The sequence below is a fragment of the Triticum aestivum genome, chromosome 1A (assembly GCF_018294505.1).
Source record: "Triticum aestivum cultivar Chinese Spring chromosome 1A, IWGSC CS RefSeq v2.1, whole genome shotgun sequence".
Taxonomy (NCBI): Eukaryota; Viridiplantae; Streptophyta; class Magnoliopsida; order Poales; family Poaceae; genus Triticum; species Triticum aestivum.
The window spans coordinates 494712867-494784955 of record NC_057794.1 but is presented as its reverse complement, the minus strand read 5'-3'; the positions used below and the strand labels follow the sequence as shown (position 1 = coordinate 494784955).

At 44.8% G+C, this 72089-nt stretch overlaps 3 protein-coding genes and 1 pseudogene across 3 annotated transcripts; all 4 read right to left on the bottom strand.

The window, feature by feature from the left end:
- Positions 1-30251: 30251 nt before the first annotated feature.
- LOC123157666 (aldose reductase-like) lies at positions 30252-32748 on the bottom strand (annotated as a pseudogene).
- Positions 32749-33350: 602 nt separating this feature from the next.
- LOC123059935 (protein RETICULATA-RELATED 6, chloroplastic) lies at positions 33351-38540 on the bottom strand. Its single transcript, XM_044482490.1, has 7 exons — positions 37864-38540; positions 36758-36887; positions 35847-36371; positions 35606-35713; positions 34850-35395; positions 34275-34397; positions 33351-33941 (listed from the first exon to the last, which is right to left on the bottom strand). Exons 1-7 carry the CDS (start codon positions 38451-38453, stop codon positions 33765-33767), a joined length of 2199 nt encoding a protein of 732 aa, XP_044338425.1. The 5' UTR covers positions 38454-38540; the 3' UTR covers positions 33351-33764.
- A 452-nt stretch (positions 38541-38992) lies between these two features.
- LOC123059936 (sorting nexin 2B) lies at positions 38993-44445 on the bottom strand. The gene is made up of 5 exons (XM_044482491.1): positions 43330-44445; positions 41511-41720; positions 40890-41150; positions 39604-39690; positions 38993-39507 (listed from the first exon to the last, which is right to left on the bottom strand). The coding sequence occupies exons 1-5, from the start codon at positions 44239-44241 to the stop codon at positions 39427-39429; spliced, it is 1551 nt and encodes a 516-aa protein (XP_044338426.1). The 5' UTR covers positions 44242-44445; the 3' UTR covers positions 38993-39426.
- A 2701-nt stretch (positions 44446-47146) lies between these two features.
- LOC123059929 (PRA1 family protein B2) lies at positions 47147-48270 on the bottom strand. Its single transcript, XM_044482488.1, has one exon. It carries the CDS (start codon positions 48140-48142, stop codon positions 47477-47479), a length of 666 nt encoding a protein of 221 aa, XP_044338423.1. The 5' UTR covers positions 48143-48270; the 3' UTR covers positions 47147-47476.
- Between the last annotated feature and the right edge of the window lie 23819 nt (positions 48271-72089).

Here is a 72089-nt window from a genome sequence, read left to right as displayed (position 1 = left end):
AATATCGAAGAATTCGCTTCACAGCTAAGTGATGCGACTCCTTTGGTGCCGCTTGGAATCGAGCACACATGCAAACACTAAGCATAATATCTGGCCTAGATGCACATAGATAAAGTAAAGAACCAATCATGGAGCGGTATACCTTTTGATCGAACTCTTTACCATTGTCGTCGGGACCCAGATGATGTTTGGCTGGCATTGGCGTCGTGAAGCCTTTGCAGTCTTGCATACCAAACTTCTTCAGGCAATCTTTGACATACTTCTCTTGAGATATGAAGATGCCGTTGCGTTGCTGTCGTATTTGGAGATCGAGGAAGAACTTCAGCTCTCCCATCATGGACATCTGATATTGCTCTTGCATCATATATCCAAACTCTTCACTGTACTTCTGATGGGTGCAGCCGAAGATAATGTCATCCACATATATTTGGCACACAAACAGTTCACCATCATATGTCTTCTTGAAGAGAGTGGGGTCGAGGGAACCAGGTGTGAAGCCTTTGCTCTTCAGGAAGTATTTGAGTGTGTCATACCAAGCCCGAGGGGCTTGTTTGAGGCCATACAGTGCCTTGTTGAGCTTGTATACCATGTCAGGATGTTTTGGATCTTCAAAGCCAGGCGGTTGTGCAACATACACTTCTTCTTCAATCTTGCCATTGCGAAAAGCACTCTTCACATCCATTTGATATAGAAGTATGTTATGATGATTTGCATAGGCCAGCAGTATGCGTATGGCTTCAAGTCGAGCCACAAGAGCAAATGTTTCATCAAAGTCAATGCCTTCCACTTGAGTATATCCTTGAGCAACGAGGCGAGCTTTGTTTCTGAGAACTTGACCATGCTCATCTTGCTTGTTGCGGTATATCCATTTGGTGCCAATTATGTTGTGCTTCCGAGGATCAGGATGCTTAACCAGTTCCCATACATTATTCAGCTCAAACTGTTGAAGCTCTTCTTGCATAGCTTGAATCCATTCAGGTTCCATGAAGGCTTCTTCAACTTTCTTGGGTTCTGTTATTGAGACGAATGCGAAGTACCCACAGAAATTTGCCAGCTGAGTCGCCCTTGAATGAGTAAGCAGACCAGGTGCATTGATGCTATCAATTATTCTCTCAATCTGCACTTCATTGGCAACACGAGGATGTATAGGGCGAAGATTTTGCTCTTGCTGATCATTGTCATTGTTAGTGGGATTGTCTTCAGACTGAGCATTGTCTTCAGGTTGATCAAGTGCAGAGATGATAAGTTCCTCTTCAGGTTGAGCTTCAGAGGGTATGATTTCTCCAATTCCCATTAGCTTGGTTGATTCGCTGGATGGAACTTCATCTAGCACATTTGGCAGGTGCTCTCTTTGTGAATCGTTAGTCTCATCAAATCGCACATCCACTGTTTCAACCACTTTATAGAGAAAGAGATTGAAGACTCTGTAGGAGTGCGAATCCTTTCCATATCCAAGCATAAAACCCTCATGTGCTTTTGGTGCAAATTTTGAAGTATGATGTGGATCCTTGATCCAGCACCTGGCACCAAATACTCTGAAGTAGCTAACATTTGGCTTCTTGCCAGTAAGGAGCTCATAAGATGTCTTGTTCAGAAGCTTGTGAAGATAAACACGATTGATTGTATGGCATGCAGTATCAATGGCTTCAGGCTAGAATTTTCTTGGGGTCTTGTATTCATCTAGCATCGTTCTGGCCATCTCAATGAGTGTTCTGTTCTTGCGTTCGACGACGCCATTCTGCTGTGGCGTGTATGAGGCCGAGAATTCATGTGTGATGCCCAAGGTATCAAGATATGTATCAAGGCCAGTGTTCTTGAATTCAGTGCCATTGTCACTTCTGATGTGCTTTATCTTGGCGCCATAATTGTTCATAGCTCGATTGGCGAAGCGTCTGAAGACATCCTGCACTTCGGTCTTGTAAAGAATTATGTGCACCCAAGTATATCTAGAATAATCATCAACAATAACAAAGCCATAGAGGCAAGCAGTATTAGTAAGAGTTGAGTAATGAGTGGGACCGAAAAGATCCATGTGGAGCAGTTCGAAGGGTCGAGTGGATGTCATGATTGTCTTCGAGGGATGTTTGGCCCTCGTCATCTTCCCTGCTTCACAGGCACCGCATAAGTGATCTTTCTTGAACTTGACACCCTCGATGCCTATGACATGCTTCTTCTTTGCAAGCGTGTGAAGGTTCCTCATGCCAGCATGCCCTAGCCTCCGATGCCAGAGCCAACATTCTGAAGCCTTTGCTAGAAGACATACGGCAAGCTGTGGTCCCGCCGAAAAATCTACCACGTACAAATCATCTTTCCGATACCCTTCAAACACTAGAGACTTGTCAGATTCCATTAGTACAAGGCAACGATATTTTCCAAATATTACGATCATGTTCAAATCGCAAAGCATTGAGACAGACATTAAGTTGAAGCCAAGGGATTCAACAAGCATGACTTTATCCATGTGTTGATCCTTTGAGATTGCAACTCTACCTAGACCCAATACCTTACTTTTACCAGTGTCAGCAAATGTGATGTGACTCTTGTCGGATGGACGTAAGGTTGAGTCCATAAGAAGGCTTCTTTTGCCAGTCATGTGGTTGGTACACCCACTATCAATAATCCATTCTGAAGACGCTGATGTTGGGGAACGTAGTAATTTCAAAAAAATTCCTACGCACATGCAAGATCATGGTGATGCATAGCAACGAGAGGGGAGAGTGTGATCTACGTACCCTTGTAGACCGACAGCGGAAGCGTTAGCACAACGCGGTTGATGTAGTCGTATGTCTTCACGGCCCGACCGATCAAGCACCGAAACTACGGCACCTCCGAGTTTTAGCACACGTTCAGCTTGATGACGATCCCCGGACTCTGATCCAGCAAAGTGTCGGGGAAGAGTTCCGTCAGCACGACGGCGTGGTGACGATCTTGATGTTCTACCGTCGCAGGGCTTCGCCTAAGCACTGCTACAATATTATCGAGGATTATGGTGGAAGGGGGCACCGCACACGGCTAAGAATAAGATCACGTGGATCAACTTGTGTCTCTGGGGTGCCCCTTGCCTCCGTATATAAAGGATCCAAGGGGGGGTGTGGCCGGCCCTAGAAGGAGGCGCGCAGGAGGAGTCCTGCTCCTACCGGGAGTAGGACTCCCCTCCCTTTCCTTGTCCAAGTAGGAGAGGGGGAAGGAAGGGAGAGAGGAGAGGGGGGCGCCGCCCCTCCCTCCTTATCCAATTCGGACTAGGGGGAGAGGGGGCGCGCGGCCTGCCCTGGCAGCCCCTTCTCTTCTCCACTTTAGGCCCATGAGGCCCATTAACCCCCTGGGGGGTTCCGGTAACCCCCCCAGTGCTCCGGTTTTATTCGAAACTTCCTCAGAACACTTTCGGTGTCCGAATATAGCCATCCAATATATCAATCTTTATGTCTCGACCATTTCGAGACTCCTCATTATGTCCGTGATCTAATCCGGGACTCCGAACTGACTTCGGTACATCAAAACTCATAAACTCATAATATAACTGTCATCGAAACCTTAAGCGTGCGGACCCTACGGGTTCGAGAACAATGTAGACATGACCGAGACACGTCTTCGGTCAATAACCAATAGAGGAACCTGGATGCTCATATTGGCTCCCACATATTCTACGAAGATCTTTATCGGTCAGACCGCATAACAACATATGTTGTTCCCTTTGTCATCGGTATGTTACTTGCCCGAGATTCGATCGTCGGTATCTCGATACCTAGTTCAATCTCGTTACCGGCAAGTCTCTTTACTCGTTTCGTAATACATCATCTTGCAACTAACTCATTAGTTGTAATGCTTGCAAGGCTTATGTGATGTGCATTACCGAGAGGGCCCAGAGATACCTCTCCGACATTCGGAGTGACAAATCCTAATCTCGAAATACGCCAACCCAACATGTACCTTTGGAGACACCTGTAGAGCACCTTTATAATCACCCATTTACGTTGTGACGTTTGGTACCACACAAAGTGTTCCTCCGGCAAACGGGAGTTGCATAATCTCATAGTCATAGGAACATGTATAAGTCATGAAGAAAGCAATAGCAACATACTAAACGATCGGGTGCTAAGCTAATGGAATGGGTCATGTCAATCAGATCATTCACCTAATGATGTGATCCCGTTAATCAAATAACAACTCTTTGTCCATGGTTAGGAAACATAACCATCTTTGATTAACGAGCTAGTCAAGTAGAGGCATACTAGTGACACTCTGTTTGTCTATGTATTCACACATGTATTATGTTTCCGGTTAATACAATTCTAGCATGAATAATAAACATTTATCATGATATAAGGAAATAAATAATAACTTTATTATTGCCTCTAGGGCATATTTCCTTCAGTCTCCCACTTGCACTAGAGTCAATAATCTAGATTACACAGTAATGATTCTAACACCCATGGAGCCTTGGTGTTGATCATGTTTTGCTCGTGGAAGAGGCTTAGTCAACGGGTCTGCAACATTCAGATCCGTATGTATCTTGCAAATCTCTATGTCTCCCACCTGGACTAGATCCCGGATGGAATTGAAGCGTCTCTTGATGTGCTTGGTTCTCTTGTGAAATCTGGATTCCTTTGCCAAGGCAATTGCACCAGTATTGTCACAAAAGATTTTCATTGGATCCGATGCACTAGGTATGACACCTAGATCAGATATGAACTCCTTCATCCAGACTCCTTCATTTGCTGCTTCCGAAGCAGCTATGTATTCCGCTTCACACGTAGATCCCGCCACGACGCTTTGTTTAGAACTGCACCAACAGACAGCTCCACCGTTTAATGTAAACACGTATCTGGTTTGCGATTTAGAATCATTCGGATCAGTGTCAAAGCTTGCATCAATGTAACCATTTACGATGAGCTCTTTGTCACCTCCATAAACGAGAAACATATCCTTAGTCCTTTTTAGGTATTTTAGGATGTTCTTGACCGCTGTCCAGTGATCCACTCCTGGATCACTTTGGTACCTCCCTGCTAGACTTATAGCAAGGCACACATCAGGTCTGGTACACAGCATTGCATACATGATAGAGCCTATGGCTGAAGCATAGGGAACATCTTTCATTTTCTCTCTATCTTCTGCAGTGGTCGGGCATTGAGTCTTACTCAACTTCACACCTTGTAACACAGGCAAGAACCCTTTCTTTGCTTGATCCATTTTGAATTTCTTCAAAACTTTTTCAAGGTATGTGCTTTGTGAAAGTCCAATTAAGCGTCTTGATCTATTTCTATAGATCTTAATGCCTAATATGTAAGCAGCTTCACCGAGGTCTTTCATTGAAAAACTCTTATTCAAGTATCCCTTTATGCTATCCAGAAATTCTATATCATTTCCAATCAGTAATATGTCATCCACATATAATATCAGAAATGCTACAGAGCTCCCACTCACTTTCTTGTAAATACAGGCTTCTCCAAAAGTCTGTATAAAACCAAATGCTTTGATCACACTATCAAAGCGTTTATTCCAACTCCGAGAGGCTTGCACCAGTCCATAAATGGATCGCTGGAGCTTGCACACTTTGTTAGCTCCCTTTGGATCGACAAAACCTTCTGGTTGCATCATATACAACTCTTCTTCCAGAAATCCATTCAGGAATGCATTTTTGACATCCATCTGCCAAATTTCATAATCATAAAATGCGGCAATTGCTAACATGATTCGGACAGACTTAAGCATCGCTACGGGTGAGAAGGTCTCATCGTAGTCAATCCCTTGAACTTGCCGAAAACCTTTTGCGACAAGTCGAGCTTTGTAGACAGTAATATTACCGTCAGCGTCAGTCTTCTTCTTGAAGATCCATTTATTCTCAATTGCTTGCCGATCATCGGGCAAGTCAACCAAAGTCCATACTTTGTTCTCATACATGGATCCCATCTCAGATTTCATGGCTTCAAGCCATTTTGCGGAATCTGGGCTCACCATCGCTTCTTCATAGTTCGTAGGTTCATCATGATCTAGTAGCATGACTTCCAGAATAGGATTACCGTACCACTCTGGCGCGGATCTCACTCTGGTTGATCTACGAGGTTCAGTAGTATCTTGTTCTGTAGTTTCATGATCATCATCATTAGCTTCCTCACTAACTGGTGTAGGTGTCACAGAAACAGGTTTCTGTGATGTACTACTTTCCAATAAGGGAGTAGGTACAGTTACCTCGTCAAGTTCTACTTTCCTCCCACTCACTTCTTTTGAGAGAAACTCCTTCTCCAGAAAGTTTCCGAATTTAGCAACATAAGTCTTGCCTTCGGATCTGTGATAGAAGGTGTATCCAATAGTTTCCTTTGGATATCCTATGAATACACATTTCTCCGATTTGGGTTCGAGCTTATCAGTTTGAAGTTTTTTCACATAAGCATCGCAGCCCCAAACTTTCAAAAATGACAACTTTGGTTTCTTGCCAAACCACAGTTCATAAGGCGTCGTCTCAACGGATTTTGATGGTGCCCTATTTAACGTGAATGCGGCCGTCTCTAGAGCGTATCCCCAAAACGATAGCGGTAAATCAGTAAGAGACATCATAGATCGCACCATATCTAGTAAAGTACGATTACGACGTTCGGACACACCATTACGTTGTGGTGTTCCGTGTGGCGTGAGTTGCGAAACTATTCCACAATTTTTCAAATGTACACCAAACTCGTAACTCAAATATTCTCCTCCACGATCAGATCGTAGGAATTTTATTTTCTTGTTACGATGATTTTCAACTTCACTCTGAAATTCTTTGAACTTTTCGAACGTTTCAGACTTATGTTTCATTAAGTAGATATACCCATATCTGCTTAAGTCATCTGTGAAGGTAATAAAATAACGATATCCGCCACGAGCCTCAACATTCATCGGACCACATACATCTGTATGTATGATTTCCAATAAATCTGTTGCTCTCTCCATAGTACCGGAGAATGGTGTTTTTGTCATCTTACCCATAAGGCACGGTTTGCAAGTACCAAGTGATTCATAATCAAGTGGTTCCAAAAGCCCATCAGTATGGAGTTTCTTCATGCGCTTTATACCGATATGACCTAAACGGTAGTGCCACAAATAAGTTGCACTATCATTATCAACTCTGCATCTTTTGGCTTCAACATTATGAATATGTGTGTCACTACTATCGAGATTTAATAAGAATAGACCACTCTTTAAGGGTGCATGACCATAAAATATGTTACTCATGTAAATAGAACAACCATTATTCTCTGATTTAAATCAATAACCGTATCGCATCAAACAAGATCCAGATATAATGTTCATGCTTAACGCTGGCACCAAATAACAATTATTTAGGTCTAATATTAATCCCGAAGGTAGATGTAGAGGTAGCGTGCCGACTGCGATCACATCGACTTTGGAACCATTTCCCACGCGCATCGTCACCTCGTCCTTAGCCAATCTTCGCTTAATCCGTAGTCCCTGTTTCGAGTTGCAAATATTAGCAACAGAACCAGTATCAAATACCCAGGTGCTACTGCGAGCATTAGTAAGGTACACGTCAATAACATGTATATCACATATACCTTTGTTCACCTTGCCATCCTTCTTATCCGCCAAATACTTGGGGCAGTTCCGCTTCCAGTGACCAGTCTGCTTGCAGTAGAAGCACTCAGTTTCAGGCTTAGGTCCAGGTTTGGGTTTCTTCTCTTGAGTAGCAACTTGCTTGCTATTCTTTCTGAAGTTCCCCTTCTTCTTCCCTTTGCCCTTTTTCTTGAAACTAGTGGTCTTGTTGACCATCAACACTTGATGCTCCTTCTTGATTTCTACCTCCGTAGCTTTCAGCATTGCGAAGAGCTCGGGAATAGTCTTATTCATCCCTTGCATATTATAGTTCATCACGAAGCTCTTGTAGCTTGGTGGCAGTGATTGGAGAATTCTGTCAATGACGCAATCATCTGGAAGATTAACTCCCAATTGAATCAAGTGATTATTATACCCAGACATTTTGAGTATATGCTCACTGACAGAACTGTTCTCCTCCATCTTGCAGCTATAGAACTTATTGGAGACTTCATATCTCTCAATTCGGGCATTTGCTTGAAATATTAACTTCAACTCCTGGAACATCTCATATGCTCCACGACGTTCAAAACATCGTTGAAGTCCCGATTCTAAGCCGTAAAGCATGGCACACTGAACTATCGAGTAGTCATCAGCTTTGCTCTGCCAGACGTTCATAACATCCAATGTTGCTCCAGCAGCAGGCCTGGCACCCAGCGGTGCTTCCAGGACGTAATTCTTTTGTGCAGCAATGAGGATAATCCTCAAGTTACGGACCCAGTCCATGTAATTGCTACCATCATCTTTCAACTTTGCTTTCTCAAGGAACGCATTAAAATTCAACGGAACAACAACACGAGCCATCTATCTACAATCAAGCATAAACAAGCAAGATACTATCAGGTACTAAGTTTCATGATAAATTTAAGTTCAATTAATTTACTTAAAGAACTCCCACTTAGATAGGCATCCCTCTAATCCTCTAAGTGATTACGTGATCCAAATCAACTAAACCATGTCCGATCATCACGTGAGATGGAGTAGTTTCATTGGTGAACATCACTATGTTGATCATATCTACTATATGATTCACGATCGACCTTTCGGTCTTCGTGTTTCGAGGCCATATCTGTATATGCTTGGCTCGTCAAGTATAACCTGAGTATTCCGCGTGTGCAACTGTTTTGCACCCGTTGTATTTGAACGTAGAGCCTATCACACCCGATCATCACGTGGTGTCTCAGCACGAAGAACTTTCGCAATGGTGCATACTCAGGGAGAACACTTCTTGATAATTAGTGAGAGATCATCTTATACCGTCAATCAAAGCAAGATAAGATGCATAAAAGCTAAACATCACATGCAATCAATATTAGTGATATGATATGGCCATCATCATCTTGTGCTTGTGATCTCCATCTTCGAAGCACCGTCGTGATCACCATCGTCACCGGCGCAACACCTTGATCTCCATCGTAGCATCATTGTCGTCTCGCCAATCTTATGCTTCCACGACTATCGCTACCGCTTAGTGATAAAGTAAAGCATTACAACGCGATTGCATTGCATACAATAAAGCGACAACCATATGGCTCCTGCCAGTTGCCGATAACTCGGTTACAAAACATGATCATCTCATACAATAAAATTTAGCATCATGTCTTGGCCATATCACATCACAACATGCCCTGCAAAAATAAGTTAGACGTCCTCTACTTTGTTGTTGCAAGTTTTACGTGGCTGCTACGGGCTTAAGCAAGAACCAATATTACCTACGCATCAAAACCACAACGATAGTTTGTCAAGTTGGTGCTGTTTTAACCTTCGCAAGGACCGGGCGTAGCCACACTCTGTGCAAAGCACGTCGGGAGAACCGGTCTCGCGTAAGCGTACGCGTAATGTCGGTCCGGGCCGCTTCGTCCAACAATACCGCCGAACCAAAGTATGACATGCTGGTAAGTAGTATGACTTATATCGCCCACAACTCACTTGTGTTCTACTTGTGCATATAACATCAACATATAAAACCTGGCTCTAATACCACTGTTGGGGAACGTAGTAATTTCAAAAAAATTCCTACGCACACGCAAGATCATGGTGATGCATAGCAACGAGAGGGGAGAGTGTGGTCTACGTACCCTTGTAGACTGACAGCGGAAGCGTTAGCACAACGCGGTTGATGTAGTCGTACGTCTTCACGGCCTGACCGATCAAGCACCGAAACTACGACACCTCCGAGTTTTAGCACACGTTCAGCTCGAGGACGATCCCCGGACTCCGATCCAGCAAAGTGTCGGGGAAGAGTTCCGTTAGCACGACGACGTGGTGACGATCTTGATGTTCTACCATCGCAGGGCTTTGCCTAAGCACCGCTACAATATTATCGAGGATTATGGTGGAAGGGGGCACCGCACACGGCTAAGAATAAGATCACGTGGATCAACTTGTGTCTCTAGGGTGCCCCTTGCCTTCGTATATAAAGGATCCAAGGGGGGAGGGTGCGGCCGGCCCTAGAAGGAGGCGCGCAGGAGGAGTCCTACTCCTACCGGGAGTAGGACTCCCCTCCCTTTCCTTGTCCAAGTAGGAGAGGGGGAAGGAAGGGAGAGAGGAGAGGGGGGCGCCGCCCCTCCCTCCTTGTCCAATTCAGACTAAGGGGAGAGGGGGCGCGCGGCCTGCCCTGGCAGCCCCTCCTCTTCTCCACTTTAGGCCCATGAGGCCCATTAATCCCCTGGGGGGTTTCGGTAACCCCCCCCCCCCCCGGTGCTCCGGTTTTATCCGAAACTTCCTCGGAACACTTCTGGTGTCCGAATATAGCCGTCCAATATATCAATCTTTATGTCTCGACCATTTCGAGACTCCTCGTTATGTCTGTGATCATATCCGGGACTCCGAACTGACTTCGGTACATCAAAACTCATAAACTCATAATATAACTGTCATCGAAACCTGAAGCGTGCGGACCCTACGGGTTCGAGAACAATGTAGACATGACCGAGACACGTCTCCGGTCAATAACCAATAGCGGAACCTGGACGCTCATATTGGCTCCCACATATTCTACGAAGATCTTTATCGGTCAGACCGCATAACAACATACGTTGTTCCCTTTGTCATCGGTATGTTACTTGCCCGAGATTCGATCGTCGGTATCTCAATACCTAGTTCAATCTCGTTACCGGAAAGTCTCTTTACTCGTTTCGTAATACATCATCTTGCAACTAACTCATTAGTTGTAATGCTTGCAAGGCTTATGTGATGTGCATTACCGAGAGGGCCCAGAGATACCTCTCCGACATTCGGAGTGACAAATCCTAATCTCGAAATACGCCAACCCAACATGTACCTTTGGAGACACCTGTAGAGCACCTTTATAATCACCCATTTACGTTGTGACGTTTGGTAGCACACAAAGTGTTCCTCTGGCAAACGGGAGTTGCATAATCTCATAGTCATAGGAACATGTATAAGTCATGAAGAAAGCAATAGCAACATACTAAACGATCGGGTTCTAAGCTAATGGAATGGGTCATGTCAATCAGATCATTCACCTAATGATGTGATCCCGTTAATCAAATAACAACTCTTTGTCCATGGTTAGGAAACATAACCATCTTTGATTAACGAGCTAGTCAAGTACAGGCATACTAGTGACACTCTGTTTGTCTATGTATTCACACATGTATTATGTTTCCGGTTAATACAATTCTAGCATGAATAATAAACATTTATCATGATATAAGGAAATAAATAATAACTTTATTATTGCCTCTAGGGCATATTTCCTTCAGCTGGTGTCGTACCCTACAGTGCAGTTAGGGGGATAGGCTTCAAGAAGAGAATTGTGAAGCAAAAACATTTGATGAACCAGTGGGTTATGAAAGCTTAGATCCAGATTAGGACTGATAGGGAGAGTAGCAAGTGATTGAGGAACGAAGTACATAGTAAGACCATTCGGGCATTTGATCTTGCGCCCTACAAGATGTTTAAGGTCCCCAGCAATAGCGTCAGACGATTTTGGTTTTCTGCTGGAGACCTTTCCCTGCAAAAGAAAGTTAAGCTTTCTTAGCCACCCACATCTTCAAGGGTGGCTTCGAAGCAATAAGTCTAAGTGCAGCATTTGAGAATTTTGGCTTTGGAGCCCTAGCAAAAAGTCTTGCAGGAGGACAATAGTACTCATAAGAATAAGCAGAATAGTTCTTGGTCTTATGAACATGGCGGTTTGATGAACCGCGCTCATATTCATAGGCCTGAGTATGGTTTCCCTGCAAAACATTTGCGTTAGTGCGACTCAGGTGAGTCCTCTGTCTGTATGAAGCCTTTGGACCGCATGAAGTCTGTGGTCTGAGGTTTGTCTTCTTCACGTGTGGTGTCATGATGACATTCACAGGAAGATTATCCAGACACTTTTTCGGAACCCAGATCTTCTTCATAGGCGGTCCATTCCTGCAGTTAGTACCAATGTACCTAGCAAACACTTCACCATTTTGATTCTTATACAATTTATAGTTTGCATCAAAGGATTCATCAATGACAATGGGATTTGCACAAGAGAAGCCAGATAGATTGGATAGATCTGCTGAAGATTCCTTTGCAGCAACCCATGTGGTTTTGGGGTACTGCTCAGGTTTCTAGTAAGAGCCATCAGTATTCATTTTCCTTACGAACCCAACATCCTCTTTCCTCGGGTTTCAGTTCAAGATCTGTTTTTTGAAGACATCACATAGTGTCTGATGCCCTTTAAGACTTTTGTACATCCCTGTTTCAAGCAATGTCTTCAACCTAGCATTCTCATCAGCAATAGCAGTGGAATCCTCAGCAGAGGGGTTAGTTCCCACATCAGCAGTTGAAGATATTGCAACAGTAGCAGCAGTAGAACATTCAGCAATAGTAGTAGCTATATCACGCTCAATGCACTTAAGACATGGTGGTTCAAATCCTTCCTGAGCGAAACTGATCTGTTTGGAGCAAAGTGACTCATTTTCCTTTTGAAGATCTTCATGAGCCGCTCTCAATTTCTCAAGATCTTGCTTCCTTTGAAGATAATCATAGGAAAGCTTTTCATGAGTTGTTGAGAGCGTTTCATGACGACTTTCAAGTTCCTCATACTTAACGTGAAGATTTTTTATATCTTCAATTAAGGACTCAGAACAAGTCATTTCAGCGCCTAACAGACCATCGCTTTTGTCTAACAGTTTTTGAATATGTTCCATGGATTTCTGTTGTTCAGTTGCAATTTTAGCAAGTGTTTTGTAGCTGGGTTTTGAACCACAATCAGAGTCATCGTCACTGGATGTTTGATAGTGAGTAGTGCGTGTGTTTACCTTGGCACCGCGTGCCATGAAGCAGTAGGTAGGAGCAGAGTAGTCCTTGTCATTTGCATCGGTGTTCGTGATGAGGTCATTGTCTTCAGTGTTGAAGATGGACTTGGCAACGTATGTTGTAGCCAGACTTGCGATGCCAGAATCGGACTCCTCCTCAGACTCCACCTCCGCCTCCTCAGAAGCGGACTCCTCCTCTGAATCCATTTCCTTGCCAACAAACGCACGTGCCTTGCCAGATGAGCTCTTCTTGTGTGATGAAGACTTTGAAGAAGACTTGGAAGAGGACTTTGAGTATTTCTTCTTCTTCTTATCGTTAGAGTCATATTCCTTGCTCTTCTTCTTCTTCTTGTTCTCATTGTCCCACTGCGGACACTCAGAGATGAAGTGGCCAGGTTTCTTGCACTTGTGACATGTTTTATTCTTGTAGTCATGAGCAGAAGCTTCATCATTCCTTGAGCTTGATCGAGAAGACTTTCTGAAGCCTTTCTTCTTGGTGAATTTTTGGAACTTCTTAACAAGCATAGCAAGTTCCCATCCAATGTCTTCAGGATCATCAGAACTGCTGTCAGATTCTTCTTCGGATGAGGAGACAACTTTTGCCTTCAAGGCACGAGTTCGCCCATAGTTTGTACCGTAGATATCTCTTTTCTCAGAAAGCTGAAACTCATGTGTGTTGAGCCTCTCAAGTATGTCAGACGACTCGAGTGTCTTGAAATCAGGACGTTCTTGAATCATCGGGGCTAGGGTGTCAAACAAACTGTCAAGTGATCTCAGTAGTGTCTTGACGACTTCATGCTTGGTGATGTCAGTAGCGCCAAGGGCTTGAAGCTCATTCGTGATGTTAGTGAGTCGATCAAATGTGAGCTGGACATTCTCATTATCATTTCTCTTGAAGCGGTTGAAGAGGTTGTGAAGGACACTGATTCTCTGATCTCTTTGGGTTGAGACGCCTTCGTTGACCTTGGAGAGCCAGTCCCAGACTAGCTTAGATATTTCCAAAGCACTCACGCGGCCATACTGTCCTTTGGTCAGATGACCACAGATGATATTCTTGGCAGTAGAGTCCAGTTGAACGAACTTCTTGACGTTAGCAGTAGTGACACCTTCTCCAGCCTTGGGAACGCCGTTCTTGACGACATACCATAGGTCAACGTCAATGGCTTCAAGATGCATGCGCATCTTATTCTTCCAGTAGGGATATTCAGTTCCATCGAAGACGGGGCATGCAGCAGAGACTTTAATTATCCCTGCAGTCGACATAGCTAAAACTCCAGGTGGTTAAACCGAATCACACAGAATAAGGGAGTACCTTGCTCTGATACCAATTGAAAGTGCGTTATATCGACTAGAGGGGGGTGAATAGGCGATTTTTATGGAAGTCTTCAAGGTAGACTCCCAAACCTTCACAGACTTCGTTCACCGGCGATCCATAATGTCTCTTGGATGCTCAGAACGCGACGCCTAACCGGTTGGAGGATGCACAGTCCTCAAGTGTAATAAGTCTTCAAATCACACAGACAAGAAGACTTAAGTGATGCCTAATTCTCTTTGGCTCTGGGTGGTTAGGGCTTTATCCTCGCAAGGAATTCTCTCTCAAATGCTTCGAGGTGGGTTGCTCTCAAACGACAGAAACCGTACACTAACTCTGAGCAGCCAACCATTTATGGTTGTAGGGGGTGGGCTATTTATAGCCACAAGGCAACCCGACCTGATTTGTCCGAAATGACCCTGGGTCACTAAGGAGCTGACACGTGTTCCAATGGTCAGATTTTAAACTCACACGACAACTTTACTTGGGCTGCAAGCAAAGCTGACTTGTCCGACTCTGGACAAGATTCGCTCTCATAGTCTTCACTCGAAGACATAGGTTTTGGTTAGGCATCACTTCAGTCATTCTGACTGGTTCTCTTGGACCCCACTTAACAGTACGGTGGTTCCTATGACTCAACAAAGAAGAAAAAGAACTACGAAAGATCTAAGTCTTCGAGCTCCATAGGCTTCATGTGATGTCTTCTCTTGTCATAGTCTTCAATGTGAATATCTTCATATACCACCTTTGACTTCAATGTCTTCATACATTTTTAGGGGTCATCTCTGGTGGGAAAACCGAATCATTGAGGGACTTCTACCTGTGTTATCCTGCAATTCTTACAAACACATTAGTCCCTCAACTAAGTTTGTCGTCAATACTCCAAAACCAACTAGCGGTGGAACTAGATGCACTTACAGGTTCAGCTTCGCGGGTCCCATCGGCATGAGGAGTAGAGGGACCAGGGTTGAAGTCTAATCCCAAAGACTTCTTGTTCTGCTTCGCTGAATTCTAGGCAAACTAGAAGTTGCGCTTGAACAGATTGTCGTCACGACACCATAGCAGTGACAATGGGTCAGCATCCGTAGGCTGTGGTCCACGGACCATGCAGGGATAGAAGCCTTGTTCAATGGCTTCATCTCTGGACCTGGGTTGAAGATTTTTGTATAGGATGTCTCCCCATGGTCGCTTGATGGCATTCTTTTCAGCATATTCCTTTGTCACAAATCTGTACTTGAACCACTGTTCTGCCCAATATCGTCGAATCCATTGGATTCGTGTCTTGCGCAGATTGTAATCCTCTTCTGGATCTGTCTTGTACAGTTCTGAGAGGTCATCGGGCAGATCTCTTGATGTCTCACCTCGATGCTTTCTGCCACCCTTCCTTCTGATTTCTCTGCAGCCATGAACTTTAAACTGAATGGCTTCAATATGTTCAAAGGCTTCAAGGGCTTTCGCTTGCTGGACAAACAGGAACTGGCTTCGGGAGAATTTATGTGATGCTGTAAGAATTCTGCAAATGATTGCAGACTATGAGAACCAAGGGATTCTCCCACGGACATGTACCTGTGACAGCATTAAGGTGCGAGGGAAGGGGAAGGGGTCATATGCATTCTCAAAAGATTTTGAAGATAAATTAGTTTAGAAGACATTGACCTTATCGTGTGAAGACATTCACTCATAGATAAGGAGTTGGTTCCAGATTTGTACGAATCCACAGATCAGTACAAGTGAGGAATCTAACTACTTTGTGAAGCATAAGTGAACATACTAGGCATAATATGAGATGCAGTATGAAGTGGATCCAACTTGTGTGAACAGAAACTGCTTGTGGTAGAAAGTGACGAATCTATAGGATCAAAGAGGCCGTAAAAAGGGAGTTTTATTTACCACACAAGAAACAGCTAGACGGAGTGGAAGAGGAAGCCGAGCAGTTCGATCGTCCGTGCCCTAACTTGGCGACGGAGGACACCTACGGCGACGGCGGAGAAGACGCTGTCCGCGGTCGGCGTGAAGACGGCGTCGGAGAGGTTGCGGCAGCTAAGCACTTCGTCGCCGGCGTCGTCGAGGGCTAGCGGTGGTGCTAGGGTTCGTGCGAGAGTGGAAGAAAGGATAATGACTAAGGTGAGGCATGTATTTATAGGGACAGGGACGGCTCAGTGTTATTACACAGGTGCCCCTGGCGATTCACATCTGAGGAACACGTGGCCATCATGCAGCATATCAGAGGTTGTTCCACGTTCCCACGCATGCCTGGATTGTCAGGTGGTCGTTCCCATTTCTTCGGGTTTCAGGTGAAGGAATTAGCATTGAAAACGGACTTAATGTTTGTCTCTGTATCTTCTGCTGACAAGGATGCAGATAAGACATTCGACAGTTTCAATAGAATGCATATGATTTGGAGAGATAGAGTTTGAGATAGAAAGCATAGAGAGGTTAGGGTCCGATCACATTCACTTAGTTCAAAAGATTCAACAAGAAGATATAGCTATAAGTGAATGCTGTAGAGGACAGAACATAGTATATATATATATATATATATATATATATATATATATATGATCAACATACTAAAGATAATCATGAAGATATGTTGAGATTGAAGTCAAACCAAATGTGAAGACATAGCAAATGTAACGCCATGAGTGAAATACTTCAAACAGAACATTTGGTGGTGGCGTTACCCACCGTATAGGAAGTATTAGACCCGGACACGGCGCACAATTATCGTGGTGCTCCAAAGTCAAATTCCTCATTAATGTATTCACACTTAGAATGTATGTCTTCATTGATTGAAGATATACTTTACTTCGTGTGTTGCACATCTAAGTCATCAATACGCATAAGTGTTAGGATGTGTGCCTGATCACAGGACATTTGAGGATTCCAAGATATTTAGCTCACACCGTAACTTGCAAAATCTCTTCTCATCCAAGGGCTTGGTGAAGATATCTGCCAATTGCTCTTCAGTGTTGACGTGTATGATATCAATATCTTCCTTCACAACATGATCTCTAAGAAAGTGATGACGGATCTCAATGTGCTTTGTCTTCGAGTGCTGAACTGGGTTGTTGGCAATCTTGATGGCGCTTTCGTTGTCGCAGTAGAGTGGTACTTGCTTCAGATGAATGCCATAGTCTTTGAGTGTTTGCTTCATCCACAGAAGCTGAGCGCAGCAAGATCCAGCAGCAATGTATTCAGATTCAGCAGTGGAGAGAGATACACAGTTCTGCTTCTTTGAAGACCAACATACAAGTGATCGTCCCAGAAAATGACATGTGCCTGATGTAGACTTGCGATCCACCTTGTCACCAGCATAATCAGCATCCGAGAATCCAACCAGATCAAACTCTGAGCCCTTTGGATACCATAATCCTAGAGTTGGGGTGTAAGCCAAATATCGAAGAATTCGCTTCACAGCTAAGTGATGCGATTCCTTTGGTGCCGCTTGGAATCGAGCACACATGCAAACACTAAGCATAATATCTGGCCTAGATGCACATAGATAAAGTAAAGAACCAATCATGGAGCGGTATACCTTTTGATCGAACTCTTTACCATTGTCGTCGGGACCCAGATGATGTTTGGCTGGCATTGGCGTCGTGAAGCCTTTGCAGTCTTGCATACCGAACTTCTTCAGGCAATCTTTGAGATACTTCTCTTGAGATATAAAGATGCCGTTGCGTTGCTGTCGTATTTGAAGACCAAGGAAGAACTTCAGCTCTCCCATCATGGACATCTGATATTGCTCTTGCATCATATATCCAAACTCTTCACTGTATTTCTGATTGGTGCAGCCGAAGATAATGTCATCCACATATATTTGGCACACAAACAGTTCACCATCATATGTCTTCGTGAAGAGAGTGGGGTCGAGGGAACCAGGTGTGAAGCCTTTGCTCTTCAGGAAGTATTTGAGTGTGTCATACCAAGCCCGAGGGGCTTGTTTGAGGCCATACAGTGCCTTGTTGAGCTTGTATACCATGTCAGGATGTTTTGGATCTTCAAAGCCAGGCGGTTGTGCAACATACACTTCTTCTTCAATCTTGCCATTGAGAAAAGCGCTCTTCACATCCATTTGATATAGAAGTATGTTATGATGATTTGCATAGGCCAGCAGTATGCGTATGGCTTCAAGTCGAGCCACAGGAGCAAATGTTTCATCGAAGTCAATCCCTTCAACTTGAGTATATCCTTGAGCAACGAGACGAGCTTTGTTTCTGACAACTTGACCATGCTCATCTTGCTTGTTGCGATATATCCATTTGGTGCCTATTATATTGTGCTTCCGAGGATCAGGACGCTTAACCAGTTCCCATACATTATTCAGCTCAAACTGTTGAAGCTCTTCTTGCATAGCTTGAATCCATTCAGGTTCCATGAAGGCTTCTTCAACTTTCTTGGGTTCTGTTATTGAGACGAATGCGAAGTGCCCACAGAAATTTGCTAGCTGTGTTGCCCTTGAACGAGTGAGTGGACCGGGTGCATTGATGCTATCAATTATTCTCTCAATCTGCACTTCATTGGCAACACGAGGATGTACAGGGCGAAGATTTTGCTCTTGCTGATCATTGTCATTGTTAGAGGGATTGTCTTCAGGCTGAGCATTGTCTTCAGGTTGATCAGGTGCGGAGATGATAAGTTCCTCTTCAGGTTGAGCTTCAGAAGGTATGATTTCTCCAGTTCCCATAAGTTTGATTGATTCACTGGATGGAACTTCATCTAGCACATTTGGCAGGTGCTCTCTTTGTGAGCCGTTAGTCTCATCGAACCGCACATCCACTGTTTCAACCACTTTATAATGAAAGAGATTGAAGACTCTGTAGGAGTGCGAATCCTTTCCATATCCAAGCATAAAACCCTCATGTGCTTTTGGTGCAAATTTTGAAGTGTGATGTGGATCCTTGATCCAGCACCTGGCGCCAAATACTCTGAAGTAACTGACATTTGGCTTCTTGCCAGTAAGGAGCTCATAAGATGTCTTGTTCAGAAGCTTGTGAAGATAAACACGGTTGATTGTATGGCATGCAGTATCAATGGCTTCAGGCCAGAATTTTCTTGGAGTCTTGTATTCATCAAGCATCGTTCGGGCCATCTCAATAAGTGTTCTGTTCTTGCGTTCGACGACGCCATTCTGCTGTGGCGTGTACGGAGCTGAGAATTCATGTGTGATGCCCAAAGTATCAAGATATGTATCAAGGCCAGTGTTCTTGAATTCAGTGCCATTGTCACTTCTGATGTGCTTTATCTTGGCGCCATAGTTGTTCATTGCTCGATTGGCGAAGCGTCTGAAGACATCCTGCACTTCAGTCTTGTAGAGGATTATATGCACCCAAGTATATCTAGAATAATCATCAACAATGACAAAGCCATAGAGACAAGCAGTAGTAGTAAGAGTTGAGTAATGAGTGGGACCGAAAAGATCCATGTGGAGCAGTTCGAAGGGTCGAGTCGTTGTCATGATTGTCTTCGAGGGATGCTTGGCCCTCGTCATCTTTCCTGCTTCACAGGCACCGCATAAGTGATCTTTCTTGAACTTGACGCCCTCGATGCCTATGACATGCTTCTTCTTTGCAAGGGTGTGCAGGTTCCTCATGCCAGCATGCCCTAGCCTCCGATGCCAGAGCCAGCATTCTGAAGCTTTTGCTAGAAGACATACGGCAAGCTGTGGTCCTGCTGAGAAATCTACCACGTACAAATCATCTTTCCGATACCCTTCAAACACTAGAGACTTGTCAGATTCCATTAGAACAAGGCAACGATATTTTCCAAACATCACAATCATGTTTAAATCGCAAAGCATTGAGACAGACATTAAGTTGAAGCCAAGGGATTCAACAAGCATGACTTTATCCATGTGTTGATCCTTTGAGATTGCAACTCTACCTAGACCCAATACCTTACTTTTACCAGTGTCAGCAAATGTGATGTGACTTTTGTCGGATGGACGTAAGGTTGAGTCCATAAGAAGGCTTCTCTTGCCAGTCATGTGATTGGTACACCCACTATCAATAATCCATTCTGAAGCTGCTGGTGTCGTACCCTACAGTGCAGTTAGGGGGATAGGCTTCACGAAGAGAATTGTGAAGCAAAAACATTTGACGAACCAGTGGGTTATGAAAGCTTAGATCGAGATTTGGACTGATAGGGCGAGTAGCAAGCGATTCAGGAACAAAGTACATAATAAGACCATTTGGGCATTTGATCTTGCGCCCTACAAGATGTTTAAGGTCCCCAGCAATAGCGTCAGACGATTTTGGTTTTCTGCTGGAGACCTTTCCCTGCAAAAGAGAGTTAAGCTTTCTTAGCCACCCACATCTTCAAGGGTGGCTTTGAAGCAATGAGTCTAAGTGCAGCATCTGAGAACTTTGGCTTTGGAGCCCTAGCAAAAAGTCTTGCAGGTGGACAATAGTACTCATAAGAATAAGCAGAATAGTTCTTGGTCTTATGAACATGGCGGTTTGATGAACCGCGCTCATATTCATAGGCCTGAGTATGGCTTCCCTGCAAAACATTTGCGTTAGTGCGACTCCGGTGAGTCCTCTGTCTGTATGAAGCCTTTGGACCATATGAAGCCTGTGGTCTGGGGTTTGTCTTCTTCACCTGTGGTGTCATGATGACATTCACAGGAAGATTCTCCAAACACCTTTTCGGCACCCAGATCTTCTTCATAGGCGGTCCATTCCTGCAGTTAGTACCAATATACCTGGCAAACACTTCACCATTCTGATTCTTAAACAGTTTGTAGTTTGCATCAAAGGATTCATCAATAACAATGGGATTAGCACAAGTGAAGCCAGATAGGGTGGATGGATCCACTGAAGGTTCCTTTGCAGCAACCCATGTGGTTTTGGGGTACTGCTCAGGTTTCCAGTAAGAGCCATCGGCATTCATTTTCCTTTCGAACCCAACACCCTCTTTCCTAGGGTTTCGGTTCAGGATCTGCCTTTTGAGGACATCACATAGTGTCTGATGCCCTTTGAGACTTTTGTACATCCCTGTTTCAAGCAGTGTCTTCAACCTAGCATTCTCATCAGCAATGGCAGTGGTATCCTCAGCAGAGGGGTTAGTTACCACATCAACAGGTGAAGATATTGCAACAGTAGCAGCAGTAGAACATTCAGCAACAGAAGTAGCGTTATCACGCTCAATGCATTTAAGACATGGTGGTTCAAATCCTTCCTGAGCTGAACTGATCTGTTTGGCGCGAAGTGACTCGTTTTCCTTTTGAAGATCTTCATGAGCCGCTCTCAATTTCTCAAGGTCTTGCTTCCTTTGAAGATAATCGTAGGACAGCCTTTCATGAGTTGTTGAGAGCGTTTCATGACGACTTTCAAGTTCCTCATACTTAACGTGAAGATTTTTTATGTCTTCAATTAAGGACTGAGATCGAGTCATTTCAGCGTCTAACAGATCATCGCTTTTGTCTAACAGTTTTTGAATGTGTTCCATAGCTTTCTGTTGTTCAGTTGCAATTTTAGCAAGTGTTTTGTAGCTAGGTTTGGAATCACAATCAGATTCATCGTCACTGGATGTTTGATAGTGAGTAGTGCGTGTGTTTACCTTGGCACCACGTGCCATGAAGCAGTAGGAAGGAGCGGAGTAGTCCTTGTCATTTGCATCGGTGTCGGTGATGAAGTCATTGTCTTCAGTGTTGAAGATGGACTTGGCAACGTATGCTGTAGCCAGACTCGCAACGCCAGAATCGGACTCCTCCTCAGACTCCACCTCCGCCTCCTCAGAAGCAGACTCCTCCTCAGAATCCATTTCCTTGCCAACAAACGCACGTGCCTTGCCAGATGAGCTCTTCTTGTGTGATGAAGACTTTGAGGAAGACTTGGAAGAAGACTTTGAGTATTTCTTCTTCTTCTTGTCGTCAGAGTCATACTCCTTGCTCTTCTTCTTCTTGTTGTTCTCATTGTCCCACTGTGGACACTCAGAGATGTAGTGGCCAGGCTTCTTGCACTTGTGACATGTTCTCTTCTTGTAGTCATGAGCAGAAGCTTCATCATTCCTTGAGCTTGATCGTGAAGACTTTCTGAACCCTTTCTTCTTGGTGAATTTTTGGAACTTCTTCACAAGCATAGCAAGCTCCTTTCCAATGTCTTCAGGATCATCAGAACTGCTGTCAGATTCTTCTTCGGATGAGGAGACAGCTTTTGCCTTCAAGGCACGAGTTCGCCCATAGCTGGGACCGTAGATGTCTCTTTTCTCAGAAAGCTGAAACTCGTGTGTGTTGAGCCTCTCAAGTATGTCAGACGGATCGAGTGTCTTGAAATCAGGGCGTTCTTGAATCATCAGGGCTAGGGTGTCAAACGAACTGTCAAGTGATCTCAGGAGTGTCTTGACGACTTCATGCTTGGTGATCTCAGTGGCGCCGAGGGCTTGAAGCTCATTTGTGATGTCAGTGAGTCGATCAAACGTGAGCTGGACATTCTCATTGTCATTTCTCTTGAAGCGGTTGAAGAGGTTGCGAAGGACACTGATTCTCTGATCTCTCTGGGTGGAGACGCCTTCGTTGACCTTGGAGAGCCAGTCCCAGACTAGCTTGGAAGTCTCCAACGCACTCACACGGCCATACTGTCCTTTGGTCAGATGACCACAGATGATATTCTTGGCAGTAGAGTCCAGTTGAACGAACTTCTTGACATCAGCAGCAGTGACACCTTCTCCAGCCTTGGGAACGCCGTTCTTGATGACATACCATAGGTCGACATCAATGGCTTCAAGATGCATGCGCATCTTATTCTTCCAGTAGGGATATTCAGTTCCATCGAAGACGGGGCACGCAGCGGAGACTTTAATTATCCCTGCAGTCGACATAGCTAAAACTCCAGGTGGTTAAACCGAATCACACAGAACAAGGGAGTACCTTGCTCTGATACCAATTGAAAGTGCTAGTGATCGACTAGAGGGGGGTGAATAGGCGATTTTTATGAAAGTCTTCTAAACATGGAAGTTTTGAAGACAAATGATAGAAGTAAACCTATTACCACGCAGCGTAAGGTAGACTACACTAGGCAAACCTTAGTCAGGTAATCAACGAAGTGAAAGCACGATGACTAATAGCAGCTAGGCAGTAGGGATCAGGTAGGAAGATATTGTGAAGCCAATCAGAACAAGCAGTCACTCAGTGAAGACAAAAGATAATGCAATCACGCAATGACTTCACAAGGACCAACAGTAAGTAAAGGGAAGGGAAGGATGAAACTAGTGACTCGTTAAAGACAATGATTTGTTGGACCAGTTCCAGTTGTTGTGACAACTGTATGTCTGGTTAGGGCGGCTAGGTATTTAAACCTGAGGACACACAGTCCCGGACACCCAGTCCTGAACACGCAGCTCAGAACCCTTAGTCCTCACCGTATTCCCCTTGAGCTAAGGTCACGCAGAGCTCGCCCAATCACTCTGGTAAGTCTTCAAGGTAGACTCCCAAACCTTCACAGACTTTGTTCACCGGCGATCCACAATGACTCTTGGATGCTCAGAATGCGACGCCTAACCGGCTGGAGGATTCACAGTCCTCAAGTGTAATAAGTCTTCAGATCACACAGACAAGAAGACTTAAGTGATGCCTAACACTCTTTGGCTCTGGGTGGTTAGGACTTTATCCTCGCAAGGAATTCTCTCTCAAAGGCTTCGAGGTGGGTTGCTCTCAAACGACAACAGCCGTACTTTAACTCTGAGCAGCCAACCGTTTATGGTTGTAGGGGGTGGGCTATTTATAGCCACTAGGCAACCCGACCTGATTTGTCCGAAATGACCCTGGGTCACTAAGGAACTGACACGTGTTCCAACGGTCAGATTTCAAACACACACGGCAACTTTACTTGGGCTACAAGCAAAGCTGACTTGTCCAACTCTGGACAAGATTCGCTCTCATAGTCTTCACTCGAAGACATAGGATTTTGGTTAAGCATCACTTCAGTCATTCTGACTGGTTCTCTTGGACCCCACTTAATAGTACGGTGGTTCCTATGACTCAACAAAGAAGAAAAAGAACTACGAAAGATCTAAGTCTTCGCGCTCCATAGTCTTCATGCGATGTCTTCTCTTGTCATAGTCTTCAATGTGAATGTCTTCACATACCACCTTTGACTTCAATGTCTTCATACATTTTTAGGGGTCATCTCTGGTAGGAAAACCGAATCAATGAGGGACTTCTACCTGTGTTATCCTGCAATTCTCACAAACACATTAGTCCCTCAACTAGGTTTGTCGTCAATACTCCAAAACCAACTAGGGGTGGCACTAGATGCACTTACAGGGATGCCCGGGCGTGACGAGCACGTCCACCACATCAGACCCGACAGGTCTACCCCATCACAAATCCACCCCATTGACCTACTGAATCCATTTGCTCTCTTTTCTTCTTCCTCCTCTGTGTCGGACGTCTCATAGCTCTGCCGCCACCCTTGTTCTATAGTTGTTCCAAGCCTCATCGCAGCCAGCATAGGCACAGTACTCCTCTCTGATGACATGTGGGAATCAGAAATTTGTGGCAACTAATAACATGTTGTGTTATTTTGCACAATATGATTGTCGAGGGTGAGGGTGATGGTGTAGCCCAAACCAACAAGTCCAAATCCCGAAAGATCAAGATGCAAATCAACTCATGAAATTTCTGCAGATGCATCGGAATCTTTAAGATCATCAGGTGCACACGCAACTACTCAGTGATCTTGTGAAGCATATGTGGACCCACAATAAAAATCAAAGAGCCAATGTTTGAGTTGTGCACATAAAATAAATTATATATAAGAACTATGTATTTTTTGCTACCTTTGTTATTTGTGTGCGACATTGGTGTGTATGATGGACGTGCATGAATTTGCATGTATATTAGAGTCATGATTTGAGGTATGTGGTTGCCGGACATGAGATATGAGTGGTGGTTTGGATGCGTGCGCGAGCGCGTCCACGGACTTATAGGTGGGCGGATTGGCAAGTCTGGTTGTAGACGCTTTTATCTCTGGATCCAAGAAAATAGATGGATATTCTTTCCAAAGAGAACCCCCCCTCCTTCCCGAACCCCTCTGTTCTCAAGAAAGGCATGTGATCTTATTTGTGAATCATGTTGGCTTTGTTCTTGGTCACCTGCGATGAAGTCGTAGTCGCTTTGCTTGAGAAGTGGTGACGATGACAGTGACGGGCAACCTCGATGGTGCCCCTCTTTGCAGTGACGTGTGTTGAGTCATTGTGGGTTGCGCGACCGGCTAGGTGTGCCCTGCTTGAGGGTGTGTTGTAATGGTTTTCGTACGGTTTTTGGTTAATTAATTGAATACACATTTCTTCTTAGTTAGTAGATTGAGCTTTACTTGATTTCAAAAAATGTGCTATTTTTAGCTATTATCTTTGTAGACTGATTAGTTGAGTTAATATTACTGCGATAGCTATCCCAAATGATTTAATATTTTTACGATAGCTATCCCAAAAATGTGATTTACGACCAGTTTGGCTTATGGACTACATTTAGAGAGGTATGTGTCCTTCTCTCGATAATCCTCTATGAACCCCTCTTATTTCAACGCATGTGCCTCTACATCATTGGTAGGTTCCATCCATTAGAAATTTTCCATACATGTAGTGTTACTCATAGCCATCCATTCCTCTCAAGTACTTACTCTTAAACTGCTCAATGATTAGACTAATAGAACAGAAGCAATATGATCTATAAATAATACTGCCTCTGTTCCTAAATATAAGTCTTTCTAGAGATTCCACTATGGACTATACGGATCAAAATGAGTGGATTTACACTCTAAAGTACGTCTATGCACATCTGTATGTAGTCTGCATTGAAATCTCTAAAAAATACTTATATTCAGGAACGGATGGAGTACATACAACCATGATAATATGACCACAAAGAAATACATAAATAATCATAGTTACATAGTGAGGCTAATATAATCTAGACAATTGAAGCACACACAAAAATTTGTTACATAGCTATTACTGTGAACCTATAGTTGGTATGCCAGATTTTACGGACATCACCATGTACAATGCAAAGTGACATATGTTTGCTTACAAAAGTTAACCTTTTGCTTTATATTTGCCTATATACTACACTTGAGGATGGTATGCCACTAGACATTCTTATCTTCTGAGTATACAGGTCTGAGAGAGGGAAGCATGGAAGAGAATGGTCAAGAAGCCCCTTCCCCAAAGTGTGAGGCATGATGTCTACTATGTAACCTCCTTTTTGTAGACTCGTGTTGGGCCTCGAAGCGCAGAGTTTTATAGAACAGTAGCATTTTTTTCAAGTGGATGACCTAAGGTTTATTAATTTGTGAGAGACGTAGGATGAAGATAATCTCTCTCAAACAACCCTGCAACTAAATAACAAAGAGTCTCTTGTGTCACCAACACACCCAATACAATGATAAATTGTATAGGCGCACTAGTTCGGCAAAGAGATGGTGATACAAGTGTAACATGGATGGTAGATATATGTTTTTGTAATCTAAAAAAACAGCAAGGTATACTAGTAACAAAAATGAGCAAAAATGGTATTACAATGCTTGAAAACAAGGCCTAGGGTTCATATTTTCACTAGTGCAAATTCTCTCAACAATGATAACATAATTAAATCATATAGGAATCCCTCAACATGCAAAAAAAAGTCACTCCAAAGTTCCTATCACGGGGAACATAACATGAAATTGCTTGTAGGGTACGAAACCACCTCAAAATTATTATTTCTGATCAATCTTTTGAGCTATTCCTATAAGTGTAACAAACAGCCCTAGAGTTCATACTAAAATAACACCATATAAAAACACTCAATCAACCAAATGTCACATAGATACTCCAATGTCACCACAAGTATCCGTGGGTCAATTATACAATATGCATCAAACAACTTCAGATTCATAATATTCAGTCCAACACAAATAACCTTAAAGAGTGCCCCAAGATTTCTACCGGAGAAACAAGGATGAAAACATGCATCAACCCCTATGCATAGATTATCCCAATGTCACTTTGAGAATCCGCGAGTTGAGTGCCAAAACATACATCAGGTGAATTAATAGAACACCCCATTGTCATCACGGGTATCCCACGCAAGACTTACATCAAGTCTTCTCAAATTCATAAAAATATTCAATCCGATAATAGTGAAACCTCAAAGGTAAAATTCAATTCATCACAAAAAGATAGAGAGGGAGAAACACCATATGATCCAACTATAATAACAAAGCTCGCGGTACAGTAAGATCGTGCCAAATCAAGAACACGAGAGAGAGAGAGATCAAACACATAGCTACTGGTACATACCCTCAACCCCGAGGGTGAACTACTCCCTCCTCGTCATGGAGGCCACCGGGATAATGAAAATGGCCTCTGGTGATGATTTCCCCCTCCGACAGGGTGCTGGAACGGGCTCCCGATTGGTTTTTCGTGGCTACAGAAGCTTGCGGCGGCGAAACTTTCGATCTAGGGTTCTTTTCGGGGTTTCCGTATTTATAAGGATTTTTGGCGTCAGAAACAAGTTATGGGGTTGCCTGAGAGGCCCACAAGCCGGGGGCACGCCCCTAGGCTTGTGGCCTCCTCGGTCACTTTCTGGCCCGACTCTGGTGCTTCGGGGGTCTCTTTTGGTCCATAAAAAATCCCCGTAAGTTTTTAGCCCATTCTGAGAACTTTTATTTCTACACAAAAAAACGACACCACAATAGTTCGGCTAAAAACAACGTCAGTCCGGGTTAGTTCTAATCAAATCATACCAAAACCATATAAAATTGTTGTAAACATATCATAAATACTTCATAAATTATATATACGTTGAAGACGTATCAAGGCCTGAAAGAACAATTGCCACTAGCCAATCATATTGTCCAGGACATGACACTCGATAGGCTGGCGCTAGGAGGAGCACCTCGAACACAAGGGCGGATAGATCCCAGAATGTCCTGACAACAAAAGCGGGATGCAAAGATACATCGAGTTGAAATGTCCAACAAAGCACCTGGATTGTCCGACTAAGATAGGAGCCCCTGGATAGTCACTCAGACGCAGCGGAGTCGTCACTACCGACCTACAACTGGTTGATGCTTGATGATTAATATTTTTGCACTCATCACACTGTTGTTTAAACCAGATAATCCCAAAATTTCCTAGAGAATCACTTCGATATAGCTACTAATGACTAATGAATGCAAGGAATTGCGAAATCCTTTGTTTGATGTGTTTTCACTAAAAATGGGCTGAAACATGGAAGAATGTGTCACATAGAAGAAAACATGAAGTGTGGTAGCAAGGCAAGTCAACACTACGCATCCAGGACAGAAGACGGTGCATGATACGAGCGCACGCGCTTATACTAGCGGTTGTACCACGCACCAACGGCTCCAAGGCGTCCACCCGAACAACTTCTATAAAGGGAGGCGTGCGGAGATCCAGATGGAGATGCGGGGCGCGGAGGAGGCTCGCGCCGCATGTCCCACCGCACGCATTGTGGCCGGCCTGCCTCCGGATAGTCCCGACGAGGAGTTGCTAGAGCACATGAAGGTGGAGGCACCAGAGTAGGAGGAGGTGACAGAGATGGTGGTGCCACTGCGGGAGGACTCAGAGGAGCCGCTGTCAGACGACGAGGGGAAGGCATCGGCGCCGGTCCCGCCCGAATTCAGGATGAAGGACGTGCTTGCGAAGTTTGAGCTTGCCCAAGCTAGGAGGCGACGGAGCAGCGGGCCATCCTCGAATCCATCCACTCGGAGGTGAAGGTGAAGGCCAACCACCGTTTTCTCTACGAGGGAGCATTGGAGGTCGACGAGGCCTTGGAGTCCGACCAGAACGACGAGGAGGTGCCCCCGTTTCGCCCGGCCTCCAATGACCATGAGGCCAGCACTCTGACAAAAACTTTATCGACATATCTGATGACGAGTAGTGTAGATGGTAGTTTACCAATGGTTCGTAGCATAGATCATGGTTGTTGCATGTCTTTGCAAAGAAATGAAAATCTTAAAATGGGGAGTGTGGTTGTGAAGTGTGAAATATGAAGGGCTACTCATTAAATTTGAGGGCCCTCAACCTGGCAGACGGCTGGTGTAATCTTTGCAGACCATAGCAGATGGTTGAGCTTGGTGACCGTGTGAAATATGAAGGGTGACCGATGACCATCCATGAACGCGGCCGGACGCGTCCATGAACGTTTGATGCCTCACTTTGCTACGTGTGGTTGAAGACGATGTGACACTTGGTATTGATTGAGCATGGAGCTGCTTGTGCATCTAGTACTACCTCCGTCTCGATGAATAAGTCATTCGCGTAGTTTTATGTTGATGATTTAAATATCTAAATATGTATTATATGTGTCAAAAAAATATGTATTTAGAAACTACATCATTAAAAATCTAGCGATATACTTTTCATGCCATATAACACATATTTATTCTTTAATAAATCGATGATCTAGGACCACGTGAATGACTTATTCCGTTTTAGAAGGAGAAGAAAAACCAGCTGAAAACCGGCGTGGCATGGCACCAGGATTTTGGTTACGAGGCGCATGAATATTCGTTACGTGGTGGCACATGAAAACTGAGCACGCATTGCCTGGCCGCGCAAAACCGCGAGCTCGTGTATTTGACCGGCCGGCCTATGCGAACGTGCTTGGCCGACTCGAGAAGAGCGGCAGATGGCAGGAAAGGAGCCGGGGAGGAAGCAGCCACGAAGCTTCATGGGCTCCGAGGGCATCTGTCGCAGCAACACACGGCGCCCGCCACCGACCACCTCGGCGGGGTGGCGTCCGGCCACAAGATCCAATCTCTCATTTGGGCTCGAGCCTAGCCTATATTCCTTCCTCCCTCCTCCTTGGACCACCACCACCACTGCCCGTGCCCGGCCCTGCCTGCCACCATGTCAGTCAACCCTGCGCTACTGCCTCCGGGCCCCGCCTAGGGTGGCCATGTGGTCGTCGTCTACAGATACCTCTCCCGTACATGGAGCTGATATTATTTGAGAGGAAAATAGCCGTGCATACGGGTACGGCCCCGTCCTTTCGACCTCTCTACCGTACACGGGTACACCCCGTGCTGCCCGGATCTCTGCGTACTATAATTCCACTAGCGCCTGCACCCGCGTTCGTTCCATTTGATTAAGCACGATCACAGGCGTTTCATCAGTGGTCCAAGCAATGGTTTTACAACTTTCTAGAGTAGGTACGATGGTTGGTGTGGTGTGGGAGACAGCACATTTGGATCCTACCAAATGCAGAACGCTGATGAATCTCATCTCGGCGGCCTTGCATGCTTGGAACAAGGGCATGCTTACTAGTAGCATGGAGAAACAATGCAAAAACACCACAGGAAGCAAAGCATGCAGGAACAAGGGCCACCATGCTTTGCTTGCGGAGCATACGGAAAGAGCATGCATGCCGTCCGATGATCTCACGCTTCTTCAGCACCCGTTATTCGTATCATCTGCGCTGCGCTTCTTCAGCTTGCATGCATGATGGTTGATGGGAGCTCAGTTCTCGTGATCCCAGACTTCGGACGCCCGCGCTCTTGTATGGCCCGTGGGTCTTGTTCACGAACAGCTCCTCCCCGGTCAGCACACGCTTCTGCGACAACAAAAAGGCGCTTACATCAGATTCAGATGGAAAACGTACGGCTAAATCTTCTTCTTCTAATAACTTAACTTGACAGGATTAGTAGTTTCTAGAGTGCAAGTAGGGATATTTACACTTAAAAAGGTACTGTAGCATCCACAGTAAAACAGATGGAACGATTCTCTATCTGGAATCTATTGTACTAGTATATTACTACGTCGTTCCTCGGGCCTAAACTGGTTTTATCTCACTGGCCGGCCTGCAAGATACCCTGAAGAAACGACTAAACATATGCGGCCAGTAGTATTATCTAGAACCAACAGATCGACCAACCGCGGCAAGTGTCTCTGTGTTACTGCTGCTACCATATTTAGGGTGACAGGCATGCAGTTTTTTCTAATAGACGGGATCCAGATTCAGGTGGTGTGTACTGCTAACTGCCACGCAAACGCAGCAGCAGCTGCGTTCCAAGTCGTGTCGAAATTGTGACGCTGCTTTCATTTCACCGCATTTGCACTGTGATCAAGACGGAGTAAGTGTCCCAATCGCTCACCTCATCTTTGATGCTGCACAGGACCTTGAAGTCCTCCTCAGGGATCTCCCACCCGAACACCTGGATGTTCTCCTTGATCCTCTCGTCTTTGCTCGACTTGGGAATGACGCTCGTTCCCCTCTGCAGAGCCCACCTGATGAGCACCTGCCCCGGGGTCTTGTTCAGCTTGTTGGCCACCTGCAGTTCAACCCTTAGATTGAGCTACTAGTACACGGTAGACGGTACATTTCTGAACATACGCACCTTCTCAACAACCGGGTCATGCGCAAGGTTCTTCTCTGAAGAACCCAGTGGGGAGTAAGCCTGCACAAGGAAAACAAGAATACCCTTTAGCACTTCCGTTTTGGAAACCAATAGGCTGCTAAGATATTATTACACCAGCGAGGTCAATTGATCATATCTCAGTTTCAGAAGAAATATATCTTACGGTGACATGGATCCCGCGCTTCTTGCAGGCCTCGAACATCTTGTCGTTCTTCCAGCCAGGGTGCATTTCCATCTGTCAGATGAAGCAAGTAGCAAACATCACTACGGTCAAAAAATCGGTTTCGGTAAATGTCGCGTTACTGATCAAATCTGAGGGTTCTCAACCTGGCAAACGGCCGGCGGAATCTTTGCAGACCGTAGCAGCCGGTCGAGCTTGGTCACCGTGTAGTTGCAGACGCCGATGTCCTTAACCAGCCCGTCCTTGACAAGGTTCTCCATCTCCTTCCACACCCCCTCCATGTCGAATTCCAGCACCTCCCCTGCTTCCGGAGGCTTGTGTGCCCCATCTTTCAGCCGGAACGGCCAATGGATCTGCGTTCATTTTGTTAATTATTAATAATTAATATATCCATAGAAAGAACCGGTAACTGAAGTATACAAGATAATAGCAATAAAGCTATAAACAATTAAGAACTACACTGTCCTTTATTGCCGGACAAGGCAACAATGAGAGCAAGAAATTTGCATGCAAAAGAAGTCACTGGTTTTATATTTCTTACGTGGTAAAGATCGATGTAGTCCAACTGTAGATCCTTGAGCGTGTTCTCTAATGCTGGACGCACCCTCTCAGGGACCAAGTTTGTACACCTATGAAGTGACCAAAACAACGATCAAAATTCAGATGCTTGAAACACGCCGTAAGTTACCCACATCGAAATACAATCTGCATGACTCTGCACGTAAGCACGCACCAGAGTTCTGTGGTGTAAAACTGTATCTGAAAGCCCAAGCGAGGGCATGGCGATATACATACCTCGGTGATGGCCGTCTGAACGGAGTGGGCAGTATCCGATCCAGCCCTCCAGGTGCCCAATCCGACGGCCGGCATGGCATGCCCGCTCTTGAGGACGAAGTGCTGTTGCTTCTCCTGCCCCATCGTCGCCTTGGCGCTCGCCATGATCGATCGCGCCTTCTGAATCTCAAACCTCTCTTCTCTTCTCAAGTCTTCTCTCCTTTCCAATGTCCGTGAGCAACTTCTTTATTCCACCGAGGAAGGAGATACGGCTTCGCGCTGGAATATATAGGGATGGAGAGTTCTAGGGAGAGATGCCACGTACATCTGCATCCATGGACAGATGGCGGGAGGTCACCGCCTAGGGTGCATGTGTGTCACCGTGCTCCGGTGCATGGAGCACGGGTTGCACTGCGAGAACTCGCCAGAACCCATATAGGTGGCCAGCAACACGGCAAAATTTGTCACTTGGCTCAAGGGACCAGAACGAACTTGCTTACCTGCCGTCTCTCTGGACGATGACGAGGAAATAAAGTTGGCTTTATAGCAGGCAGAAAGATTTGATTGTAACATGTAGAGGCCTATGCCAAACTTTCTACCCCTTAATCATCCAATACTATTTCAAACTAATCTGAATTTGCAGCAGATTAAAGTTGCGACTCACGGCCCTTAATTGCTGCTGCGAATTGCCAATCCACGAGATACCGATCGTGTTCTCTTCTCCTTGCATACGTATAAAAGTACAAAGTACAGCAGTATATTTGTTACTCTAGAAAAATGACTGACTGAGAACTATACTAATTCATGCTTCTTTCAGATAAAGTAGTCCCTTCCTGGCTGATCAAAGAGTAGCAAAGAGACTCTTTTAATTGTCTTGAACCTGGCTATATATAAATGGATGGCAATCGTGGGTTCCCACAGCAGATTTAAGTCTACAACTCAAAGCCCGTAATTGCCCATGCCAATTAATCCACTAGACACTCATCGTCTTCTCCTTACATATGTACTCCCACTGTAAAGAAATATAAAAGCGTTTATAGATTACTAAAGTAGTGATCTAAACGCTCTTATATTTCTTTATGGAGTGAGTACAAACTACAAGAGTATATTTACTCTAGAAAAAATGGCTAACTGCAGTATTTTATTGTTTTTCTCATATGAATAGTCCATTCCTGGCCGATCCAAGAGTGAGGCTCAGCATCGTAGCAACAAGACTCCTTTCGCTGTCTTGAACCTATATACATATATGGTTGGGGACTTTGTAGCCACGGAAAGCAACCAAATCACTTGGTCGGGTCACTCGATCGGTCTGCGTTGCTGCTGCTGCTCTCATCCGGGTTCTGTACATCGGTTCTACCGTCCTCTAACTGGGATGTTTCAGGTGGTGTGGTGACCTCATCGGAAGGAAGCTGTTCCTGAATCTTCTGTACTCCAGTGTACCGAGCAAGATCAACCCATTGCTGCAGCGAACATAGTAGCAAGTGAGGAGGGAGAAAGGCAGATGTGCTAGTGCTAGGGACCTTTAATAAACATATCGCTTGCTTGAAAAATCCGAAAGGTATGCAGATTACTTTCTAAGATAACATAGAAGCACCATCCAATAATAAGTATGAAAAATAATGAATGGATGATGATCTCCTCACAACAATATGAGCTAACCACACTCTTCTCAGCTTTCTTGTTATGGAATATTTATGTCGCTTACTCTTTAGTGTTCTGTTTGTTTAGGGTAAACAGTTTGAGACTACAGTATGCTACCAGCACCACAAATCTTAGAAGATGAAGTGTCCAACCTGTGTTCCCAAGTATGAGTTGACTGTCCTTGCTACAAAGGACAAGAGACCAGCAAGAAGTGGCTGATTATACTGAGTTGCCAGGCTCTCTCCTAGTCGATGCTCCAATAAGCCAGCAATGATCTTCAACATGAATACAGTAAAAAAATTAGATAAAGGAGGCCTATAACTAAATAAGTACATAAGCTGGAAATGGATCAATTTTTCACTGGAGCACGTTCGAAATGCAGAAAATCTATTACCAGATTCTGGAGCACTGGTTGCAAATAAGCAAAAATGTTTCGAGTACCCATACCGAGACTTAAACACAAAGAAGGTTATTTATAAGCAGTACATTTCAACAATAACCAACTTATGCCCGGAACTTTAGTTACTTATGCAACTCAAAAGATCAATATATCTAATCAGGATTAATGATAATTAGTTACTTCTATCTAAAAATGATATTTAGTTATACACCTTGGGTACCACTCGGGTAGAAAGATGTAAATTTGAGGTCAAGGTTTCATACTTTCACAACAAAACATAACCTAAACCTTTCAACTGAAAGCAACTAAGTTATTCCAACAAGTTACCTGATACCGCAAATTTGCTGATGTTCCAAGAAAGCAACTATAAACAGCTGCCGACTTCAAAACAGGAGCTCTCTTTCGCCCTGCTCCCACACTCGCTGAAGGTTTCAGCAATCCTCGAGCAGCATACAGGAGATCTGAGGAAACTCCAGCCCCAACACCAGAAATAAACCCAACACCAGCAAGTTTCAAACCACCAACTATTACTGCGGCGACCCTCTGGTTCATATTCCAATTCCGACCAAAGGTATTCTTTTGGAACGCGTTATCTGGCAATGATCCCAGAAGGCCTTTGACAAAGCCCAAGCTCTGACCAGAATCATCATCGGTAAAAGAAAGCACTGAAATAGTTGGAGCAGGTAGCCACACTGTAAAAAAATCGACAACAGACCCTCTAATAGTATCAGTGAGGACATAGTCAATTTCCTCAAAAAATCGCCCTTTCCGTCTTTCGTACTGTGCTAGTAGAGTGGTTGAAATTGATATAGCCTCTTCAATTGCTAATCTTTGAAGGAATTTTGGGTCTGCGAGCAATCTTTCCCGGAAACCCTGCAACAGTTGATTGGCTTGAATGAATCTGTATATAATGGAGTCTTATTTATTTAACAATAGCTACAATATTTATTCTGTTTTCAAGTCAAGAACAGCATGTGCTTCAAAATCTCAGAGGATTTCCAGCAACACCAATCAGATAAATTAACAAGATATATAGGTGGAAAGGACCACGGAGCAAAACAGAATCAATGAAAAGTTCCTTACTTGGAATCGGTGAATTAGTTCAGTCATAACAGGGTTTTTGTCAAGGTCAAAGAAGTTCTGCAATATCTCAGGAGAAACAACTCCAAGATCTATTCCTTTCTGAAGATCCTGCAATAGTTCAGTGAAAGAGTTCCATTAGCAAAACTATACAAATCCGATGGTGCGACGATAAGGAAATGTTTTGGCCACAGTTTTTTTTTTTACTAATAGAGATCTGACCATGACTGCTTTCATTAAATACCTGGGGTAAAGCTTCAGGCCTCCTGCCAGCAGCATTCATAACTCTAGCAATTTCGGCACGGTCAAAGCAATTTCTACTGCAAATTTTAGCCGCTGAATACCATAAGAAATCAGCAACTGGGATTTGACCTTCCCTCCTTATACTCTGTCTTTCAGGATCAAGTAGTACCACAACATGATCTTTCTTCGGCAACTTTTTAGATACTCTGGCAGGAACACCAGTTCCTCGTGACCCATATATAAGATGGCTTGCACCTGCCACAACAATTAGTATCCCTGGAGGATCTTTACCATTAAGTTCTTTCATAATTATCTGAGACATGGTATAATCATCAACTACCCTTGCTTGTGCTGATAAATATGAATTCGGACCAAAAGGAGAGTCACGAGTTGATGTAATATTCTCTATGAATGACCGGCCAGACCTAAAACCAGAAATGAAGCCAGAGCCTGCCGGAGGAGCATATTCCTTTCTTTCTGCTTTTGAAAGGCCTCCAATCCCCTCTGCTTGGACAGTTCTTTTCACCTACTCAATAAGGGAACGTTAAATTCTACTCATATTCATAGGTTAAGTAGTATGCACAACATAACAGTATGCAAGTTATATCATGGTTTTCGGAATTAGACTCATTGAATAATTTATGCCGAGTTGTCTAGGTACTCAATAGCGCCCATGCCTGCTAAAGCAGTTGCAGCAAGCTGCAGAAAAACTGTTCACAGGATGTGGCACAACAACTGCAATCTAAAGTATGGATATAAGATTAACACATAGGCATCAAGGAAAAACTTTGCAGGTGTCAGAAATTAGAAGAATTTGAATCGCTAGTGCACAATGGTATTGGTAATAAAATGTTACAAGTTCCTGCGAACTGTTGAATAGACAGTGAATAGATTATAAAAGCTATCAATCACCTGCAGTGGGGTTCCAGTAGCAACAAGCTTAATTCCCTTATCACGACAGAAATTTAGAAGAGGTTCATACTCCTTCCAACGCTCTGATGGCCAGTGCGACGTGTACAACTTTAAGATGCTGCCATCAATCCTACATAAAGCATAAGCTTGTAGAATGTTACAAAAAATGGAGTGCGGTCTCACTCAAGAATGCATATCATTTGTGGATAACAGATTCTTCAGGAAGATGAAATGTCCATCAGCATTGAAATCCTATAACTTTAATTGCGATAGAAACACTGCATTAACTGCACTGTTAAATACTCCCTCCGTTCGGAATTACTTGTCTCGGATATGGATGTATCTAGAACTAAAATACGTCTAGATACATCCATTTCTGCGACAAGTAATTCTGAACGGAGGGAGTAGAAACAGAGATGTAACTCATATAACTTCCATTATATTCTTATAGTAAAAATAAGATGTTAAGGAGCAAAAGATACATTGCCTATTCATCTAAGTGGACACCAGGTGTACTTCATCTATTGAAAATAAAACATTGTGAATAAATACAGATTCAATGGAACAGAGTAGCAACGTAGGAGGGTTAACGTACTAGCCTGGTAGTTATTTAATGCATTGCATGTCTCACAACAAATCAGAAAGGCACAGACATGTCCACAGCTCCACATCACTAATCAGCGCTCCAAGCGAAGATAGAGAAATCCCAAGCTCTATGTGTTACCCAAACTGATCTCAAGCACCAGAGTTTGAAAAAAGGTTTCCCTGTCAGTCTATGACTCTGGTGGTTCCAACTTCCAAGTGGCACTGTTGTTCAGGCCTGGCCCTTACAATCTTAACCACAGCTCTTGCTAGTCGCAGATTATGCCAACAGGATGGAAAATTAGAGAGATCAGAGTTCAATTCTATGAGCACCCCAATCTCCTAAGACAAAGAAATGTCAATGAACCATAATATGAACCCGTAATGTCCAACAAGCGTCAAGCAAACAGAACTAAAATTCCAGCGATTTCTCGACATGCGGTTGCAAGCAGGTGAACCATGTTCTTATCGGAAGCAATTCTCCGGATAACTTGATTAAAATTGTGTAAGGGGGTGCAGCGCACCTTCCGCGCATGAAGTCGTCGAGCTGCTGCTGGAGGTCGCAGGGGAAGGCCTCGAGCGCGAGGGACATGCGCCTCTGGGCGTCGGCGCAGCGGGCGGCGAGCTTGGTGACGATCTCGAGCTCGAGGACGCGGTCGTCGGGGTCGGGCACGAGCTCGGCCTCGCCGAGGTAGACGACCCTGGCGGCCGCCAGCTTGTCCCACACCCGGCCCTTGGCCTCCCTCCCCACCGCCTGCGGCTCCCCGATGACGGTCGCGTCGTACACCCTCGACACGGCCGACTCGTCGCCCTCGGGCTCCTTCTCCTTCGTCGGGGGCGGCGGGGCGGGGGCCGGAGACTCGGCGGGAGGCGATGGGGGGGACGCCTGGTCGTCGGCGGCAGCGGCGGGGGGCGCGCGAAGCACCGCGGAGGCGGCGGCGAGGGAGGGGATGAGGAGGAGGAAGTCACGGCGGGAGGATGCGGAAGCGGAGACGCTGCGGCGGGGGGAGGGGGCGGCGCCGGAGTTGAGGGGCTTGGTGCTGAGGCGGGAGCGGGGAGACGGGAGGAGCGGTTTGAAGGAGGCGGCGGCGTTTCTGAGCGGCGCGTGGGACATTTTCGGAGCTCCGCTTCGCCGGCAGCACCGCGGCCGCGGGGGCGGGGGAGCAACGATCTCTTGTGCTTAGACTAGTGAAACTCTTCTTCCCTTTGTGGTTGTGGTGATGGATAAACTCACTTAGATTTTGATTTGAATTTGTGTTCTGGCAATTTGGAGCTTTATTAATTTTTCAAATAAAACCATATGTCGGCAGCACTTTTCGCCTAAAATGTTTTAACTTGCGGGACTATTTTACAGGCAATTTTTGGGATTTCAATCAAAACTAGCAAAAAGAACTTAAATTTTGGTGACAAACTCAGTTGAATCTGTGACGCTGGTAGGATTTCAATGGTTGAACACTCCTCAGCCACATCATGTAAGCTTGGCACCAGGCCATCCACATCGACGCGATTCCTACTGGACATGCGCACAAGACGACGAGGGAAATACTTTTTTTTTGGAACGGAGGCAAAAGATTTGCCTCATCGATTAATTAAGCAGAAGAGAATTGAAATACTAGTAGGGCGGAGATACCACGCAACTCCCAAACTTGGCAATGGGTATGCAGAGAAGAATAAAAAAGTGCATGTGGGCAACTGTGGTCTCCAAATGCACATTTGGATAAGTAAAGATAGCCAGCCACACGCTCGCCAGCCAGCCCAGTCAGCAGTCGGCAGCGTGTGAAAGCTGGATTTGTTGTGTTTGCCACTGGCACGATGCAAACCAGATGCTACTCCTGTGCCACCAAACATTTCATCGTGGCAATAGAGAAAGATCGTGTGCTCCTGTTTCACCTCTCTTTTTTCTGTCCCTTGTCTATAACAAGACCGGGTAGCCGCAATAAATTATCGCGCAATTGTACAGATCTCAGGAGGAGGTTGCATCACAATGGCAAAACTGGAGAGAACAAAGGAAAGGTTGTGCCGGTGTTCAAGTCAGGGGCAAAATCCACTGCTATACTAGTACTGTACACCAAAGCTGCATGCCTGCATCAGTTGCTCCTGTTTGCGTATACTTTAGTTTCCTCTGCGACCTTTCCCCACATATTAGCAAAATGGTCCGAATATGAGACCTGCCAATTCATATCAAAGAGGTTATTTCTGTTCAACGACGCTGTTGCAGTTCCTGCCACACATTTCATGGTCAAAATTGTGCAGTACATTCATACCTGGTTTACAACATATCCTTTCAGCATCTCAATAAGATCCCGACGCCTATCCTTGTCAAATCTTTTAATTTCAGTCATGTTATTTTCCTGCATTCAATATAGAGAAGGTAAATGGCAGAAGGGCGAAATTATAATTCTTTCGGATGCAGCATGGTTCCAAAATTCAGTAACACACACTCCCAACATCCCAGAGGCCTGCAAAAAATTGATGTGCCAACTCCACACAAGAAATCAACCTCCACCCATTTTTCTAACTCAAAAAATGATCCTGCAGTTTGTACCATTGTCCGCATACCCTGAAAATACATGTTGAAACTCCAAAAAAGACGCACATACGTGATGATCCACTCCCAGGATCTTAGCACAAAGACAAAGACCACCCTCTGGGATCTCTTAAAGCAAAGCAATATGTTATCATAGAAAGCCTAGTATGCATACATAATCTACCTGATCAGTCATTTAAATTTTGGGAACTCTTAAAAAATTGAAGAGAATTATTTTTTTTTGCAGCAGCAATAGCTCAACTAACACATTATATGTGGATTAGCATGTACTCCCTCCGCTCCTAAATATTTGTCTTTTTAGAGACTACAAATGGACTACCACACACGGATGTATATAGACATATTTTAGAGTGTAGATTCACTTATTTTGCTCCGTATGTAGTCACTTTTTGAAATCTCTAGAAAGACAAATATTTAGGAACGGAGGGAGTACATAGTTTCACTAGCTAGAACTCGTCCCTCCTTTGTATTAATCCCAGCTGTAGCTATGCTTTCCTGCAGAATGTGTCAACCAGAAAAGGTAACAGAATATACTTATGGACAAACATAGTTCAACTACATGTTAGCCACCAACCTACATCATGGTGACGGTAATCCTAAATTTTGTTCTGATTTTCAAAGGCATAATATTGAAGGATAATGACTTGACTTGAACAAACTGCTTTTCTAGTTGGTATTTTGTATTCACAAACATAGCAGCAATGCCTCTTATAATGTTTAGAAGCTTCAAAAATATGCTACTCATGCCTAATATTATTCGATTATGTGTGCAGCTATCACAAGAATATTAATCTTTAGGACAATTATTCTAGCATGTACTACTATCTTGGTCAACAGACTTGGTTGAGGACGTGCGCCAGTTTTCATTAATAAACCATCCAATGAGAACATTTATCTTAAGCTTTTGTTTTCTTCTATATGATTTTCCATTTTTCCATATAACTTCATGCTCCATAAGTTTTCCAAAAGAACAATATCACTTCACAATTTTTGGCAGTTTACCTTAATACTTTCATATTCTCTAAGAGCTTGGTTTTTCACTCCTTCTCTTGTGCTTATTGTTTCTTTCAATCCCTCTATCTTCTGATACCTTGTCCATTCCTGCCCAATACCTCTTGATGATACAGATTCAAGTCTTCCTGCCCTAGTGTGCAAGAAAAACAGATCTGCTGACAGACTTTGCACATGTTGTAAAGCGTTTGAACGATCAGTAAACGCATGATTAACAGATATCATCATCTCCAAGTATTCATGGATAGTATCCTGCATACCCATAAATATTTCACTGTTATGATAAAATACATACGAAATTCTAAGATACAATACTCCCTCACTGTGCCCAAATAGATAACGTATAAATTGAGTCAAAAACTCAATGTCTTCTAAGTTAGACCAAACATATATACAAAAATATGAAGATAAACAATACCAAATTAATATCAATATATCCACCATTAGATATACTTTCATATATATTTATTGAATGTTGTAGTTGTTGATAGTTTCTTCCATATATTTGGTCGAACTTGGAAATAATTAACTTCTTAACTGAATTTATACGCCACCTATTTAGGGACAGAGGGAGTATTCATGTCTATTTGAGTTTGTGGCATATGCACATACCAGCTGTTGTACAACTTCAGAATTTAATTTTGCCTGAGATCTGCTGAACTTGACAACAGAATTTGCAAAATGTTGGATAACACCAGCCCGTCTTCTCTCGGAATTACATGTTGCCTGCTCCCTTTCAAATTTTGCCAGTTTAATCAATGTCATTCCCAAATGAGCTGTCGTTGTTCGAAGATCATCCTGAGCTTTAACAAGTGATTCCGCCTATATAAAATGCAAAATTAGAATATAACAATAGTAGTTTCCTGAACCAGAACATACCATTCCAAAAGTTTTATGAAAACTGTGAGTGCGCAAGAACAGAATAGGCGTTTCAAGACTTATTCTGCAGATAACAAAAAAGGAAGACCATAAAGTGGAATGGAGCACATTTCTATCTATGTACCAAGAGAACTTGACATTGCACTATTTTGGAGGCAACTATTCAATATGTCATGCTATCTACTACTCCCTCCGTTCCCAAATATAAGTCTTTCTAGAGATTCCACCAAGTGACTACATACGGAGCAAAATGAGTGAATCTACACTCTAAAATATGTCTACATACATCCATATGTTGTAGTCCATTTGAAATGCCTAAAAAGACTTATATTTAGGAACGGAGGGAGTATATGTCATAAATTCCTCAAGCATATAAGGTGAATACCATATGTTGCTACTTCTCTGATAAAACATCATGCATGTATGTTCACATACCATTTTATACATAAGCAAAAATATGTGGTCCGGCCAGTGGCCCCAAGAGGCCTTAACCAGGTCGGTGGCAAAGGCCGGGTCTAGTAACACTGCTTCTGATAGGCCAATTTGTCAACTCCATGGAAAAGTAAACTCAATTTTCATTCTTTCGTAAACCAGAGCATTAGATAAGTACCATCTAGATCAGAGTAACCTAGTCATTCATTAGAAAAATGAAGGTAAGATGGTCCATATAGAAATTTTATTTGGCCGCTGAAAGTGTGTTCATGTTTGTTGGCTGCAGCCGGTTCCTATATCAATCAAAATAAGTAAAGGCGCGAGCTGAAATGACTCAGAACAAGAGGAGCCAGAAGATTTGTAGCCCTCTGCACACAAATGCCTTATTAAATATTTAAAGATGAACTGAACCGACCGACCTCAGAACTTTCCAACAGATCACATCATCGCCCATGAATCAGTGTCAGAATTTTCTGCTATGACTACATATGTTGGCAAAACCTAAAACTATCGAATGCCAATAATAGTTAAAATAGCCAGGGTTTGATCTAAAAAAAGTTAAAATAGCCTGGGTTCGATCTAAAAAGTCTTAAATAGCCAGGGATCATAACCACCACGAAAAATTGTTGTGAAATTTGAACCACTGTTTAGCTAATTAGCTTGAGGAATTGAAAGAAACCATCTTACGAACATGAGTTAAATAATTATAAACAGTACATAAATTTATATAAAGTGCTAATTGTGCTGCCACGCATAAGAAATAAACACAGGGCAACGTATTCCCGTCTGCGGTGGTGGTCAGAGTTGAGGTCAGGCCCCACTCCCTCTTCCTGCTCCTTCCCCTTCTCCCTCCCCCTCCCCCTTCATCTCTTGATATTCATTCATCCTCCCATCAATGGCGCTCAGATGGTCATGCACTAAGACCGTTTGGTAATTAGATTTACCCTAGGTGATAAAAGAATGAAGCAAGTAACAGCTTCCTATAAGATTGATGTTACTTAAGTTATATGAGACTGTTTGATCTGCTTTTGAGCTTTGATATACCACCTAGTGCAGGTTGTCTATGCACGATAATGATACTATGTCTGGGAAGCAAGAGAGATGACGGTGGTACAAGCACCTGCTGAGACGTCGTTGTGAGCTGCTGTTGCAAGTCCTCGAGCCTGGACTTGTGCGACAGGAATTCTGTATCAGTCTCCTCCTCCACAGGCGGTGGCTTCGTGGCCACCAACCCATTGACAACGGTCTGCTTCAAATCCTTAAACATCCCAAATAAGTCCCTCCCAGCTTTGGCCGGGACCGTTGGGATGGCGGCATTCACCGTGGTGGTCCAGTGCCGCGGCGCCTCGCCTTGGAAGGCGGCGATGGCGCCGGGCTCGGTAAGGAAGGTGCGGAGGTCAGGGCTGCGGCCGACGACGGGGTGCGCGGCCAGCCGGCGGAGGTAGCGCTGGAGCGCGGTGCAGCGCTGGCTGACGAAGTCGTGGCGCTGCATGACCTGGCCCTCAACGAGGCTCTTGTCGGGGCGGGCAGGCACGAAGAGGCCGCGGTGGGCCGCGGCGAGGCGGTCGGCGAGGGCGACGACGTCGCGGAAGCGGCGGCGCACGCGGACCTCGTCGGCGCCGTCGGCGAGGCGCGTGGTGACGAGGTAGGAGAAGTAGCTCCCTGAGCCGGGGATGACGCCGGCGGCCCCGGAGACGGGCTCCGCGTGCTTCTTCGGGTCCGAGACGGTGATCCGGGAGAACTCGGGGCCCGCGTCGCCGTTCGCGGCGGCGGCCGGCGCGCGGGCGGCGGGGGGAGGCGGGGGCGCGTGGTCGTCCTCGTCCTCGTTGTCGTCGTCGTCGTCGAGGAAGTCGTCGATGACGAAGGGCTCGTGGCGGGCGGCGGCGCCGTTGGAGGAGGAGGAGGGCGGGCGGAGGAGGGGGTCGGTGGCGGCGGCCGGCGAGGAGTTGGAGGAGTCGAGGGCGAGGGTCTCGAGGTCGTCGGCGGCCGCGGAGGCTGTGGCGGACGGCGACGAGGGCTCGGCGGCCATCATGGCTGCTTGGGGAGGCAGGCGGGTGGGTAGGGTTTGGGGGATTTAGGGGGTGAGGGCTGGACGTGGAGATCGAGGGATCTGAGAGCGACGAGGGGAGGCGAGGGGAGGAGGGATCGATCGGGGTCGGGGCAGCGGAGGAGCGGAAGGAGTCCGGAGTCCGGAGCTGGGTGGTGGTGTCGCGTGCGTGTTCCGCCGCGGGTATGCGTATTGCGTAAGCGTAACCCAGGGGGCAGCTCAGATTTATCGAAAAAATATACTATTTGCGAATTATCTTTGATTATCTGGAAGAGGCCGTCAATGCCATCTGGGCCCTGAACATTTATTTTAACAACAAAAGCGAACCGTGCGAGCCCCGACACGCACGCAAAGCGCCTTTCTCTGTGTGCGAATCGAAGGCACTGATAGCAAACTTTCTCCGTTCAACGTATGCGAGCACCTGTGTTGTCCTCCGTCCCGTTCCGAGGCAACAAGATAGGGAATTCCATTATTCATCGGCAGCCACTTGTGTTCAAAGTGCGTTTGGTTGACTATACACATGGCTTTATCGGAAACAGTTTGATCACACCGATCCTCCAGTAGTGGCCTTTACCAAGACTGAACTCCAGTCTAAACACATAGCATGGTTCGATCAAATCAGACTCCATATCAACAAAGGTACGAGAGATGTAGGGGGCATAGCTCGATCAAACACAAAGGAGCGAAGACTGTTCTGCTTCAGGTAGACAAGATAGAGATTTGATTGTTTTGCCCAACATATGCAAGTGGCACAAATAGTACAGAATTGGTCAAATGAGCATCATTTTCAGTAGCATTGCATCGGTATTATCTAGTTGGCGTGCTCATCCTGGCTACAGTCTGTACAAACAGAAACAGACACACAAACACACCAACTAATTTAGCCGCTGTGTGGCTGACCAGGCGAGAGATGGTATGCAACCAGCACAAAAGCAAACCAGAAACATTATCAAACATCCCCTAGAAAAACATTATCAAACATGATATCTACTCCCTCTGTAACTTAATGTAAGTCTTTTTTGACGCTATGACGGTGTAGGTTGCAGATGGAGTATACGATAAGAATATATCTGCAGCTTGAGAATTGCAGCTATTCAGACTTTCACAGTCCATGTCAGTCACAACATGGATCACATTCTACAGTCAAGAAAAAGGAATTGGGCACCTGAGTATAACAATGCTGCTCTCAAAACATTTTGTCAAGAACGACCACCCCCAACAAGCTGCACTTCATTTTCACAATAAAACCACATTTGGCATTTGTATTAGAAATAAACCCTTCCTGAGCCTAAGCAGGGATGGCAAAAAAACTGCTCCAAGATTTGCAAGTTGCAACATAGAAACTCACTACCCAGCATGTAAAACCAGGCACTGTGTCGCATTCTAAAACAAACATTCTTAGCTTATAGGAAAGCTCCGAGATACATGTTCAACAAGCAAGACACAACACCTTTAGAATTAGGAATTCAGCATTCTTAATCAAAATTCAGATAAAGTTTGACACTGACTTGGCACGAATTTGATGCTCCTCAGAAGCTTTGCCATATATCTTGACAAAAACAACTGGACCGTTCCTGAATTTCTATGTGTGATCATAAAACAAAAGAGACAGGTGATTCCTCATCAAGGGTCCTGAGACAGAGGGGCAGACCCAGGAAAACCAAGCACGGGACTCTAGTCCAATCCAAGAGAAATAACACTCACAAAGATCTACTGACTGAAACACTACATCAGGTCAGCATTGCAATACCATTATACCAGTAACCATTGATTTCTGATAGAATAACTACTCCCTCCGTCCGGAAATACTTGTCATCAAAATGGATACGGAGATACTTGTCATCAAAATGGATAAAAGAGGATGTATCTAGACGTATTTTAGTTCTAGATACATCTCTTTCTATTCATTTTGATGACACAAGTATTTTCGGACGGAGGGACTATTATTTAACAACAAATGCCAGAAAATACTCAAACATTCATCTATCAAGTATCACAAACAACAGAAGCACCAAAGGATTGTAGCACTTTCCAGTATGATCAGCTCTAATGCCAAACAAGCTTGAGAGGGTCACAACATGGATCACATTCTACAGTCAAGAAAAGGAACAAGGTGCCTTCATTGGGCACCTGAGTATAGCAATTCTGCACTTTATTTTCACAATAAAATCATTCATAGCATTTGTATTAGAAATAAACCCTTCCTGAGCCTAGGCAGGAAAGGCAAAAAAAATTGCTCAAAGATTTGCAACATAGAAACTCACTGCTCATCATGCAAAACCAGGCACCTTCTTAGTTTATACACTAAAAAACATTCTTAGCTTATAGGAAAGCTCAAGATATATGTTCAACAAGCAAGACACAACACCTTTAGAATTAGGAATTCAGCATTCTTAATCAAAATACAGATAAAGTTTGACACTGACTTGGCAAGGATTTGATACTCCCCAAAAGCTTTGCCATATCTTGACAAAAAAATTGGCCTGTTCTTGAATTTCTATGTGCAATCATAGAATAAAAGAGACATGTGATTCCTCATCAAGGGCCCTGAGACAGAAGGGCAGACCCAGGAAAGCCAAGTGCAGGATTCTAGTCTAATCCAAGAGAAATAGCAAGTACCACACATCAGTCCCAAAATAACATGAAGTGCATGCTGATGCAGCACAACATTATCGTATCCCTAGCGTCAGCTATTAACAAAGCTTAACTTACAAAAATATGAAGTTTGTCACCAAGATCTATTGACTGAAACACTACATCAGGGCAGCATTGCAATACCATACCAGTAAACATTGATTTCTCAGAGAATAACTACTAAATAACAACAAATGCCAGAAAATACTCAAACATTCATCTATCAAGTATCACAAACAACAGAAGGACCAAAGGATTGTACTAGTACTTTGCTTTCATTACCCTCAAGAACATACCATCTACATCACTGATATAGTTAAACATCATACATATATATAGAAGTACTCAAGTCTTGAACACTAAACTTCCATCGCAGCGTGGAACTCACAAGAGAAAACGGTGCATATATTGGCAAAAGTCGGCGCATCAATCAGGATCAACAATAAACCAATAGATCTGTAACTACAGAACGATGAACTGGAGAAGATACAGGGCACAGTTAAAGCAATATCAGATCCAGGGTAACTCCAGTTTAAGTCGAACTTGTCGCGCCGAGGAAGCCTATCAGATCTCGTCGCCCGGCGCCTCAAACCCTAGATCCGGGTGCCCCGAGGAAGGACAGCAGCCCCTGGGCCGCGCTGTTGCCGCTCGCTGCGTCGGCGTCGTCCAGGAAGAGGTCCTCGGGCATGCGGAAGGCGCCGTGGGCGGCGACGATGGCGCCGCCGACGAGCATCCCGGAGATGATGAGCGACGCGACGGGCGTGAAGAAGAAGGCGACGATGGAGGCGACGACGAGCCCCAGCAGCGTCTCGCGGTCGGAGAAGGTGCGGCCGAAGAGCGCGACGGGCTGGTCGGAGGCGCGGAAGATGTAGAGGAAGCACCAGGCGGCGAGGACCCCGAGGAGGATGAGGAGCGAGAAGGGGTGGGCCAGGAGCGAGGCGGCGAGCGCGAAGGCGACGACGGCGGTGTAGTTGACGCGGAAGTAGGTGAGGTTGCGGCGCAGGCGGGAGGTGGCGTCGGAGAGGGAGTCCGGCCGCGAGAAGGCCGAGCGGTCGACCATCTCGGCCCACGGGCGCCGGTCGGACAGCGAGCGGCGCGCCGACTCGGAGATCCGGCTCATGAAGAGCCGGAACGCCGGCGTGGCCATCGGCGCGTCCAGGCCGCCGCCGCCGCCTGTGGCGGCGGGCGCCGAGCCCGCGGCCGTGGGGTTGGTGACCGGGAGGAGGGGCGGCTGCGTCGGCGCGGAAGCCATGGGGGGCAGATCTCGGCGTGCTCTCCAACAATCGGGAAGGGTTTGCTGCGGAAGCGGTGGTTGCCTCTCTTGCCTGCGCCCTTCCGCTCGAGTTATTCTAGCTTGGTTTGTTCCGTGGGATGGACGACAGTGCGTTTAGGCTGTTGCCCGGGTCCACATGTCGGTGACGAGCTCGTTTGGTTCGATGGACTACTTTTGCGTGCTTCGTCGGCTGCAAGAATGGGCTGTGACCAATCTGGACTGTGGACCTGGTCCATGTGGTTGTCCACCTCTTGAGACGGGTTATTCGTTGCGGTTGCAGTTTTGTTTTTTCGAGAAAAAAAGTTGTTCGTTGCAGTTTCAGCGCAAAGAAAAAGAAGAAATCCCTCAAAAAAAAGTGCCACCTGGGTTCCTCGCTCGGGCCGCTCGAAGGCGACCCAAACCCTAGCTAGCGGCCCCTGTTCGGATCATTCCTCATTGCCGGTCGGTGGCAGCGGCAACAACACTACCTTTTCACCCGGGGTGGCTCGCATTAGATGTCTTTCCTTCGCAAGCGAGGGCGTGCATCAGCAGGAGGCGAATGGCGGCGGCGGCAATAGTTGCGGCAGTTGGCGTGCGGCCGCGGGGCCGCATGTAGCTTCTTGCTCGGGCGGTTGTGGTGGATCCTACACCTAGATCCGACACTCCCGAGGTTGGCTACGTCTATGGAGGTCCGATGTGCCCCTTTGCCCGTGACGTGGGGAGATGTGAGGCAAACCTGGCCAAGTGGGTCAGCCCTGCCTTGCCTACGCTTAAACGTGCCAGGCACGACACGCCTCTCCTAGGCATATTTGTGAGTGGGACGTGTCGTGTCGGCACGCAAATCTCGCCCCTAGGCCTAAGCATGGCACACTTATTAAACAGGTCGACCCGTGACATGTGAGAATTCTTGTTATAAGTAATCATGTCAAATTGGTATTCGTTCAATATTTTGATGATGTGTATGTTGCTCTTCCTCTAGTGGTATTGTGTGAACGTCAACTACACGACACATTGCCATGCTTGGGCCTAGGAGAAGGCATTGTGGATTAGTAAGTAGATGATGGTTTGCGAGAGTGACAGAGGCTTAAATCCTAGTTTATGCGTTATTCCGTAAGGGGCTGATTTGGATTCATATGTCGTATGCTATGGTTAGATCTATCTTAATTCTTCTTTTGTAGTTACGGATTCTTGCGAGAGGGGGTAATCATAAATGGGTTGTTTGTTCAAGTAAGAACATCACTCTAGCACCGATCCACCCACATAACAACTTTATCAAAGTAGTGAACAAGACTAAAACATGATGAAGTTAACTAGAAGATATTCCCATGTGTCCTCAAGAACGTTTTGCTTAATATTAGAAGTACTTCCTGCTTATCCTTTGCAATATAAGGATTAGGCCACCTTGCTGCACCTTTCTACATTGGTTACTTGTTATTTGCTATCAATTGTCTCGCTATCAAACTATCTGTTACTGTCATTTTTCAGCACCTGCAGATAATACCTTGCTGAAACTGCTTATCAATTACTTCTACTCCTCGTTGGGTTCAACACTCTTATACAAAAGACTACGATTGATCCCCTATACTTGTGGGTCATCAATACCATGCACGTACCAATTTGTATATCACATTACAAAGACTTATAGGCCTGAAATCTAAAAGTTCTGATGGGTTAGCAATCTTTGGAATAAGATGAAGGAAATATGCCCTAGAGGCAATAATAAAGTTGTTATTTTATATTTCATTATTCATGATAAATGTTTATTATTCATGCTAGAATTGTATTAACCAAAAACTTGATACATGTGTGAATACATAGACAAAACACCATGTCCCTAGTAAGCCTCTACTAGACTAGCTCGTTAATCAAAGATGGTTAAGTTTCCTAATCATAGACATGTGTTGTCATTTGATGAACGGGATCACATCATTAGGAGAACGATGTGATGGACAAGACTCATCCGTTAGCTTAGCATATTGATCGTTCAGTTTTATTGCTATTGCTTTCTTCATGTCAAATACATATTCCTTCGACTATGAGATTATGCAACTCCCGGATACCAGAGGAATACCTTGTGTGCTATCAAACATCACAACGTAACTGGGTGATTATAAAGATGCTCTACAGGTATCTCTGAAGGTGTTTGTTGGGCTGGCATAGATCGAGATTAGGATTTGTCACTCCGAGTATCGGAGAGGTATCTCTGGGCCCTCTCGGTAATGCACATCATAAGAAGCCTTGCAAGCAAAGTGACTAATGAGTTAGTTGCGGCATGATGTATTACGGAACGAGTAAAGAGACTTGCCGGTAACGAGATGGAACTAGGTATGTAGATACCGATGATTGAATCTCTGGCAAGTAACATACCGATGACAAAGGGAATAACGTATGTTGTCATTACGGTTCGACCGATAAAGATTTTCGTAGAATATGTAGGAACCAATATGAGCATCCAGGTTCCGCTATTGGTTATTGACTGGAGAGGTGTCTCGGTCATGTCTACATAGTTCTCAAACCCGTAGGGTCTGCACGCTTAACGTTCGATGACGATTTTGTATTATATGAGTTATGTGATTTGGTGACCGAATGTTGTTCGGAGTCCCGGATGAGATCACAGACATAAAGAGGAGTCTGAAATGGTCGAGAGGTAAAGATTGATATATAGAATGATAGTATTCGGACACCGAAAGTGTTCCGGAGGGTATCGAGTACATATCGGGTCACCGGAAGGGGTTCCGGGCACCCCCGGCAAAAGATATGGGCCTAATGGGCCAAGAGGGGAAACACAGCAGCCAGTAGGGACTGCTGCACCCCCCATATGGGCCGCACCAGAGGAGAAGGAAAGAGGGGAAGAGAGAAGGAAGGGGAGGGATTCGGCCTCCCCCTTCCTTCCCTCCTCCCTCCTCCTTCCTCCCCCTCTGGAACTTATGGAAGGGCCAAATTGGAATAGGCCCCAAGTAGGATTCCTGCTACTTGGGGCGCCCAAGGCTACTCCCCTCCCCCTCCCACCTATATATACGTGGGGAGGGGGCGCCTAGAACACACACCAACAATTGTTAGCCGTGTGCGGCGCCCCCCTCCACAGTTTACGCCTCCGGTCATATCTTCATAGTGCTTAGGCGAAGCCCTGCGCGGATCACTTCACCATCACCGTCACCACGCCGTCGTACTGACGAAACTCATCTACTTCCTCGACACTTTGCTGGATCAAGAGTTCGAGGGACGTTATCAAGCTGAACGTGTGCAGAACTCGGAGGTGCCGTACGTTCGGTGCTTGATCGGTCGGAACGAGAAGAAGTTCGACTACATCAACCGCGTTGTCAAACGCTTCCGCTTTCGGTCTACGAGGGTACGTGGACACACTCTCCCTCTCTCGTTGCTATGCATCTCCTAGATAGATCTTGCGTGAGCGTAGGAAATTTTTGAAATTGCATGCTACGTTCCCCAACAGTGGCATCAGAGCCAGGTCTATGTGTAGATGATATGCACGAGTAGAACACAAAGAGTTGTGGGCGGTGATCATCATACTGCTTACCACCAATGTCTTATTTTGATTCGGTGGCTTTGTTGGATGAAGCGGCCCGGACCAACCTTACATGACCACGTTCATGAGACCGGTTCCACCGACAGACATGCAACTAGTTTTGCATAAAGGTGGCTGGCGGGTGTCTGTTTCTCCAACTTTTGTTGAATCAAATTTGACTGTGGCCGGTCCTTGTTGAAGGTTAAAACAGCAAACTTGATAAATCACCGTTGTGGTTTTGATGCGTAGGTAAGAACGGTTCTTGCTAGAAGCCCGTAGCAGCCACGTAAAACTTGCAACAACAAAGTAGGGGACGTCTAACTTGTTTTTGCAGAGCATGTTGTGATGTGATATGGTCAAGACATGATGTGATATACGTTATTGTATGAGATGATCATGTTTTATAAAAGTTATCAGCAACTGGCAGGAGCCTTATGGTTGTCGCTTTATTGTATGAAATGCAAATTTCATGTAATTGCTTTACTTTATCACTATGCGTTAGCGATAGTTGTAGAAGCAATAGTTGGCAAGACGACCACGACGCAACGATGGAGATCAAGGTGTTGAGCCGGTGACAATGGAGATCATGACGATGCTTTGGAGATGGAGATCAAAAGCACAAGATGATGATGGCCATATCATGTCACATATTTTGATTGCATGTGATGTTTATCTTTTATGCATCTTATTTTTCTTAGTACGGCGGTAGCATTATAAGATGATCCCTTAACTAAAATTTCAAGGTATAAGTGTTCTCCCTGAGTATGCACCCTTGCGAAAGTTCGTCGTGTTGAGACACCACGTGATGATCAGGTGAGATAGACTATACGTTAACATACAAAGAATGCAAGATAGTTTTGCACATGCGGAATACTCGGGTTAGACTTGGCGAGCCTGGCATGTACAACATGGCCTCGGAACACTGGAGACCAGAAGGTCGAACGTGAATCATATAGTAGATATGATCAACATAGAGATGTTCATCATTGATGACTACTCCATCTCACGTGATGATCGGATATGGTTTAGTTGATTTGTATCACGTATCATTTAGATGACTTGAGGGATGCCTATCTAAGTGGGAGTTCTTAAGTAATTTGATTAATTGAACTTTAATTTATCATGAACTTAGTCCTGATAGTATTTGCAAATTATGTTGTAGATCAATAGCTCGCGTTGTAGCTCCCCTGTGTTTTTGATATGTTTCTAGAGAAAACTAAGTTGAAAGATGATAGTAGCAATGATGGGGACTGGGTCTGTGATCTGAGGATTATGCTCATTGCTGCACAGAAGAATTATGTACTTGATGCACCGCTAGGTGACAGACCTATTGCGGGAGCAGATGCAGACGTTATGAACGTCTGGCAAGCTTGATATGATGATTACTTAATATTTTAGTGCACCATGCTTTACGGCTTAGAATCGGGGCTCGAATGACGTTTTGAACGCCATGGAACATATGAGATGTTTCAAGAACTGAAATTGGTATTTCAGACTTATGCCCGTGTTGAGAGGTATGAGACTCTTCGTGATACTGAAATCAGCGGAGGTAGAAATCAAGAAAGAGCATCAAGTGTTGATGGTTAACAAGACCACTAGTTTCAAGAAAAAGGGCAAGCACTACAAAAAATACACTTCCGTGATGATACGTGTTTGTCACAGTAGGTCGTTTTTTTTGTCATGCGTGTACATCCATGACAATTTCATGACAGAATCAAGATAGTCATACCTGTACTGTCGTAGAAGTGTTCCGTGACATTACCAAAATTATCATCACGGAAGTGTCCACTTCCATGACGATAAATCGCGCGTCACAGAAGTGCTTTCGTCAAGGGTGACCGACACGTGGCATCCATCGTAATGGAACACCGTTAAGCTATCGGGGCCGGTTTTGGATCCGATAACCCGCTAACAGCCCGACCAATGGGGATTTTCCACGTGTAAAATCATCATTGGCTGGAGGAAACACGTGTCGGCTCACCGTTGGGACAGATGTCATCCACTCATTGGACCGAAGGCGCCTATGATACGTCGACACGTGGCATAGCCGAACAGAGGCCCATTCCTGTGAAAAGGTCGGCCCGTTTGACTTGGTCAAAAGGTGGCAGGCCGGCCCATGAAAAGCCTGTTAACGGCCTGTTCGCATATAGCCCATTTACAGCCCGCTAACCCAGGGCCCGTTACGACCTATCCGAATTAGGCCCAGTAGCGTCATCTGGGCCGTCTAATATGATTCTAGCCCATTTTAAGTTTCGGCCCATGTATGACCCATGACGTCTTTCGGCCCATATGAGGCCCTTCGTAACTCTTGGCCCATTAACAGCCCGTGGTGAAACTGGCCCGTAATGAATAGTGTATCACTTTATACCCATTAACGGTCCATTAATCCATTGGGCCGTTTGCAGCCCATGTTATCTTTCGGCCTTCTCAGGGCCCATTTATTCTTGGGCTCATTTCCAGCATTCGGTTACTTACGGCCTGTTACTGCCATTTTCTGCTTGTGGGCCAAATTCAGCCCGTGATTACAGTCGGCCCGTTTGTGGCCCGTTAATACGTTGGGCTGTTTTCATAGCGTCATCAAATATGGCCTATTAACGATGGCTCGTTATGGTTGGCCCATGAACGGACGACTCCAACTCTGGCCCGTTTACGGCCATAATGCGGTCTATTTTTGTCCCATGTCTGGCCAATCGATCATACGGCCCATATAAGGCCCATTGTTTCTACGAACCGTAGAAGGCCCATTGTTTCTACGGCCCGTAGGAGGCCCGGTGTCACTACAGTAAATATGTAGCTCATGGCCTGTTAAAGGCGGGAAACTACTATAGGTTTAGACCTGCTAATGGCCCAAGATGATTATAGGCCCACGTTTTGGCCCATATGAGTAACGGGCCGGCCTGAAGACCGGCAACACTGAGATCCACTGAACCTTCTGGCCTAAATTACAACATATCGACCAAAGAATAAACCTAGACTATACAATAACGAAATTACGGCATATTACATCCACTGGGAATCAAAGTTCCCTACCAGTGATAATAAAGCGCAACATGACCGCAGATTACATACACTGGGCATCAAAGGTTGCCACCAGTGCATATAAACACGCCGACAAAAGAATATACAAAACTAAGAGCACTTCAGAAGACACTAGACCTGGCAGCCGAACAAGCTGATGAGACCTCAGTTGTGTCAACGATAGATGCTTCATCCCTAGCTGTATGGCACCATAGTGCACAAGGCAGTCCCCTGACATCTTCATTACATCTTTGACTTCAAGTCTGAGCTGAGCTGAAGCAAGCCTTTCCGCTTTAAGTTGAGACTGAAGAAGTCGAACTGATTGAGGCAGCGACTGCACAGAGGTTGTCTCACACCTGCTGGTGAGTAGCTTCAACTCACTGTCTTCATCAAGACAGGACCTTGGGGTCATCTCGCTGTCCTCAAGATGGTTTGGCTCACTATCTTTCCTAAAGTTCTGCCTGGCATAAGAGATACGACTCTAAAAGAGAAACAAGGAGACATGTAACAGGTTTCACAATTATATAAGCAAATAAATGGATCTGTTCTGCATAAGGAACATGTTTTTACAACTACAATTTAAAACTGGTAGTTTTTGCAAACATCCAATCAGATGTAAACAGCAGTGGAGGAAATGATGCCTATCCAAATCTATACTAGAACAAAGTTTGAAGGCTTGAGAAGGATGAACTTACATTACATGTTAACACAGGCTGGACAAAGCCCTTCTCCATGTTGATGGAAGGATAATTCAATAAATTCCCGAAAGAAAATTCTTTATAAGCGTTGCCATTATTCTACATTTTGCAAAGAGTAAATATAGATCAAATAATATTGGAAGAAATAAAGGATAATGAAGCTCAGGTGCAGACTGATGATACATAATCAAATAGCAATTAATTAAGTACAGCATTACAATGCAAAAGGTATTGACAAGAGGAATGCAGACATCAACGTGTGCTGTGGCATTGGCTTTATTCAACATTTTGGTAAGAGTAAATGTAGATATGATAATTTGGAGAAAGTGGAAGGCAGGGCATATAAGATGCAGAGTAATGCTAGACAATCAACTATCTCGCGATGCATGTACAGTAATACCACCACCGTCCGTTATTACTTGTCGCTCAAATGGATGTATCTAGCACTATTAAGTTCTAAATACATCTAATTGATCAACAATTAATTCGATACATAGGGAGTACATGACAACAGGTACTTACATGAGCAATCCAAAACTTCATAACCATTGTGTTAATTCTACATTTATCTAAGAGTAAATATAGATCTTATAATTTCAAGCAAAGGGAGCATAAAGAAGCGAACATTTACAGTGATGCTACATAATCAAACAGCAATGAGTGTAAGTATGCTGACAAAGGGCAAGAGGTCACTACAAAAAACACACTTCCGTGATGATGCGTGTTTGTCACAGTAGGTCGCTTTTTTTGTCATGCATGTACATCCATGACAAATTTATGATAGAATCAAGATAGTCATACCTGTGCTGTTGTAGAAGTGTTCCATGACATTACCAAAATTATCATCACGGAAGTGTCCACTTCCATGACGATAAATCGCGCGTCACAGAAGTGCTTTCGTCAAGGGTGACCGACACGTGACATCCATCATAATGGAACGCCGTTAAGCTATCGGGTCGGGTTTTGGATCCGACAACCCGTTAACAGCCCCGACCAATGGGAAATTTCCACGTGTAAAATTCTTATTGGCCAGATGAAACACGTGTAAGCTCGTCAGTGGGTCAGATAGGCGCCTATGATACGTCGACATGTGGCACGGGCCAACAGAGGCCCATTCCTGTGAAAAGGTCGGCCGTTTGACTTGGTCAAAAGCTGGCGGACCGGCCCATGGAAAGCCTGTTAACGGCCTGTTCGAATATAGCCCATTTACAGCCCGCTAACCCAAGGCCCGTTACGCCCTATCCGAATTAGGCCCAGTAGTGTCATCTGGGCCATCCAATATGATTCCAGCCCGTTTTCACTTCTGGCCCATGTATGGCCCATGACGTCTTTCGACCCATATGAGGCCCTATGTAACTCTTGGCCTACTAACGGCCCGTGGTGAAACTGGCCCGTAATGAACAGTGTATCACTTTACACCCATTAATGGCCTGTGGTGAAACTGGCCCGTAATGAACAATGTATCACTTTATACCCATTAACGGCCCGTTATTGCGTTGGGCCGTTTCCAGCCCATGTTATCTTTCGGCCTTCTCAAAGCCCATTTATTCTTGGGCTCATTTCCAGCATTCGTTTACTTACGGCCCGTTACTGTCATTTTATGCTTGTGGGCCAAATTCAGCCTGTGGTTACAGTCAGCCCGTTTGTGGTCCGTTAATACGTTGGGATGATTTCATAGCGTCATCAAATACGGCCTATTAACGATGGCCCGTTATGGTCGGCCCATGAACGGACGATTCCAACTCTAGCCCGTTTACGGCCATAATGCGGTCTGTTTGGCCCATGTTTGGCCAATCGATTATACGACCCGTATAAGGCCCATTGATAATACGGCCCGTAGAAGGCCCATTGTTTCTACGGCCTGTAGAAGGCCCATTGTTTCTACGGCCCATAGAAGGCCCACTATTTCTACGGCCAGTAGGAGGCCCAGTGTCACTACAGTAAATATTAGCCCATGGTTATTGTGGCCTAGTTTTAAAAAATAGGTTATTGTAGCCACTAGCTAACCGCGGAAAAAGAACTGCAATGACTACAAGCAAACAAATAAACAAGACAATAAGGAAATAAATACGCAAGCAACTAACGCTAGGCTATCACGGCTATTACACATATTACATCCATTGGGCATCAAAGTTCGCCACCAGTGCAAATATAGGGAACAAAGCAGCATATCATATACACTGGTTGTCAAAGTTGGCGACCAGCGCAAATAAACGCCGCAGCAAAACAAATCCAGAATTGAAACCACTTTAGAAGATCTTAAGAAACAATATCATGTGTACCCATAATGCTGACAAGATGCTTAGCAAGCTTATTAACTTTCTCTTGTTTGGCGCTTAAAGCCTCCAGTGCTTGCTGTTGCACCAGAAAATATGCATCTGAATTCTGCAGGGACTTCCTCAGTCCTTCAGCTTCCTGTCACAGCACATCTGATCGATGTCTTTCAACTTGAAGTTGAGACTCAAGAAGACGAACTGATTCAGGCAGCGAGTTCGAAGAGCTTGTGCCAGCAGTAGTGGCCAGTAACTCGAACATTACATCAAGACAGGACTTTTGGGTTCCCTCACTGTCGTGAAGATAGTTTTTATCAGGTTTCTTGGAGACCAACAGGGATGTCTCACTATCTCGAACCTTATCTGCATTACTTCCTTTACCATTGGATAACGCGGTATTGTTCTCCAATATTTTGTCCGCATTCTAAAAGAGAAACAAGCAGACACATCACATGTTTACCATGTTGTATATGAAACTCATTTTGGTAAATGAGTTCAGTAGTAAAGTGGACAGGATAACAACATGAAACAAACATATATCTATGTACCATGGTCACTTTATGGTCTATATCATTCTAGTTTTTGTTGCCAAATCAAGATAGAGACACAATTCAAATAATATTTGTTCAAGACAAAGCAGAATAGATAGAATATAAGTGTGGGTAACTATAGAGCAATAACAACACTTGTAATGTGCATGACATGAGAACATAACTATTTATTCAATTGAAACTGAAATCAACATAGAGCAGGTTACAACAGCAAACCAGTTAAAGAAACAAGTTTAAAACATACCTGTTGCGCCATTGGAGTTTCAATTCCATCCTTCAAATTTGAAAATAGTTGGTATGAGTAAATACAGTCATGCAAGAGCAAAGGAGTATGAACCATAGCTACAGAACCTGACCTGAGAACAAATCTTCTTCTCCTTTAAGCATCGAGTTGGGATTCGGAGTGGCGGTCCTCGTGCTTTGGGCACTGCAGTTCCCTTACTAACTGCTCGTGTTTGGGTGCTCTGTGGTGGAGATGGTGCTGTGTCAACTGGAACTGGGTTACTATGTGCCGGGGTTGGGGTTAGAAGGGGTGTAGCTGGTTCTCTGTCCAACTGGGTAGGGGTACAATCTGCGAGAGTCTGGGTTATGTGCGGTGGATCTGGTCCTTGGGCAAGTACAATCGTGGTTCTATCTGCATCAACTGGTAGCACTATCTTTTCTGAAGACCGTGTTGTTACTCCCTTAGATACTGCCATCACGCTCTCCAATTCAAATGGCTGATAAACAAGAAAAGTAATTGAAAGTATAGACATTGTATGATAGACAGGTGCAATGGATAGTGGGGAATAAAAGAGGGCATGAAATAATTCATATTTATGTTGTCTAACCAAACAGGATAGCATGACACAATTTCACATATATGATGGCTAACTAAACAGGATAGCATGACACAATTTCACATTATGATGGCTAACTAAAAAAGATGGAAAGACATAGTTCAAAATATGAGACTATGTAAACAGGATGACATGACATAACTATATAATGTGTTTATTAAATAGGTTGGCATGCCATAATTCACATACATTCACGGATAGAATGCCATAATTCAAAATATGATGACTGTAAACACTAAACAGGATGAGATGATATAACTATATGATGTCTTTATTAAATGGGTTGCCATGCCATAATTCAGATAGATGATGTGTATGTACTATGTAAACATGATGGCATGATATAATTCAAATATATGATTTATATAGTAAGCAAGTAAGCAGATGGCAATCCATATATGATGTAAAAACTAAGCAATGCAAGACAACATGCATGACATGGGTAATATAACCCTGCCAAGTTTGAGCATAGACCTCAGGGGGAAAATAGGACTGGTCATCAGTCTCTGAATCCTCCTCTGAGGAGCTCTTTGTAACCAGCAAGATGTCTGCTTCAGCAGGTAGCATTGTCTGCTCTGAATACCTTGTTTTCACTCTAGATACCTCCATCACCGCTTCAAATGGCTGATGCACAGGAAGAGTAGTTGAATATACAAACATTGTCGACAAATGGAACACGTAATACAAAAAAATGATAGCATGATATAATTCACATACATGATGATTGGCTAAACAACATGGCATTGCATAATTCACATATATAATGCCTTTGCAACAAGATAGCATTGTATAATTCACATATATAATGTCTTGCAACAAGATGGCAATGCATAATTCACATATATGGTAATTAAACACTGAATAGATGGCATTCACACAAAGCATGTCTAAACTAATCAAATGACATAGCAATGCGAGACACCATACGCACGATATGAGCAACATAACCCTGCCAAGTTAGAGCATACACCTCGAGGGGGGGGGAATAGGACTGGTCATCTGTCTCTGAATCCTCCTCTGAGGAGCTATCCGTAACCAGAGAGATATGCGCTTCGTCAAATAGCATAGTCTGCTCTGAAGACCTTGTTTTCACTCCAGAATTTGCCATCACCGTGTCAAATGGCTGATGCACGCGAAGAGCAGTTGAATGTAATAACATTTTTGACAAATGTAATATGTAACCAAAAAAAGGATGGCCTGATATAATTTACATATAAGATGACTGGCTAAGCAGGATGGCATTGCAAAATTCACATATATGATGCCTGGCTAAACAAGATGGCGTTGCATAATTCACATAAATGATGAATAAAGTAAACAGATGACATTCGCACAAAGGATGTCTAAACTAAGCAGATGACATAATTGATGTATAAAGTAACCAATGCAAGACACCATATGCATGATATAACCAACATCAGCATGCCAAGTTAGACGAAGACCTCAGGGGGTAAATAGGAGTTGTCTTCTCCTTCTGAATCCCCCTCAGAACAGATATCTTCCTCTCGATTACAATCCGAAATGCGTGGAGGCGGGGCTGCCTTTGCGCCTACCATGGAGCGACGTCTGCATGAAATTTTATTGCCACGCAAGGCTCGTCTCTTTTGCTCTACATGTTCAGTTCCACTGTTTACAATAACTGTCATGCATAGGAATAAAACATAGTGAGATTATGTAAGGAGTGTATGCAGAAATCCAGAGTGATGGTAGCAACCTGTGGATAGACCCAAAACCAATAATAGCAGGCAGATAATGGCTTCAGTTAAAAAATACAGATAATGGCTTCTTTACTGTTTGTTTCCCACCCAACATGAAACTCATAGTAGACACCGAAGATTAACCAGATAGTAGATAGATACTATTGATAGCGGCCCCGATATGTACCCCACAACCATTTACAAACTCAAGTTTGACCATTAGTTTGGAGCTGACTCGGAGTCTAATCGGTGAACAGGACGATAAAGTAGCATGTAATATTAAGCGATGCATAACGTAAGTAGACATGAAAGAGTGAGACCTCTCTTGCGGACCCGTGTAGTCCTCAAGGTCATCTGCTCGGTTGATGATGGTAGTGCAGTTTTCATGGCTGCCGGCGGTGGGGAAGAAGATCTGAGGCGGCGAAAGACAGTCTGGAGGCCGGATCCCTACTGTGCTGGACCCTTCTGTCATTGGAGCAGCTGAGCTGGGGTGGACGACGACGCAGCAGGAGCGGGACAAACCACGCAAGGTTTTCTTTGACAACTATCTGTAAGAGAAGTAATTCTGTAAGGGCTCGTTTGAATTGGAGGATTCCAACAATGCAGGGATAGGAAATAGACATGAATAGGATAGGAATGCACGTGCAAAACAGAGAATTTAAAAACACAGGATTTCTGCCAATCTGGGTGTTTGATTCACAACAATTGGAAGATCACATGATGCAAAGAAGCATGGCGACATTAAGTCAAACCACAAGAAAATGTATGGTTATAATGCTATTATGCTACTATCTCTTAGTCTTGTGCTTCATGAATAGGAATTTGAAAAGGAGGAGAAGTGAAAATTAAAATTCCTACATTTTTTCTTTCAAGGAGACACTAAAGGAACAAATCCGTGTGCTCAGTGGACAATATATATATATATATATATATATATATATATATATATATATATATAATGTAGAGTAAAAAAGAGATGCAACAAGTGTAGAACCTCTTTGGCGAAGCCATGTCGATCTCAGCGTGATTGGGTTGGCCGGTGAGGATGCTCCAGCTGACTTGGCTGTCGGAGGAGGGGAAGAAGATCTTAGGCGTCTGGAGATGGAGCCCGAGGTACTGCTCCGCTGTGATGGAGGGTTTCATCGTTGGAGCAGCTCCAGTGAGTTGTACGACGCCGAGGCTGAAGCAGGACAAGAGAGACAACGAACAATGTTAACCTAAGTGGAATTCTAATGGCATCTCCAATACATGACGTAAAATACATAACCATAAAGTGCTAGATGTAAAATACATTAGCCGCTCATCTCTGAACTTAACTGTCGAAACTGAACTTAACTGTCAAAACTGAACTTAATTGTCGAAACTGAATTTTGCTGTCAAAACTGATTTTTGCTGTCGAAACTGAACGCACTAGCAAGGTGAGGCTACACGTCGGTCGACTGACTTTTTCATCTCTGGTCAGTCGATTTTGCAGCCGTTGGATACGAAATCAAGGGCCTGCGGTTCATCTTCAACCTCCACCCCCTGAGCCGGCCAAACAGCAGCCCCCCGCCGCCCGTGGCCGGCGGTGCACCGCCCCGTCCGCCCCGAAAACACTCCCCACCGCCGGTCCGCCGCTGCCCCGGCCATCCCTCTAGGCCACCCCGTGCCGAGCTTTTTCTCCGGCGATCCCCACGCCACCGCCCCGCCACCGCCGGCGACCACCGCCCCCATCCTGAACCCTAAGATAGATAGTGGGGTATCTCTCCGGTGAGCCCCCTCCCCGCTGCGGCTGGTTCTTCCTTCACCCCGGCGAGCCCCCCACCACCTGAAAATCGATTGACCCAAAAGTCGATTCAGTCGACTGAAGTGTAGCTAAATCGGAGCAGCATCACAAGCAAGAGCAAGAGCGAGAGCAGCAGCGCGAGCAAGAGTAATAACAAGAGCAGACCAGGCAGGGGACCGAGAGCAAGAGCAGAGCAGCAGCGCTAGCGAGAGCTAAAGCGGCAGCAGGTCCTACCGATGTGGACATCACCGCCGAGGGAGCGACGCCATGGAGGAAGTGGCCGGCGACGCCGCCGTGGATGGAGCCGCGCCGTGTCGGCTCGGGACCGAGCGCCGGCAGCACCGTGCGATCGAATCAAGAATTAAATGCGGCGATTAGTGTACAACCTCTTTGGTGGCGCCGATTAGGCCGCAGCTTCATCCGAGGAAACTGTGATGATGATGCTCTTCCGGTGGTGCAGGTGAAGACGGTGGTGTGGGAATGGAGGTGGCGCGAAAGACGAGGGGAACGTCAGGGCGGCTCCTTGGAGGTGGGGGACGGGGTGGCTGAACCGGCGGGACGATGAGATCGATGACGGATCCTCATCCGGTACGGTGGATGAGGGACGTCGAGGTGTTGTTGTGGACGACATCGTCGGGGAAGAGGCTCCGGCTGGGTGGCGGACGGAGCAGGGTGTGGGGTTTCGTCGCGGGTTTTTGCAGCCTCGGTGTACGAATGGGTGGGCGGATGGGATGGCAATGGGGAACCATGGCTTAGAGACGTTCTTGTCTGAAATGTGGGGTAAGTTACGAAAGTACCCCCACCGATTTGAGGCGGTTCTTTCGGTTCAGGGGTACCACGGGCATTTCGCGTGTCTGGATTTCACAGGAGGTGGGAGTTTTCGCGCGCGTTGTAATTTTGGAATAGCAAGGCGCGGGTTGAGATGGAGGGAGTTGTCGGAGCACAACGAGACAAAGATATATCTTAAATATTTTGGGCTAACAAGGCGCGGGTTGAAATTTCCAGACAAGCCTAACGTGTACTGTCCCAAATCAATGCGCCCTACAAATGTCATTCAAAACTTTGAATTCATGTTATGTTCAATTAAAATATTTCACTATGTGTATAATGCATGCAACCTACTACTCAAATGAACGTTTTAGTGCATTCCAAACATATATACTACCGCTTCAATATGAACTAAATTTGAATTCATTTCTCTATTTGAATAAGATCTACAGTAATGATTGTTGTGAAGTCAAAGCATTTGAATTTGTTTCTCTGTTTTAATAAGATCTACAATCATCATTATTGTCAAGTTAAACCATCGTTTGTGTATTATCTTCACAGCACACCACATGATTAGTCTCGAGTTACATATGAACTATGTGTACTCCTATATGAACTCCAACTAGATTTTTTGAATCCACTTTATTTACATTTCAAATCACATTACATTTCTAGCTCTAGCTAGATCTTCATAATCTAAACCATGTCTCATATGTATAATGTGTTTATCACATTATGTATGATGACCCGCCCCCTACGCCTACAAATATTTAGATGTGAGTTGCAAACACCACACATTACCACAAATTCAAATAAAATGTGAGACTGTTTGATATATAGTATTGTTTAGATTGTTTGATATTTAGTTGTAAGCTGCGAACGCCACACATTATCACAAATTCAAAAAAAATGTGAGATTGTTTGATGTATAGTATGGTTTAGATTGTTCGGCATTTAGCTGTGAGTTGCAAACGCCATGCATTATCACATTATGGTATAACATGTGCACAACACGTGTATCACCGCTATATTCATTCATGCAATGTTTAAAACACTATGATCTCCTATTCAAATATATGAATCCGCTTTCATATCAAATTATGATCTTTGTTAGTCTCTTACACCCACACAATCCTCTAACCTTTGTAGCTACCACTAACTTTTTCTCGTGCATGCACATGCCCTCCTCGCGCTCCCCCTCCCTCGGCATTCTATCCACCTGGCACATTCATTTTTTTCTTTAGGTCGTTCTCCCAGAGTCTCCACAACTCCTTTCTGACACACACCGATCGATAAACCTCTCCACCGGTGCCTGCCTACAACATACAAACACACCTTCAATCTCCTCCTTTATGTGTCCTTGCCTCGTGTCTCTCATACGGTCAGACACACGTGTAAACTCTCGCCCCTCTTTTCATCTCTCTCACAACCGCACACTCCTCCCCCTATCTAGCTAGTAGTTGGGCCTCTCGCACTACCTCCTAGCTCCATTCTCTCTGTCTATCCATCTCACTGGGCCTTATTTGCCTCTAACAAATGGACGTACACCGACCGATCTCTCGCTATACATATAGCTAGCTAGGTCCTTATAACTCGTTTTTACCCACACGTCAATCGATCTACCTCATTAGTTGTGTCTCTCCCTTCCTCCGACAAACAACAATTGATCTACCGATCTAGTTAGGTTTGCTTACCAAACACATGGTTCCCCTTCATCATCCATGGATGCATCCCGACAGATCTATCACGCACAGGCACACACAGAAACACATCCCCACTCTTATTGATAACATTGCAGTTCCACCCTCAGTTTGTCTAGTAGGCCTCTCCCACCATCACCCATCCAGCACTCTACCCCTCTCCCTCCCTCTCCCTCCCTCTCTCCCTCCTCTCTCCCTCTCTCTGTCCCATCATATTTCCCGTCCTTCAGTTATGTATGGATGTCGACCTATCTCCCTCAAGACATAGCTAGGTCTCTCCTTCTCAACACATATACGAGTCATTCTACCTCTATAGTTAGGCCTCTACCTACCCCTCCCACCACCCCCTCCCCCCACACACCGATACATCGAGCGCTCTAGTCATGTCTCCCTGCCACACACAAACTTGACGTGTGCCCTCTAATGTTCCGATAGGCTAGTCGCCCTATATCTTTGACTTGTACACACAAACAATTTCGATGGCTCTCTTCATCGATCTCGCACCCACCCACTTGATCCTCTCTTTGACTCTATTGATAGCTATGACCCCTCCCTCTCTTCTCGTGGATTGCCCGACCCTCTATGTATGATATGGATAGGCCTCCATTTCACACACATTGCATGCAAAATTTTGTTTGAGATGTCATCCACACATATTCCCACAAATAATTCACGAAATCAACCCCCACCCCACCCCACCCCAAAACAAAAAACACTCACGAATGCGGTTTGTATCTCTCACACACACCCCACGTAGGTGGGGGATGTGCACGAAGAGAAGAGGTGCATGCACGGCGCACGTACTCCCGTCTCTTTCCCAACCACACCTGCGCGGGTACATAGTGGAGCTCATTTCTATATGAAAAAGGCAGCCCACGTGGTAATTTGGCATGTGTACTGGTTGTCCACTTGGTGGAGGGAGGATCGTCTACCACGGGTGAACAAACAAATTGTGACTTAACATGTTATGTTAAAAAAGAGGCAAACCATGTGGGGCCTACCTTAGAGGAAAGGCTCTATACACTGGAGTACTTTTGATGTGTCCCGTCAACTCGCAGAACGAGGAGAAGCTTGCTTAGTACGCCGTCTCCCCCGCCCACGAGCGCGGTGGCTCGCAGGATGAGGTGAAGCTTGCTTACCACGCCTTACGCCCGCTCCCTCGCCCACGCGCGCGGTGGCTCGCAGCCTGAGGAGAAAATTTTACTACTCCCTCCGTTTACTCCTCGTCCCTACTACCTTGGGTATAGAGATTATACTATCATATTGTTTGGAATATATATGTCCTTTAGTAGATTTCAATATGAACTACTAGTACATACTCCAAACACTGATGTATATAGACGTATTTTAGAGTGTAGATTCACTCATTTTGCTCCGTATGTAGCACTCTCCCTCGCCCCTCGACCCTCGCCCACGTGGTGGACGTGCAGCAATTCATTCGGTCTCATATAGCCAGAATGATATATACTGCACTACCATTATTGCTCGACTTCCCGAAGAGGCGAAGAGCCAATCGCAAGGTTAATATCTTGGAGATGCCAAGCGCAAGGTTATAGGAGAATGAGTAGTAGGTGCCGCGTCATTTATAAATAAATTTTTTTTCTTCAGTGGCACGCACGCAATATGATAGGTTCATATGGAGAGAAAAGGAAACCGCTCCACTATATACATAGTCAGGACGGGCCAGCCTACACGGTTGCTTGCTGGGGTTGCTCTCTTCACGCTCTCTCGCACAAAATGATTGTGGCCACATCTCTAACATCCCAGCGGATCACGTCCGCTTGGGGAAGGGGTGGATGCTTAGTGTAGATGCGGTGGCCGTCACCGACGGCGAAAAACCACTGTCGGCACGTCCCGATCAGGGGTCCCCGCCGTTCTCTCTCACAAAGCCGGTGAGGTTGCCTTCGTCCCTTGCTCACTACCGTGACGTGGGCAGCTGCCGCCTCCCGCCGCCCTCCTCAAGGTTGAGCTACGTCCCTTAGGTACAACTCCCTTTACAGCCGACTTGCACCACTGCTCCAGCTGCCCACATCACTCCCTGTGGATATTTTTCTACTTCTTTGCCCCGCACATACCTCTACTGGCTTCTACGTACTGTATTTGTGATGAGTTTATGTCTCATCAACTAGTCCCAGTAATCTTATTCTAATCACGCTTGTTCAATTTCTTTGCCACAGGGATGCTCATCTCGATTTTGGTGAAACTGCACAAAATGATCCGATGGTCAAAAGGTTGCAAACTTCATTTATTAGGAAGCCCGGATGTTGCCAGCAAATTGAAGCCTGGTCAGGGTTCACGGTTCAAGGGCTAGGGACTGCATGGATCGTTTTTTCTTTAGCTGCCTCTATTCCAAAATAAGTGTCAACTTTAGTAGTAGTACAACTTTGTACCAAAGTTTGCACAAAGTTGAGAAACTTATTTTGGAACGGAGGGAGTACATGTTTGCTATGATCTGTCAATCATTGAGATGCAATAGCATGCATGTTAGTCTCCTTTGTATTTGATGAAATGTTGCAACGGGCAACCTTGGACGCAAGATACATGTAACAGAAGCTGGAAGCTTCATAGCATTGTACAAATTTATCTCGCTGATAAATTACAGTACGTACTATACTAGTACTTCCTCCGTTCCTAAATATAAGTCTTTGTAGAGATTTCACCATGAACCACATGCGGATCACTGAGCCTACGTGTTTTCACTGCTCTTGCACGCCTCCGCTGTAAGAATGGAGAAAATTATAATCTAGTAGGTATACCTCCTTTCGCCGAAAGCGTGGGACATCCAGCAGTCCTACGACCTTAGTAATAAAGACCAATGAGCCGTCAAATCACATAGACCTAGCAGTAAGTTGGACGGATGAAGCAACCATCACTCTTGCGCCAGTGAGAGGTCGCGTCCGCTCTGCCCGGGCATGAATGCGACACCGATTCTTTGGAGCGGCGCTGACCATTTCGGGCGGGAAGCGTGCGTGGGCGATGGAGGGGCTTTGGGTGGGCCAGGCTGGTCAGGAGCGGCCGTGGCAGCTGTCCGCATGTCCCTACCGGACACGCCCGGAAACGAGAGGATGCACCGACTCTCGCGGCTAAAATCGTGCACTACACAACATCTCTCTATAGGAGTAGGTCGATCTGTCGCTCTCTCTAACACACACATGGTGTTAAACACACACACACACGCACACACACACACGCGCGCACACACACGCACCTTGGTCCCGTTGCACCTTCTAACGTGACTTATTACACCTAGACGGAGGGAGTAGTAAGTATACGAGATACGGTGGCACACTGACTTAAGTCGAATACAAGTGCCCAAAATTTGTGTGCATGTTATAATAAGGATTCAGGAATGTATAAAAGGTTATTTTCCTCTCGTTGAACATAACGGGAGGGTTGTCTAGCTGGTTAGCCTGTTCGCTCATCAAACTTGAGGTCTCGGGTTCGATAACTACACTTGAGCATAATTTGTTCCAGGAGGATTCTTTGACTGGTCAAAATGTTTTCCAGGGTTTGCACGCTTCACACTCTCTCTCCAGTATATATATACATGCTGGAGCCTCAGCGCTTGTAGTTGCTCTCTTCACACTCTCTCGCCCTCTCCCGCTGGAGCCTCAGCGCTTGTAGTTGCTCTCTTCAGACTCTCTCGCCCTCTCTAGATCTAAACAAGACTTCGTTGGCCTCTCTCTCCCCTCACTGCTGCTCAAAGAGCCGACAGGATCCGTCCGCCGGGAAGGGAAAGGAGGCTTAACGCTGTCACCGTCGGCGAGGGACTACCGGCGCAGCTGTTCACTTTCCACCCAGCGGCGGCGCGGGAGGGCCTCCAACCCCTTCTTCTCCGCCGCCGTCCCGTCGCCCGCCAAACCACGCCCCAAGAACCTTAAGGTATAATTTACTTACTCCACATGCATTGCTCTAGCTGCATGTATACCATGAATCTAGGACGCAGTTCAAAGAGGAAAGGACTGGGAAAAGTTGTATATAGCATGAATCTCGTACGTGGTTCAAAGAGGAAATGAAGGGGGAAAGTTGTATAGCACTAATCTAGGACGTGGTTCAAAGAGAAAAGGAATGGGGGAAAGTAGTGGGGAAAGTTGTATCGCATAAATCTAGGATGTGGTTCAAAAAGGAAAGGAAGGGGCGAAAGTACTAGTTCAAAAAGGAAAGGAAGGGACAAGGCTATAGAGTTTGAGCAGGACTAGATTTGTTGCGCTCACATAGGGAAAGGCGTCTGATAACAAAACTAGGACCAACACGGACTGACACGGAGTTTTTTTAGTCCCTACACCAAAATGTCCCTGTAAACAAACACCCTCTAATAATGCCGCTGCAAAATTGATGCAATGCCACAGTTAAAAGCAAATTACATGTTTAACGAATTTTATTGTTAATATAATCTCTATGTTAATATTAATCAATGCCACCGTTTGAGAAATGCTACTGTCTTGCTTTCTTTCCCATTTAGATAAGGTAGATGCTTCTTTTTGTTGGCTTCTGTGTCATCCACCGTTATTTACCACTAATTGTTTCCTTTGCACCTCTGTGTAAACAGGATTATCTGCTTCACCTCGTTGCCATTGTGACCTTTTGTTGCACTGCACAAAACACTTTTGTTTTAAGAGTGTTTTGTGTAGTTCAACCAAAATGTCACACCGACAACGTTGCTTGATTGCTTGATCTTAGTGGAACTGCACAAGAGGAGATCTTACTTCCTATCCGTTAAGGAGAATTTGGTTCAGATCTTCTTCTTGTGAGTTGTTTGAATTCCGCATCATTAGAGGTCAGTACTAGCCTTCTTTCACATGATTCTGCAGTGTGCATTCATATGTTGTGCTACTTGTACGATAATGTTGCTTGATTTTAGTGAACTGCACAAATGGAGACAAGACTTCCAATCTGTATGTGCACCGTAATATCCCATTGAGGTAAGATAAGGATATTTCACAACTGCTGGCCTGTATTTTGCCACTTTCATTAGAAAATTAAGTTTAGTACTATACTTGTGCTCCCTAATTGACATGCCAAATCTTACATTGAAGGTGAAGCTTGTTTGTTGTTGAACCAAGTGATGAAGGGGAAGAACAAGGGGAAGAAAAACAAAAATCAACTCCCGGTGCTGTAATGAAGCACTGGAACTGTGATGGCACAAGTAATGATATAGTTTTGCATCTTAATTTATTGCTATGGCTGGAACAAGCAATTGTTTTGCCACTGATTTTATGCCACTCTTAATGTAATATGTAATTATCTCTACTTGTGCAAACATGGATCTTCTTTGAAGATACCATATATTTTAGTGGAACTGCACAAGAAGATGTTGGGAACATTAAACTAATCAAGGAGTATATAGTAAGCTTGGCCACCACCGTAGATGCTTCATCTATATGCTCTACACAATAAGCCTCCTGACAAAGGTTGATACTCGCCCACTGATTTCATCCATATGATTGAGCTTTGTCATCTCTATTGGTGTTGTGCTACTATTTAGATACTGTCATGAAAAAGTGGTATTGTCCTTGAGAAGTGCTTCATCTGTGCTGTTTTAAATATTTCCTTTCCTTTTTTTCGAGCAAACAGTGATGCTAGAATTTAGTAGTCCCCTTGTCTTTGCACAACAGGATCATCTTCCTCTGAAGAAGAATATGGAGTACGTGAAGTGACTAGTTCCGATTATGCCAGGATGAAGAAGCCCTGTCTATCTTATCATCAGAAGGAGCAGTTGAAGGATGGTTACATTACTCCCACAAGACCAAACTAACTTCAGCTCAGAAGGACTGACAAAATCTCCATTTTTTTGCTGTTGTTCTAGGATTCTTTCTGGTGAGTTCCATTTTTCTAAAAGTGTGCTCTACATGGACCATGTATGTGCCTGTTGAAACTATCAATTCATAGTATAATTTGCTCTATACTAATCACTTTTTTGTATTTGTGCAAACAGAGATGCTCAGCTTGATTTCAATGGGAACTGCACAAAATGTTCATGAATACATCGAATCATTCATTTCCACCACAAGAAAGGAGGTGCCGATAAGTTCAAGGCGTTGCAACATATAAGGGCGAAATCATACAAGCTACGCGCGAATTTGGTTGATTTTGGTGGAACTGCACAAAAAGAACAACTGGTTTATTTAGCACGAGGTGCCATGTCAATGTCCGAACTGATGGCAAACCGTCCCATTCCACAATCGCAGGCATTTGATATTTTGGAATGGGACAACCTTGTCAAATCTTGCTCATTGATTTTAGCAAGACATGCGTTTGATATTTTCAAATGGGACGCCCTTTGCTGTCAGCAGCGTCGATCAATTTTTTCTTTATTCTTTAGTTGTGAAGTAAATATTGCCTCTGACATGTGAGTCGCTAAGATGCATAATCATCGATTGTTTTGAATGTTCTCTATGGATTGTGAGGCCTGTGTGTTTGATTGCAATGTACAAAAACGCTAAAAAGCTGCTCAAACTCTTTGTACTCCTTCTGTTCCTTTTTACTTCGCACATTCTGTAAGTGCATACTTTTTTGTATAAGATTGGTCAAAGTAGAGATACTTTGACTGCAGACAAAACTTGTATGCAGACTAGAAAGGACTGGAGGGAGTACATGTGAAACTGCTGCAAACGAGGTGATCACCCCTGGGAATAATGCTAGTATGTATTGTTTTGCATGTTCATCCAATGCCAGTGATACAGGAATTCGAACTAATCAAAATAAATTCATTCATACACGGTCGGATTTCATATAAACATGCCGGATTTCATTACATTTCAACTATAAAGGGGTGCGCTGGATGTATAATTAATTAACCGACCTAGCTTGTCATAGCGATTAGGGCAACTAGGAGCCCAATGATCAGGATCACCACATGACAAACACCTTTCTTCTTGTCATTCTTCTTCTTGAAGTTCGTGTGTTGCACATCCTTGTTCTTCCCATCAAACTTTGCTTTACCATCAAACTTGCCCTTGTTCTTGAACTTGTGGGGCTGGAAGTTCTTCTGTACCATATTGGCACTAGATCCTCCCTCAATTACTCAAGCATGTGTGTCCTTTGCTCTCGCCTTTTCTTCCACATCAAGAGTGCCAATGAGATCCATGAAGGAGGAAGCTTGGTGACGAAGGAGG

Excerpts from the sequence above, each read along its gene's own strand:
- LOC123059935 (XM_044482490.1), bottom strand. The coding sequence starts at position 38,453 with ATGTCCCACGCGCCGCTCAGAAACGCCGCCGCCTCCTTCAAACCGCTC. Across the intron at positions 36,888-37,863 it reads GACGACTTCATGCGCGGAAG|GATTGATGGCAGCATCTTAA; the intron begins GTGCGCTGCACC and ends TGCTTTATGTAG. Across the intron at positions 36,372-36,757 it reads CTACTGGAACCCCACTGCAG|GTGAAAAGAACTGTCCAAGC; the intron begins GTGATTGATAGC and ends CTTATTGAGTAG.
- LOC123059936 (XM_044482491.1), bottom strand. The coding sequence starts at position 44,241 with ATGATGGCCGCCGAGCCCTCGTCGCCGTCCGCCACAGCCTCCGCGGCC. Across the intron at positions 41,151-41,510 it reads CTGAAGTTGTACAACAGCTG|GATACTATCCATGAATACTT; the intron begins GTATGTGCATAT and ends ATGGGTATGCAG. Across the intron at positions 39,691-40,889 it reads GAGAATATGAAAGTATTAAG|GAAAATAACATGACTGAAAT; the intron begins GTAAACTGCCAA and ends TATTGAATGCAG.
- LOC123059929 (XM_044482488.1), bottom strand. The coding sequence starts at position 48,142 with ATGGCTTCCGCGCCGACGCAGCCGCCCCTCCTCCCGGTCACCAACCCC.